The sequence below is a fragment of the Heptranchias perlo genome, chromosome 19 (genome assembly GCF_035084215.1).
Source record: "Heptranchias perlo isolate sHepPer1 chromosome 19, sHepPer1.hap1, whole genome shotgun sequence".
NCBI classification, from domain to species: Eukaryota; Metazoa; Chordata; class Chondrichthyes; order Hexanchiformes; family Hexanchidae; genus Heptranchias; species Heptranchias perlo.
Window position 1 is genome coordinate 13,871,479 of NC_090343.1, and position 72,089 is coordinate 13,943,567.

Consider the following 72,089-nt stretch of genomic DNA (forward strand, 5'->3'; position numbering starts at 1 on the left):
GCTCTCTGATTTGAGCTGTGACCATCCTCTGGTCCCCAGTTTATTTGGGATGTGTGTACAATGCTCTCTGATTTGAGCTGTGACCATCCTCTGGTCCCCAGTTTATTTGTTGGGATGTGTGTACAATGCTCTCTGATTTGAGCTGTGAACATCCTCTGGTCCCCAGTTTATTTGTTGGGATGTGTGTACAATGCTCTCTGATTTGAGCTGTGAACATCCTCTGATCCCCAGTTTATTTGGGATGTGTGTACAATGCTCTCTGATTTGAGCTGTGAACATCCTCTGATCCCCAGTTTATTTGGGATGTGTGTACAATGCTCTCTGATTTGAGCTGTGACCATCCTCTGGTCCCCAGTTTATTTGTTGGGATGTGTGTACAATGCTCTCTGATTTGAGCTGTGACCATCCTCTGGTCCCCAGTTTATTTGTTGGGATGTGTGTACAATGCTCTCTGATTTGAGCTGTGAACATCCTCTGATCCCCAGTTTATTTGGGATGTGTGTACAATGCTCTCTGATTTGAGCTGTGACCATCCTCTGGTCCCCAGTTTATTTGTTGGGATGTGTGTACAATGCTCTCTGATTTGAGCTGTGACCATCCTCTGGTCCCCAGTTTATTTGTTGGGATGTGTGTACAATGCTCTCTGATTTGAGCTGTGAACATCCTCTGATCCCCAGTTTATTTGTTGGGATGTGTGTACAATGCTCTCTGATTTGAGCTGTGACCATCCTCTGGTCCCCAGTTTATTTGTTGGGATGTGTGTACAATGCTCTCTGATTTGAGCTGTGAACATCCTCTGATCCCCAGTTTATTTGTGTGTGTAAAGCTCCAGCTGTGGCTGTGACACCTGCTGCCTGGTTGAGCAGTGCGTGTGACAGCGGCTGCTCCTCCCCACCAAGTAGCCGTGTTGCTATGGGAGAGGCCGGTGAGTGAGGGGTGCGCTGTGGGGGTGAAACTGGCTGTCTCTGCGGGTTGCAGCTCTCTGGACCCGGGTTCGGGCTTGGGAATCGCTCCCGGGCACTGCCTTCCTCCTTCAGATGAGTGGAGAAGGCCCGGCGCTGCTGTTAATGTCCGCTTGAGAACGACAGGCCTCATGTGAATCCCCGAACTCGCGTTATACCACGTCCCTGAAGGGAAGCACCTAATTTGCATTTGAGGCTCAATGTTGCCGCGGGGAAGGAAAAGGGACCATGCGTGAAAGGGGGGGATTTTAGCGGGGGGGTCAATGCACTGATTTGCTCCAAACACTCAGTGTTGCTGTCCACACTCTAGGAATGTTCAAACAAATTTTGCAATGTGACTTTAATTCTTAAGTTTATTTTAATAGGAGAAGGAAAATCTGCTACACTGCTGGGGAGACAAAATATCTGATTTTAAACTGCTCAACAGTATGAAAGAGGAAAGACTTATATTTATGTAGTGCCTCAAGTCTCAAACCTCTGAAGGCGCTTCACACAACTGCCCAGTAGCTGCTCTGTAACTGCAAGAAATAAAAACTGGGCAGTAAAACCCTGGTTTTGCAGTATTGCATTTTAAAAGTTTTGAGTGCATGCTGGGTCTGTACAGCAGTAAATATGATTGACCAAGTGATATCATCTGACTAATCCACTTGTTACTCAGGCTTGTAAAATTTGTTGGAAGTACTCAAAAACTTAGAGCCATAAAAAGTTATATTCTTTGATACATAAAAAGGTAGCCCATTAAGCTCACCCTGTTGTTTATACACTGTAGCTTGCTGGCTTTTTATTACCTGTATTAATATAACACAATGTGCAGAGCTGCGTTGAAGTGGGATGATGCCTTGATGATCACCTGAATTCCCGTGTCTGGTAGAGATGCCCTTAAACAATGAATGGTGCTTGAGTTTACAGTTTGATGTCTGGAATTGTTACAGTGATAATTCGTACAATACTGTATTATGTTTGCACCTGTTACAAGTAGCCTGTGTACAGTATATATTCCTAAGTTTTGAATCTGTGACTAAAGTGTGATGAATCTATATTATACATTGACCCTTCTGTTCATTTATCTGTGATGGATGTAAAATTATGGATTTCATATGTAGGAGCAAGCAGGAGAGTGGGATTAAACTAGGTAGCTTATGTGAAGAAAAACACTGATGGGCCGAATGCCCAGTTTCTGTGCTGTAACTTTAAATGATCCTATATTGATTTGTATTTACTATTCTTTTTAATTCCTGTTTGTCAGCCTACCATGTCTATAAGACAGATCTTGTCACTGGGAAAGCGGATTCCACTGCAGACTTCTGTAGAAGGTGTTTGGTTATGCCAACATGTGGCATGTAAACTGTTGGCATACCCTCATGCCAACAACACTTTATTACGAAATTTCACTATAAGCTGTTTAAAATATGCCAAGGCTCGAGGACTCCGGAAGAAAAGGGAGCTTTCTGAAAAGAAACTGGTAATATTCATCAGTCTTCATTCTTAAAATTTCTAAATGCCTTGATAAATTTAACACATGCATTTAGTATGATAGGAAAAACTGTATTAGCCATATAATGTTTAAGGTATGACCACGTACACCAATTACCAACAAAGGTGTGATTGCCTACAATCCAATAAATATAAATACAGAAACTTCATTCACAAAAAGAGAAGAAAATTTAAGCTTAAAATTACTATAATCTTTTGTATACATGTGTTTAGAGAGTTTGCTTTTTAAAAGGGGGAATTTTTAATTTTTTTAATTGAGGTTGTAAAATGATTTGTAACCAGAAAATTTCTGATAATTTAGACCCGGTTCTTTGTGGATCAACGAAGAGTCAGTGTGTTTGGAGGGAGAGGCGGTGATGGAACATCCACTTTCCACAGTGAGCCTCGCAAAGAGTTTGGAGGACCCGATGGTGGAAATGGAGGGGATGGAGGACATGTTATTTTAAAAGGTAAAGCGTTTTGCCAGTTTTCTGCATTCCTCTTGCTGGGCACAATTTTGTGGGTGCTGCTTGCCCTCTAGTGGCCATTATTCATTTGATGGTGAGTGTCAGCAGGCTGTTTGACTGTGGGGAGCATCATAACCAAGCCTGACCCTAATGTCCACACACCTTCCTGCAGGGGTCACTGGATGGCAATCAAGAGCATGATTCTTTGTTGATTTGCCCTTTGCTAATTCTGGGGTGCTGTGGTTAATTGAAGCATCTGCGCCGTTGCTGTGACCTAAATTTGCGAATTCCACACAGTCCAGGATTGAATTTGGTTGTACGGCTCAGTTATTCACTAGATAACCTCCCAGCTGTTCGGAAACTCCTGAGAGTATTGCCTTCAGTTAGTGTCTTTTAAGAGACTGTTTGTTCTTCATCGTTCCATAGTGTCAATAGTGCTATTTTAACTTGCTTTAGAGTATTTTCATAAGACTTTAATTTCTTAATATACGGTTACTGTGATGGTGAAGAAATAAGATTTTTTTAAAAGGAAACCTGTCTTTTATAAATGAGCAGTGCATGTCCCTGTTCATTTTGCTCTATCTGTTTTATGTTGTTAGTCAAAGTTAGTTATGTTGAACAACTAACCATTACATTATGGATTTTCAAAAGACCTTCGATAAGGTACCGCATAGTAGACTAGTGACTAAGGTCAGAGCATGTGGAGTCACGACAAGTAGCAGAACGGATAGCAAGCTGGCTACAAAACAGTAAACAGAGAGTAGGAATTAAAGGTGGTCACTCAGACTGGCAAATGATGGGAAGTGGTGTTCCACAAGGATTGGTGCTGCGACCACTGTTGTTCACCATTTACATTAATGATTTGGACTTGGGAATCGGAAGTACAATTTCACAATTTGCAGATGACACCAAATTGGGGGGGGGTATAGTCAATACAGAGGAGGACTGCGACAAAATACAGGAAGATATTAATAAACTTGCAGAATGGGCATGTAATTGGCAAATGAATTTCAATATAGATAAGTGTGAGGTATTACATTTTTGGTAGGAAGAATAAGGGGGCCACATACTGTTTGGATATTAAAGAGTCTAAATGGCGTAGAGGGATCTGGGGATACAGATACACAAATCACTAAAGGTAGCGACGCAGGTTAATAAGGCTATTTAAAAAAAAAAGCAAACAAAGCACTGGGGTTCATTTCTAGAGGGATAGCATTGAAAAGCAGAGAAGTTATGTTAAACTTGTATAGAACCTTAGTTTGACCACACTTGGAGTATTATGAACAGTTCTGGACTCCGTTATATATATATATATATAGGCACTGGAGAAGGTGCAAACAAGATTACTACGATGATACCAGAACTGAGAGGTTATACCTATCAGGAAAGATTGAGCGGGCTGGGGCTCTTTTCTCTAGAAAAGAGAAGGCTGGGGAGTGACCTGATCGAGGTCTTTAAGGTTATGAAAGGGTTTGATAGATGTAGAGAAGATGTTTTCACTTGCGGGGGAGACCAGAACTAGGGGCCATAAATATAAGATAGTTACTAATAAATCTAATAGAGAATTCAGGAGAAACTTCTTTACCCAGAGAGTGGTTAGAATGTGGAACTCTCTACCACAAGGAGTAGTTGAGGCAAACAGCATAGATGCATTTAAGGAGAAGCTAGATAAGCACATGAGGGAGAAAGGAATAGACGGATATGCTGATAGGGTTAGATGAAGTAAGGAGGGAGGAGGCTCATGTTGAGCATTATCACCGGCATAGACCAGTTGGGCTGAATGGCCTGTTTCTGTGCTGTATATTCTATGCAATACATCTAAATTGTCATTATATATAATCCACTTTATAGTCACTTTGTACAAAAACTGCAGTCTATTTTATTAAGTGTACTAAAGGGGAATAAAGTACATACATACACATATGTACATATAACGGAATATGGATTATGCTGTATTGGAAAGATTTTGATTCATATTCTAAAGAAAATAAAGAACTTCAACTTATATAGTGCCTTTCACGATCTCAGAACATCCAAAAGCACTTCACAGCCAATAAAGTATTTTTTGCAATGTAGTCATTGTTGTAATGTAGGGAAATGTGGCAGCCAATTTGTATACAGCAAGGTTCTACAAACAACAATGAGATTAATGACCAGCTAATCTGTTTTAGTGAGGTCGAGTCAGTTATGTTGACGTCGTGACCCCTGTTAATCTCCTGTTGTGGAAAGCTATGGGAGAGACCAAATCTGACAACACGCACTGGCTGAAACTGCAATAGAAGAGTAGACATAAATATCGGCATAAATGGCTCTCTTTAGAGCCAGGGATTTTGGAGTGACGAGCAATGATGATGATGATCTGTTTTAGTTGATGTCGGTTGAGAGGTAAATATTGGCCAGGACTTGGAGAGAGCACCTCTGCTCTTAGTTGTATTGTAGCAGGAGATCTTTTACGTCTACCTGAGATGGCAGATAGGGCCTCAGTTTAACATATCATTTGATATTCTAAATGCAGGTTATTGTAGATCGGTCAAAATCTATTGATTTAGAAAAATAGGTTTAAAAACTCCTATTTGCATATATAACTTATCCATCTTCTGGTCCAAAAGTTAGAATTCCTAGAAAATATGTTAAAAGGATTCATTAGTGGAAGATTTCAGTTAACAGTAAAAATTGTAAACTTGTTTTTAGTTTCATTTTTTATCATTGGCTACTTCTGGGCAATTAAAAAAAAAAAATCCATGGCAGTTTTCCCAGAATAAAATGGACTAAAGCAGTGGCGTTATTTTGTTTCATTTGCGGAATAATGGTTGCCACAGCAACGAAGCTTCACAGTGTGTCGTCCTATTAGTCTTGCTTTGGTCAGGTAGATCAGAAGGCAGCAGGATCCTTGTCTTTGCGAGGTGTGCACCCACCGTAGGGGAATGTGTCATTGTTTAATTCTCACTACTATGAAATGTTATTGATGGTTGACGGTGAATACAACTGTGATAGCTGTAAAATAAATCAAAACCTGAATTTATAACGAATTAAATTTGAGACCCTGATTTTTTTTTGTCAGCGTTTGGTAAATTCTCTTCTATTTATTTAAAATAATTTCACCTTTCAGTTGCTCGACAGATAAAATCACTGTCTGCCATTGCGTCAGTTTATCGCGGCAATAATGGAGAACCTGGAGGAAATAAAAATTGTTATGGAAAAAACGCAGCTAACACTTATGTAATGGTGGGTACCCAAAACTTTCAAAATCTTGCATTTTTGTGGATCTGTCGGGTAAATTAAATTGCAGTTGTGCCCTTAGGTTCCTCTTGGTACTGTGGTCAAGGAAGATGGGAAGATAGTTGTTGATCTCTCATCTCACGGAGAGGAATACGTAGCAACGTACGGTGGGCTTGGTGGGAAGGGCAACCGTTTCTTTCTGTCCAACGAGAATCGGGCACCGATGACCGCAACCCCAGGAGAACCTGGTCAGCAACGAGTCTTGCAGCTGGAGCTCAGGACCATGGCTCATGCTGGGATGGTATGTAAAAATGAAAGTTATTTTTCCCTGCCAATTTTCAACAATGTAGCGCGATGCCTGGACTGAAGATATGTTAGCTGTGTAAAGCAGTGCTTTTGCAACTTTGTTTCAGGTCTGAAGTGATGACCGTTTGACAAAATGCGTCTAATGTCTCATTCAACTTATTCATCGTGACAAACTTACTCGTGAGAAAATATGACTGAACTTTTGCCCGACTAGTAAAAGGTCCAAAATTTTCAAACCGATTTCCACCCTGCATTATGTTACCTAACACATTCTTTTCAATGAAGCCTGAAAAGGACTACAACTTCCATTCCACATGATTTTGTCTATGAATTGTTGCATTTGCACCTGATACTCGTAGCTTGAATAATTCCATCAACACTGATGCATTTTAAGGTGTTTTAGGTTTAATGGAGACAAGAACCTAGTTTGAATTGCAGATATATGGTAACTTTAAAAATTGCCTCTTTCCCTATTCGTTTTCCTTCACCATCACCATCCCGAGCTGAGAGAACAGGATGAAGTCCTGCCTCGAGGCCTTTGCAGATACAGCTGTAAGACTGACTGCTAGGAAGTGCACAAGAGCAGCCTGTCGCTTATTTTCCCCCCCCCCCACCTCATCTTTTTCTCCTATGGTGAGCTTCTGTTGCCATCTTCCCACTGATGACAAAGTGAAACTTACCTTAACATTTAAAAAAAATATATTTATATATAAAAAATATTGATTTTTTTTTTCTGTGGTACATACATTCTAGATAGGCAGAATCAAAAAGAAAATCATTGTGAGATCAGCCTAGTGATGATGAGTAACTTATAATGACTTATATCGAGTTACATCGAAACTACAGAAACAGGCCATTTGGCCCAACTGGTCTATGCTGGCATTTATGCTCCTCATGGGCCTCCTCCCTCCCTACTTCATCTAACCCTATCAGCATACCCTTCTATTCCTTTCTCCCTCATGTGCCTATCTAATTTCCCCTTAAATGTATCTCTGCTATTTGCCTCAACTACTCCTTGTGGTAGAGAGTTCCACATTCTTACCACTCTTTGGGTAAAGAAGTTTCTCCTGAATTCCCTACTGGATTTATTACCAAACATTTTATATTTATGACCCCTAGTTTTGGACTCCCCCACAAGTGGAAACATTTTCTCTACGGCCCTTTCATTATCTTAAAGACCTCTAACAGGTCACCCCTCAGCCTCCCCTTTTCTGGACAAAAGAGCCCCATCCTGTTGAGCCTTTCCTGATGAGGATATCCTCTCTGTTCTGGTATCACCCTTGTGAATCTTTTTTGCACCCTCTCCAATGCCTCTATATCTTTTCTATAATATGGAGACTAGACCTGTGCACGTTAGTCCAAGTGTGGTCTAACCAAGGTTCTATACAAGTTTAACATAACTTCTCTGCTTTTCAATTCTGTCCCTCAAAAAATGAATCCCATTGCTTGATTTGTCTTTTTTATGGCTTTATTAACCTGTGTTGCTACTTTTAATGAATTGTGCATCTGTACCCCTAGATTTTTTTGCTCCACTATCCCATTCAGACTTCAGCTCATAACATGCTTTACCGTGGAATAAAGTAAAGAAAGGAAAGGACTTGCATTTGTATAGCACCTTTCGTGACTTCAGGACATCCCAAAGCGTTTTACAGCCAATGAAATACTTTTGAAGTGTAGTCACTGTTGTAGTGTAAGGAAATGTGGCAGCCAATTTGCACACAGTAAGGTCCCACAAACAGCAGTGAGATAATAACCATATAATCTGTTTTTTTTTTAGAGATGTTGGTTGAGAAATAAAGTGGTTAACAGAATTGTGTATACTCATGACGTATCAGTTTAAAATAATGGGGATCACTCACCACCATCTAGAAATATTTGCACCTGTAATGTCAGAATAGTACAGTAGTAGCCTAGCTGGTCAAACGATGTGGTTGCCATGGCACCAACAACAACGGGAGGGGAGCTGTCTGATTCAAGATGATCGTTTTGATCGGCAGCTCGGCAAGCCAGTCCTCAACACCAAGAGCTAGAGTGGAACAGCGAGAGGCAGAAGGGCCTCACATTGCTTCCAGCCAGAGTGAGGCTGTGAGAAACACTAGATTGAGGCATTATTACATGTGGCCTGTAATTCCGTTTTTTTTCCTGATGCTATGAGGAATGATAGGAAATAGGTAAAAGTCGCTATTCATGTATTTCAAATAAGACAAACCAGTTTGTTGCTTTATAATTGGCTGCTTCTCACTAGAGTGCTCATCAGTCTGCCTTTCAGAAGATAGGAGAAATTAATATGGGGCACGTGCGAGATCAGTGTACTCAATGCGCACAGTCAGAGGTCTTATTGTTACAGGTCACTCTATCATATAATTAGATGTTGGGCAGTAAAGGTATATTCTGATCATAGGGGACATGAGATCTGTTTAAGGGAGTGACCGGTGACACTTAAACTGAAAGAATATCTAGTGCAGATCTCAAATTTGTGACACTTGCATGCCATCTTGACGCCTCGTGTCTACTTTAAATCATGAAATGTTAATTCTGACAATGAGCACCACCCCCCCCCCACCTCTCCTCCCCGGTTAGCTTTTGCAAAACCAAACTTTTATTTTAAGTAGTCCAGCCATTGGGAATAACAATAGCATTTTCTCTCGCATTGGCAGCCTTGCATATGTTAACATATTACAAGCCTTGGATTTATTGCTTAACAATCTGATGAGGGACTGTTTGCAAGAAAAGGCAGACTACTGACTGCTTCCTGTACTTCATGTCAAGTGCAGCCAGTTTGTGTATTTTCTCTCCCAGAAATCAGTCATTCAAAAATTGATTACAATACCAGCATGCTACAAATTCTCATAAAAGATATGCAATGTAAAGATTCTTGTGATCTGATTCACAATGATGGTTGGATCTGTTACGAACAGAAACCAGGAACTGAACATGAGACCTTATGATCTTTGGCTTACAACTGCATCAGACGGTGCCCTTACCCAGTAGGGAATCAGAAAAGTTCCTTGCTGATACTGAATCTAATGAAGTAAATAGGTAAAAGTGAAACAGCTTTTACCCAGGCTGCTATGTTTTCACCATATCACTGCGCAATATTTTTTTTTGTGGCAGTTTCCTCAATAGTTATTGAAACTATTGGCTGTTTATATCTGAGAGTGGGTTGTAATATCTTTTTAAAATTGCACTGGGATATATGACTGCAGTATGCATTTACATTTGGCCAGCATTGCTTGACAAGAAAACTAAACATTATTTCCTTTTTTGTTAAGGTTGGCTTTCCCAATGCTGGAAAATCTTCCCTTCTGCGAACAATCTCAAATGCCCGGCCAGCAGTAGCTGATTATCCGTTTACTACGTTAAATCCTCATGTTGGTGTGATACAGTATCAAGACTTTGAGCAGATAGCAGGTAAACCATGCACGCGGAGTCCCTGGGGCTGATTTTGATCTGGGCAGTGTGCAACTGAACTAAGAGGCCCAAGGAACAACAGGAATTGGTCCTTGGGCTTTATTGACATATATGGGGCGAGCTGCTGTTTTCTTGATTTTCAAAATTTTCTTTTTGAATCGCATGTTTGGTTTCCATTCTATCCAAATATTTGGTTTCCATTCTATCCACAGCACCAAAATTACCCTAGTCAAAGTACTAATTATGTCTTTTTTGCCTGCAACTAGGGTCATTCCTCCTTGTTGCTCCACAGCATTCAATAGTCAACCAGTCCATCCTCCTGCATTATTCCTTTTCTGGGGAACTGCCCATGGCTACTCAAGACTTTAATATTTCAAACAACCCAAACAATAGAATAACGAGTGTGCGCCAGTTGTTCTGCTCATGTTTTGACGAGTAGCTGTGTTAAAACCTTAGGATACAGATGTGAAAGGTCAACAACAACTGCTTGCATTTATATAGCATCTTTTAACATAGGCAAAGGTCCCAAGGTGCTTCACAGGAGTGTAATCAGGAAAAAAAATTGACACCGAGCCAAAGAAGGAGACATTAGGAGAGGTGAGGTGACCAAATGCTTAGTGAAAGAGGTAGGCTTTAAGCAGTGTCTTATAGGTGGAGAGAGAGAGGCAAAGAGGTTTTAGGGGCAATTCCAGAGCTTAGGGCCTAGACAGCTGAAGTCACTGCCTCCTTTGGTGGGGCGAAGGAAGTGGGAGATGCACAAGAATTCCAACTTACAAATCTTCATCCTTTTTAAAAAAAAAGTAGCCTTTCACTGTTGGTATATGCTTTTTGAGCTTTGAAAAAAAAAAGTCCTACAACAGAGGTTTTGGTGATTTTTAAATTCAAAATTCAGTACTTCTATGTCATTAGCTATTGTATTTAAAATATAGTGACGGGAATGGAATTGCTTATAGGCAGTTTTTTTGCATAGCAAACTAATCTGAAGAGGATGTTATTGTGCATTTTAAAGGTGTATTTCTTTCTGTAGTTGCAGATATCCCTGGAATCATCAGAGGTGCCCATAGAAACAAAGGCCTGGGAGTTTCCTTCTTGAGACACATTGAACGCTGCCGCTTTCTGCTATTTGTGCTTGATCTGTCAACACCAGAGCCCTGGCAGCAGCTGGAAGATTTAAAATATGAACTGGAGCAGTATGAGAAAGGATTGTCAGAAAGACCATTTTGTGTCGTTGGAAACAAGATTGACCTTCCAGAGTCCAAAACCAATCTTGTTCTACTTCGAGAAAAAGTAAGGCAGAGTATAATCCCAGTGTCTGCACTAACTGGTGCAAATGTTGAAGAACTTTTAAAGCATCTCAGAGAACTATATGATGGATACCTGGAGAGCACCCAGATTCAAGGCTGCATACCAGTCAAGTGGTAAAATTATACTTATGGAAATATATATCCAAAATAAATTATTAAACTTGTCAAAAAATTGTGTGATTCCTTTGTTCTGAATATAAAATGTTGAAATCTTTATGATCCTATGTACAACATCATTTCTCTTAAGGGATGCAAATTATCTTCAAGATTTTGTCACTGTGGAAGCAGATAGTACTGATTCATTCAAATGCAAATTAGATTGATTTCTTTCAGAAAATAATATTTTGGGATACAGTGTATGAGTAATTTGAGACATGACATTTGGCAAGTGTAGCATGATTAGGAGGAACAGGTGACTTTGGACCTATGGTTCCCAAAGTTTTGCACCCTTGCAGACTAAGCGATAGAGATTGATTAGTCAACAACAGACCCAGACATGAGATTGTTGTATTATGCAGGATGGTAGAAGGCGAACTGGATGAACCTTGATCTTTTTTAGTCTAGCAATTATTGTGTTGCTATATAACTGACAGACTTTGCATAGAATTTTTGTTTTATCATGCGTTTGACTTTATATATTTCATCATACCTCTCAAATATCTCAAAAAGCATCACATACAATGAATTCTTTTGAAGTGGAGCCATTGTTACATAGGCAAACATGGCAGTCATCTTTTGCACAGCAATTAGATTAATAACCAGTTAATCTGATTTTAGTTTGCTAGTTGAGAATTGTGGAAATTTTACTGGCCCATTCCACCAGATAAGCCAGCTTTAAGACCATTTAGGAATGTCTAAGATAGTTATTTTAAGTTCTATCCCTGAAAATGTTTTTTTCCTCTTTGGTAAAATGTACCCCCCTTTTATTTAAAATTTAATGTAAATTCCTTGGAGTACATTCTTTATTATTTGTAAATGTAAGTTGTTGTCACCTGTCTCAGACCAGTAGTGGTAGTATGAGTTCTAGCCAGGCAGTACCCTGTTTACAATACCTGGCTGGAAATCCGATTCACTTACCCAGGAGGGAGGTCTGTCCATGCACGCATAAAGCTCCTCTCCCAGCATTTAAAATTTATACTGAATATAGGTGGGAGTGCCTAAACTGTTATCTGTAGGTTAATTAAAAATATGCCCAAGAGGTCCAAGGAATCCCTGAAACAGTTTTAACATTTATTTTAATACTGTACTGGAATCACGTGCTATGTGGTGTCAAATCCAAGCAGTGCTTAACTATCTACTCCAGGGAATTCCCACATCACTTCTCATGAGTCACATTGAGGCCTGACTCAGAATTTGTATCGCATCTGTAGCATTGCTGTGAATTGGAAACCAGTTTAAAGAATCTTTTAAATAGTAAGGAAAATAGACAATATTTTAAGTGTTTTATTGGCAGTTAAAACAGGTTGTATAAATTATACAAATTAGATAAAGGGGATGCAGAAAGTTAAGAAAATACCCTAATAATTTTTGATGAAGCATCAGATCAAAAGCATTAATGAGCCGAAGAGGTTTTGTTTTTAAATATGAAAACTTACTTGAATCATAGAATCTTACAGCAAGCCATTTGGCCCATCGTGCCTGTGCTGGCTCTTTGAAAGCTATCCAATTAGTCCTATTCCCCCACTCTTTCCCCATAGTCCTGCAGATTTTTGCTTTTCAAGTATTTATCCAATTCCCTTTTGAAAGTTACTATTGAATTTGCTTCCAGCAACCTTTTCAGGCATTGCATTCCAGATCATATCAACTTGCTATGTAAATTTTTTTTTCTCATGGTCCCCCTGGTTCTTTTGCCAATTATCTTAAATCTGTGTCCTCTGGTTACCAACCCACCCACCAGTAGAAACAGTTTCTCCTTATTTGCTCTCCAAACCCCTCATCATTTGAACACCTATTAAATCTCCCCTTACCCTTCTCTGCTCTAAGGGGAATAATCTCTCAGATTCTCTAGTCTCGACACATAACTGAAGCCCCTAATCCCTGGTATAATTCTAGCAAATCTCCTCTGCACCCCCTCCAAGGCCTTGACATCCTTCCTAAAGTGTGGTGCCTAGAATTGAACACAGTACTCTAGCTGAGGCCTACCAGTGAGTTTAGCATAACTTCCTTGCTTTTGTACTCTGTGCCTCTATTTATAAAGCCAAGGATCCCATATGATTTTTTTAAACAGCTTCATCAACTTGTCCTGCCACCTTCAAAGATTTGTGTACATACACCCCTAGGTCTCTCTTCCTGCACTCCCTTTAAAATTGTACCATTTAGTTTATATCGCAGCTCTTCATTCATCGTCCCGAAATGCATCACTTCACTCTTCCCTGCATTAAATTGCATCTGCCCATTTCACCAGTCTATCCACGTCCTGAAATTTGCTACTATCCTTCTCATTGTTTACCACATTTCCAAGTTTTGTGTCATCTGCACATTGTGTCCCCCTATACCCAAGTCCAAGTCATTAACATATATCAAAAAGAGCAGTGTTCCTAATACCCACCCCCTGGAGGACATCACTGCACACTTCCCTCCAGTCTGAAAAACAACTGTTCATCACTACTCTCTGCTTTCTGTCCCTTAGCCAATTTTGTGTACATGCTGCCATTGCCCCTTTAATCCCATGGACGTCAATTTTGAAAGGCCAAGGCCCATGGTGCAAGGACACAACCAAGATTAGAGGAGCAGAGGAAATAAATCATTAAGTAATAATTAGGCGAAGTCAAGTTTGGGTTGAAAAGACCTTTACAAACACACTGCAATGATGTAAGTAATTTCGAATGAAGGAATGGTCCCTTAAACCCTTCTCCAGAAATGTAGTCTCATGGGATTTAAATTTCGTGAAAATATAAATCCAACGTGAAAATACAGAAATTTTAAAAAAAACTATACGGGTGTATATAGTAAAATATTTAACATACCATGTAAACTACCTGCATTGTTACGACTTAATGGATCCCTTTGTCACATAAATACACTCTTGTACATATATGTATTCGCTTGTGTTGATCCTGCACATAACTGTTTTTGACGTTGCTTTTGTTTTGCCGATTTTTCAGTTTGCTTCCATTCACTGTAGTGGGTGAGGCTTGAACAGTCAAAAATAGGACATTTTTGCCCTGGAGAGATATTTTTTTTTCTCCCTGGAATAGCAAAATCTTCCGCCTAAATGGTCCATCTTCCTGCGTCGGACTGGACGAATGCGGCGTGACGCTGAGGAGATGCTGAATGAGGAGATGCTGAGATCAGGGTAACTCACCTCGGCTCACTGACAGGTCAGATGACCGTATTATTGATGCGAACAAAGGGAAGCAGATACTGCCTTTTACCCCGGTCGGCAGGGATCATGCTGCCTGGTCGTGAGCGAAGGTTTTGGAACCAGTGCCCAGCAGTGTCATCCCAGCAATAACCAGGTAAAGGGATCGAGTAAATGACTTGTGCTTCTTATTCCTGATTAGATTTTATTGCTTCCTAACACCTGCGAACAAATCGCACAAACCAGACCTTAAGATTAAGGTGATTTCTGCATTTTTACACCGGTGTATTACGGGAGGTTACAGAGCGCATTGCAGAGGTGAAATCATTGCTTGAATTTAGCAAAATCTCTTCCCCCCCCCCCCCCCTGGTATAAATATTCGTCGCTGTGAAAGATCACATATTTGTCATATTTTGACTATTCAAATTATTAATTTAACGTTACTCTTTTTAAGCTTGAAGTTATTTTTGTTTGACATATAAATAAAAAAAAATTGCTGGGCACTTTTTCTTTTAAATTCCAGGAGAGGAAGAGTAGCACATAATTTTTTGTCACAATGGCACATCTAAGTGACACAATGAGGAGGGTAGCTGAGTTACTGCAGCAAGTAATTTATCATTTAGATATCAACATTTTCACTGCCTCGGGGACATTTTAATGCAAAATTACAGTATTCGGCAGCAAATTACGCTGCACATGGTATGTGTGGAGATTCAGTGAACTTTTTGTGAGGTGTTGCACTGTGACAAATCACTTGCCCCACCAATAAGCATTTTGAGACATACCATAGTAATTCTGCAATTAAAGCTTATACTTAGATTTACATTTCGATGTGGAATGGGTTGTTTTCAGTACAAGTCCTTTTCAGGCACCAGTTTAACCCCTAGATTGCTGGAAGATCCAGGCTGGCTAGTTTTGTTACACCAATAACGTTGCTCAAATTCCTACTTCCTTACCTAAATTTAGTTTGTGGATGTTGTTGGTGCTAAGTGGTTTCAGGTGTGCATCCACTCAAAAGTAGTAACATTACTTGGGAGTGAGGTCACAATCTGAGCACATTAAAACCAAGGAGTGTGAACCCCTCTTCAGGAAGTTGTCTCATCATGGTTTGAGCACACCCCAGGTGCATTATAGCTCTAGCCTGGTACAGTGTCACATTTTAAAAGTGTCCACGCAGTCTGTTGGACTTCTTGGATACTTTGTAAACTTGCCTTTCAATGGTTTTAATGTAAGGAGAAGGTTGTTCTCTCACCCCTGCTCCCCTAACAAATATTGGCTGTCCAGGAAGTAGAGATGCGTAGAAGCACACACACGTACGGAGCTTTTTTGTGTCAGTGTGACCCATTGCGATGCACAGTTGGCAGTATGTCTTGGATCTGCTAACTGCTCATCACGTTCCACGCATACTAATCTAAGATTAGTACAACAGCAGATTAATTGAACTTCTTCTGTACACTACTCCCTCAATGACATCGCACTGAAAAATGTTTTGTTCTTTATTTTAGCTGATAGAGATGATGTGAGTGGAATGGATAATGACTGCAAACAATGGGCACAAGTATTATGGAACTACCTTAAATTGGGGCAACCTCTTGTAAAGGTAAGAGAGCTTCACTAATGACTGGCAGAAAGACAAACTGTACATGAGCACAGCTACAAAGATAAGCATTCTAAGGATTAATTATTGTAAAACTATTTCAACTGCTCCATTCACTCGCCACTAATTCCATTCCCCTTCCCGGCCACTGTTGAACCAGACTGTTCGCAACCTCGGCATCCTATTTGACCCTGAGCTGAGCTTGTGACCCCATAACCTTCCATCACAAAGACCACCGCATTACTTGCCTATCTCTGACCCTGCCTCAACCTATGCTTTTGTTACCAACATTCTATTGCTCTCCTGGCTGGCCTCCCATCCTCCACTCTCCATAACTTTCAAAACTCATCCAAAACTCCGCTGTTCATTTCCTAACTCGCACTAAGTCTCACTCACCCATCACCCCTGTGCTCGCTGACCTCCACTGGCTCCCAGACCCCGACGCCTCCAATTTAAAATTCTAATCCTTGTGTTCAAATCCCTTCATGACCTCAGCCTTACAACCCTCCGAGAACTCTGCATTCCTCTAACTCTGACGTATCCTCCACTCTCTTTGCCCCACTATTGCTGTGCCTTCAGCTGTCTAGGCCCTAAGCTCTGAAATTCTTTCCCTAAACCATTCCGCTTCTCCACCTCTCTCTTGTCCTTTTAAGACCCGCCTTAGAACCTAACTCTTTGACCGAGCTTTTAGTCACCACTCCTAATATCTCTTTCTATGGCTTGGTGTCAATTTTTGTCCGATTATACTCTTGTGAAATGTCTTGGAATGTTTTACTACTTTAAAGTGCAAGTAGTTGTTGTTCAAATTTCATAGATAGCAAATTCAGCTCCCAGATAGTTAACGAAAAATAGATGTATACTGATACATGTTATTGAGAATCTTCCAGTGTCATCTGAGTATAGGTATGTTGTATTGGCTGTCATTCCAACATTCATCATGAATTTCTCTGCTATATAGCATTAAAACATGTGGCAAAACCAGATTCTTTTGGCCTGTATATATGTCATATGTACATGCAGTTTATTCTACTAAAGTTTTCGTGAGAAATTTGGTTAGCGTTTCCCACAGATGGAACAGGAAGACAATAGTACATAGAAGTAATGTATCAAATTAGGGATTGCTCATATACCTTTTACCAGCATAAATAAGGCACATTTAAACAGCTCAAAACATATACTCAAAACTCAATTTTTTTCCCACCGCTCATAGTATTTTTGTTTAAATGAAGTCCTGTTAAAATAACAAAAATAAGTTACAAAGTCCATTGATAAGTAAATACAAATGATCTTTCATTCATGAGAAAAACTACTAAGATTATGTTGTTTCACATGTGAAAGATCGTCTGTATTTGTTACGCTATAATGAATTATTCCAGACATCTGCCGAAATAGCTATTGCTTTAGAGAACCTAGTCCTAGGGGCTTAAGGGGACTGATATATCATATGCAGGTGCAGCAGGTGATCAAGAAGGCCAACGGAATGTTGGCTTTTATTGCTAGGGGGATAGAATATAAAAACAGGGAGGTATTGCTGCAGTTATATAAGGTATTGGTGAGACCGCACCTGGAATACTGCATACAGTTTTGGTCTCCATACTTAAGAAAAGACATACTTGCTCTCGAGGCAGTACAAAGAAGGTTCACTCGGTTAATCCTGGGGATGAGGGGGTGAACATATGAGGAGAGGTTGAGTAGATTGGGACTCGACTCATTGGAGTTCAGAAGAATGAGAGGCGATCTTATTGAAACATATAAGATTGTGAAGGGGCTTGATCGGGTGGATGCGGTAAGGATGTTCCCAAGGATGGGTGAAACTAGAACTAGGGGGCATAATCTTAGAATAAGGGGCTGCTCTTTCAAAACTGAGATGAGGAGAAACTTCTTCACTCAGAGGGTAGTAGGTCTGTGGAATTTGCTGCCCCAGGAAGCTGTGGAAGCTACATCATTAAATAAATTTTAAACAGAAATAGACAGTTTCCTAGAAGTAAAGGGAATTAGGGGTTACGGGGAGCGGGCAGGAAATTGGACATGAATTTAGATTTGAGGTTAGGATCAGATCAGCCATGATCTTATTGAATGGCGGAGCAGGCTCGAAGGGCCGATTGGCCTATTCCTGCTCCTATTTCTTATGTTCTTATGATATGCTGTGAAGATACTCACTGGGGGAGAAGCAGGACTTCATTTTGTACTGTATTAAATAAAACTTTTCATTGGCAAAACTATAGAAGAAATTAGTCCCATAAAGGAATGAAGTGTGCTTGATATTTTTGGGTGAATTTTTGTATTCATTATGTTGAGAGAAACACTTTTCCACTTTTGTACCTGGTAGCAACATCAAGTTTTGTAGGTCAAGTATAGCATGGGCCAGAAGCAGAGTGAAGCTCTATACCAACAATGTGCCTTAATCCCATTCTAGAAACTTCTGCTGCACTGGTATGGCATTTCCATTTCCTATACCAGCCTGTTGGAGTGAGATTGCCAATTTAAGGGGAGATTTGTTGCTTTGCCACTCTTGGATGGAAAATCCCAGGCAGGCGATATGCAGTTTCCCAATATGCACTTGTGACATGGGACAGGAAGAAAATTTCCCCTTTTTAATGCCAAATTATGGTCAGTTTTATGCTCCACAAGGGAACCAAGCTGAAACTGCACAGACGCATCTCATGTTGTATTCTTTCAGCTGGTGGAGAGACTAACATTTTTTTTTTTAACCCACATATCTGGGCAAGATTCATACCTAGGAATTAGGGGTGAAAGGATAGTTTTCTGTCCCACGTTTCCACTCAGCCCCTAAAAAAATCCACCTTCACGAAAACTAGATAGTTAGAAAGGGGTGGAAGAAACTGTTGCACAATGCAAAGGATTAGAGGCAACAGGAAAATAGAAAATGAGACAAAGATGAAGAGAAAAATGCACTGGTGCGACTGACTGAGCAAACCAAGTGAGAAGGTAACTCACTCTGATAAGTTGATAAGTAAAATTTTCAGCCCTGATACGTGCACTTCAATTTTCGTTGCTTCTTATGTCCTTGATAACATTTTAAATTGTTTTTGAGAATCTGTGTTTTTACCATCTACTATTGACGTGGAGAGTGATAATAATAAGTGCAGTAAGGCTGTTTGAGTGTCTTTGTGTTTCCAGAGTGACATAATAATAGGTCTGGGGTGTCATGATATTCGAGTGGCTGAAAAAGCTGCAAAGCTTTACCAGGAAGGTTGGGCTCCACAGATACTATTTACTGGTTACTTGGGAAACCATACCGTAGGTAAGAATTATTACTTATTAATTATATTCGGATAAAATAGTATTTCTGTTGCACAAGAAGTAAGATAAAAAAATTTCTAGCATTGCTGCATTTTCTGCTAAAGTTCATAGTGTGGTTTTGTAGGATTAAGATTTTGCACTTACAACTGTTCCGTTGTGTTTGTAGGAACTATGTTTAAACTATTTACTTTTGTTAAATTTCGTTGTGTCTCTTCAAATTCAACAACGTATAGATAAACATTCTCCGAAGTTTCCACTCTTCCTACTTTGGTTGATTGATGATGTTTTTATGGAACACAAGAAAACCCGGGAATGAGAAAAGTGCATTCAACCACTGAAGCTCATTGGCACTCGCTCCGTCCATTTGTACCTGAAAATTGCGCTCGGAGTCCGATAACCGGTCATTTAAGCAGCCTCATGCCTGTCTCAGGCGTCGGGCGGTTTGTCGGGCAGTAGGCCCATCTGAAAAGTACATCAGGCGGGCTTTGGGCACCAATGAGGCAATGCAATGCCACCCCCACCAATCCAATTTTCAGCTACTGGCCACTCATTTTTCAGGCAAGAAACAGGTGGCCAGAAGTTGAAAATCGCCCTTAATGTATTAGTTAATTTCACAACCTCAAAGAACCCCTTGATAAATAATGTACTATTTTACTAATTATTTACAACACTGTTTTCTATACTGCTTTTAAAATAAAAGAAGCATAAAATTTAAAACTAATTAAAACCCATTAGCTGAAGTTTCAACTCCTGGGACAAGGAGTCTTGTTATTTTGCGAGATTAAGGTGCAGGAGGCAGAGTTTGAGCCTCTCTGCCTGGTAGCCATGAATTAGCAGAGGTTTCTCTGTTTTTTCTCAGTGCAGTTCGGTCTGTACTTTAACAAAACCATTAAACATTAATTACAAAAAAAGCACATTATTACAAATATATAGAATTCCTCTGATTTAAGGTAGATGTATTGGCTTTCTAAATATAATAATGAAGCAAAAACTTCCTAGCACCCACAAACATTCTATATCATACATTTACACCTTCCCTTTTCTTCCCTCTGAAGAAAAAGTTCTAAATTTTAAACATGGGATTGGAAAATGTCTTTTTTTAGAAGGCAATGTGAAAGACTTTGCATACCTGATTTCAAGAATAACCTTTCACTGTAAGTCAATAATCCTCGAAGCTTCTCAGCAGCTGCTGTATCAGAGAACTCCTGGCAGCTCTGAGACAGACCCACAACATGGATGAGTGTTTCACAAGCTTCCTCATTTTATCAGATTCCTTATTTACCCCTGCTGGACTATAGACATTGTGAAGAAGTTAATCAATTTATATTATCAATTAGAATATTTAAAATTAACAAAATTAATAACTTTCATTTAAGATGGTTTGGTCAGATAGGCCAAAATTAACGTGGGATTCTATTCTAATCAATGCTTAATGTTAAATTTCCTACAAAGCAACTGCCAATTATTTAGGTGTCAGCTTTAACTCAGTGGTAGCACTCTCACCTCTGAGTCAGAAGGTTGTGGGTTAAAGCCCCACACCAGAGACTTGAGTACATAATCTAGGCTAGCATTTCAGTGTAGTGCCGAGGGAATGTTGCACTGTCGGAGGTGCCGTCCTTTGAATGAAATGTTAAACCGAGACTCTATCTGCCCTCTCGGGTGGATGTAAAAGATCCCATGGCGCTATTTGAAAAAGAAACAGGGAGTCCTTCCAGTCTCCTGGCCAACATTTATCCCTCAACCAACACCAAAAACAGACGATCTGGTCATTTATTCCATTGCTTCTTGCTGTGCACAAATTGACTGTCATGTTTCCCTGCATTACAATTGTGACTACATTTCAAAAGTGCTTAATTGTCTGTATATTGCTTTGGAATGTCCTGAGGTCCTGAAAGGTGCCATAAAAATACAAGTTCTTTCTTTCCATTTTTTAGTATTCCATTTCTATTGTTTCTGAATAAATTTGCAGTAATGGATTCACCATCATTAGTCCTATTTTGTGAACATCATGCATCGATAATATGGTGTGCAATGGCGGACAGTATCTACATTGATAGGCGCTAGCATAAGCTGAAATAAAATGCTAAGTAAAATTAAAACTATATTTGGAAGAAGTTCAAATAATGGATAAAACACTTGAACATTTATTTTACAGCTATGAGGTCCAGTAAATCTGTTGACTGGATTACTGCCTTATTATGCTCCTACGTTAAAGGCGCTATATAAATGCAAGTTGTTGCTGATGTTATAACTCACAGATATCCCTTACTCTCTATACAGTGCACTATGCCTCATTAGTGACATTGGGTTTCAGATGCTGCTGCTTTCTTTCATTTACTCATTAACTACAGTCCTTCATTTTAAAAACAGGTTTGTCATAGTAACAATGAAAATAACTGATGAATAATGTAAACATCTACTTCCTAATTGTTAAACAAAATATATACATTTATTCCTCTTACTTGTCATCAGAAATATGATTTTTAAAAACAGGAATATGGCATCAACCAGAGGCAGATGTTTTTGCTGAAACCGCGATTAAATTGGGCGTTCCAGTTGACAAGATTCTACTGGAAAAAAAGGCTACTAATACAGGCGAAAATATAAGGTTTGCATATCAAACACTGAAGGAAAAGAACATCCCAGGTATATAACAGCCTGAGCTTTTATTATTCCTAGTTATTGACGTAACTCCTTGTCCAATACACATTTCTTGTGGGGATTGGGTAATGCAGTGAGTTAATGCTGTCTTTTCACCGCAGGGCACTGCAATCAAGAGTAGACATCCTGATGAGATGAAGTCTCCTCTTTCTGCCGACTGTAAGGGCTCTAAGCGGACTGAGCTGGTGTAGTCTCTTCCGAGTTCATAGAACACAAAGCCAGCCATGCTTTGACACAAATTACAACTAAATGAGTTGTGTCACCAAAAAGTGCTGTAAAGATGGCTAGTACAGGAAATGATATAGGTCCAGTAGAAGAAAGTGCTCTGTTGAGATAGGGTTTTAGGTATATGGGGAGAAAATTTCCTCTGTGAGCTATCTGTATCAAAATTGTACATTTTTTAATATAAAGAATGGGTTTATGATTTCATTACATGCAGCACATAAGAGGAAATCTTCCCCTATTGTTGGGGCAGACCAGATGAAGCTCAGTTTTGTTGATGCTGTTATGAAGTGAAAAAAGCAAATAATTGTTCCACTGGACTCTTGCTCAGAGGCCCCAATCTTTGACTCTTAATCTCAGCCGTTGTTGAAACTCAGGATCCTTTTATAGTCAGATTTTGTCAGTTCTTGTCCACATTGCTGCTGCAAGACCAGATTATCTTGGGGATGGTGGTATATTAAGTAAACTAAATTGCTGGGAGGGAGGAGACCATAGGCAGTGGTGGTAACACTGTAGAGAAAAAGACATAAAAAGAAAGAAAATCATTTAAAAATGCAGCAAGCTTGAAATGAACACGCATTTAAGAATTGTAATCATCAATTTAACAAAAATATAATTCTAAGTAACATTTTAACATTCCTAATTTTAATGGGAGAATTGTGATTTTTTTCCATCGCTTTATTTTCAAAATTTTTGTGCTCATTAAAATGAGGAACCTTAATGGTAAATTGAAATCTTCCCAGAGCAGCCCCATCTGTACAATTTTCCATTCCTCATATCAGTTGCCCTGTGCCTGCTCTGAGTGAGGTTGTCAATTAGTGCTGAATTAGTGATTTGCACTGTAGACCCATGCTCACGAGGAACTGGAACACATTTCACAAAGGTTGACATTCAGCTAGCACAGAAAGGATATTTGATCCCCAGTTTCAGGGATGAAAGGCCTGTGTCTAACTCACTAAGCCAGCCAATTCCCTCCTTTCTCCCATTTCTTAATTAAATGATCTAAAACAAGACCTGAGCCCAGAAACCAATAACAGTTTCAAATGTGGGCACAAATATCAAGCAAAATAAACTGAACATAAAAACTATCTGTGAAACTCAAAAGAAAGAATTCTGCTGCTGTAGTTCCTAATGAGACACTTTGCTTAATAGCAGCTGATTTGCAATTCCTCATGAAAATAAATTGCTGCCAGTCATAGCCAGAGAATCACCTGCAATGGTCTCTTCCCGCTCCCGCACCGTTACCCTGGAGTCCTCCAAGGACCTATCCTTGGCCCCCTTCTATTTCTCATCTACATGCTGCCCATCGGCGACATCATCCAAAAACACTGTCAGATTCCACATGTTCGCTGATGACACCCAGCTCTACCTCACCACCACCACCTCTCTCAACCCCTCCACTGTCTCTCATTTGTCACACAGCTTGTCCGACATCCAGTACCGGATGAGCAAACATTTCCTCCAACTAAATATTCGGAAGACCGAAGCCATTGTCCTTGGTCCGTGCTGCAATCTCCGTTCCCTAGCCACCGACTCCATCCCTCTCCCTGGCCACTATCTGTGGCTGAACCAGACCGCTCGCAACCTTGGGATATCCTATTTGACACTGAGATGAGCTTCCGACCACATATCCACTCCATTACCAAGGCTGCCTACTTCCACCTCTAACATCGTATGTCTCCGCCCCTGCCTCAGCTCATCTGCTGCTGAAACCCTCATCCGTGCCTATGTTACCTCTGGACTCGACTATTCCAATGCTCTCCTGGCTGGTCTCCCATCTTCCACCCTCCATAAACTTGAGCTCATCCAAAACTCTGCTGCCCGTATCCTAACTTGCACCAAGTCCTGTTCTCCCATCACCCCTATGTTTGCTAACTTACATTGGCTCCTGTTCCAGAAACACCTCGATTTTAAAATTCTCATCCTCGTTTTCAATTCCCTCCATGGCCTCGCCAATCCCTATCTCTGTAACCTCCCTATCTCTGTAACCTCCTCCAGTCCTAAACCCTCCGAGATCTCTTGCTTCTTGCGCATCCCTAATTTTAATCACTCCACCACTGGTAGTCGTGCCTTCAGCTGCCTAGGCCCTAAGCTTTGGAATTCCCTACCTAAACCTCTCCGCCTCTCTACCTCCCTCTCCTCCTTTTAAGACGCTCCTTAAAATCAACCTCTTTGACCAAGCTTTTGATCACCTATCCTAATATCTCCTTATGTGGCTCGGTGTCAAATTTTGTTTGATAATGGTCCTGTGAAGGGCCTTGGCACGTTTTACTACTTTAAAGGTGCTATATAAATGCAAGTTATTGTTGTTTGGATTTTGTGTTAGGCTAGCAGATGAAGCTATACTTCTTATCCAGTAGATGCTGCTGTTTTCAAGTTGTCAGCTAAAGATTTGGATTTGATGACTTACTTTATCAAATGTTTTCTTTTGGCTTCCTCTAGATTTTTAAGCAGTGCAGAATTTAATTTGTCTTTCTTATTAGGTGAAAAGTATTATGTTTGAATTCAGCAGCCTATCGCTATGAAAAACATAATTCACGCTGTTATGTTGTTTTGTGATTCAACATTGCTGCATAATTTCTAATGGAATGCATGCACATATTAAATAATATTGAGACTGTGAATGTAATCAAATAGAAATGTTTTGGCTATAAAGTTCAACACAATGGTTCCCACATCACATTAATGTAGAAATTACTGTTGGCAATATTAGCTGACGAATGCTTAACGTGTTCGTATGGCATTCCTTTGTCCACTATTTTAAAGCAGGTATTATTCTGTTTATTTTAAAAGTATTAACATTTCCACTGAAATACCAGACAGAGGAATATCGTAGGAATGGGTTAAGTATTTGCTCACGACTATTGCTGACCCATAATTTCTAGACTATTATAATATGGAGATGGAGCAGAAATGTAAATTTGAGTCAATCATGTTCCCAAGTAAGCACAAAGGTAAAAAATAGAAGAGAGGAAAGTAGAGATACCATAGTTGAAAGACTGGCTTTTCACAACCTGTAGGTTATGGCATGAGACCGATTAAGTCTGCAAATCTGAGGCAACCAATGATCTTGAGCCCCAGCCCAATTATTGGTAACAGGTCATTTCTTTGCGTGGTGGGACCATATTAGTCTACATTTGTATTCAGAAAGGCACAGGTTATGAGGAGGAAAATAATCATTACAAACTGAAGCCAGTAGTGAATAGTCCCTAGGTATCATATGGGCCTTTCAGATTATTATAACATTATAGTATAATGGGTGGTTATTAAAATAATTAGAAAACAAAATGTATGTACATGATGTAATTTGAATAATTACTACAGGTATTCTTGTGATGCTGTTTTTACATCAGCTTAGTAGGATTGAAGTAATGAAATGCTGAATTTAAAAAAATGTTTGCTTGAAAGCATGCCACCCTGTTGATGAAAAGGGGGGGGGGTCGGGGTGAGGAGAGGGGGTATGCTGCAAAATCATCCTAATCAAGTTCCAAACCTACAAAAAAATAGATGTGAGCAAACAGGTAGAAAGCAGTACCAAAATGTTCTTTCATTTTTAGCACAATTCGGAGTATTGCTCCTATGCTAAAATATGTTAAAAGAAGTTAGTGGGAAAAAAATCTTGTTAATGAGTGTTAAAGCTTTGTTGAGAGTCAATCGTGAGAAACTGTAGCAGAATTGTGGAGGGCGATAGAAATAGACATTGAGTTGACAACTCAATTGCACATCTGTGAGTCAATTATATAAAGGAAAGGCAAGATTATAATTGTGCAGTTCTCACTATATTAAGTTTAACTTAAGTGTTTTAACAGATTATTAATAACTAGGATCTGTAACCAGCAGTGACAGATGATAATCATGAAATTCACTCTATGGAATATGGTGTGTTTCTTTGACATACAGCTGGTTCCAGGTCCAGACTGAAGTCATAGCTTCTGTATCATTTGATATACGGTCAGCATCTTTCAGGACATGAAGCAGAGTTAATGTAAAAGAATCAGGTAAAAAAAAGTGAGTGTGGCATAGGTCAGTCAGTGCAAGATAATGGGAGCTACCCACCACCAACTGCAATATTAGACAGTGACTACACAAAGCCTGCAGGCTATCATTGTAATTTTTATATAATAATTTTATGCAATATCTTAATGTATAGTATCCAAAAGAAATGAAATCAAAAAGTGTAAGGGTAGTGCACTGTATATCAAGGTTACGGTCCAACTGTGTTCTTGCTGATAGCAATGCTAAAAATATTGACTCCTAATGGTCAGAGATCAAAAATGACACAAAACTACACCAAAAAAAATTACTGGACAAGCACAATATGTTCGTTGTCATCTAAAAAGAGAAAAACTGGATTAATATTTTGGGTGCAAACCCTTCATCAACTAGCCTCTTTATAGGAATGAACAAAACAAAAATGAGGTAAGAAGAGTTAAAATTAAGAGTCAGCTATGTTGACTGCTGTCACAAAAACACAGTCGTTGGCTTTAAGAGCCTGAAAACAGGTTACTTAAAAAGCTGGAAGAAGGTTAAAAAAAAACACCTGAATGATGCACGAAGATTATCTCAGTCAGTTAGTGAAAAGGCATTAGAAGATAAAGTCAGGTAAAGCAGTGAAAGTCAAAAAGGGGAGGGTTGAAAACAATTCCAAAATGGAGGAAAATGAAATGGAAGGTGGATGGAGGAAACGAGAAAATGTGGGAGACAGAACAGTCACTGCTAAGAACTTTGATTTGGTGATTTGGATAGACTGATAACATTGCTCAATAGCAAATCAAGCACAGATATGCTTTTGTTCTTAGATTACCAGCTGAGCTACTAACATCTATTAACAATAAACTGTAACATCGATCATCTTGGAGCAGGGTTCATCTAACTTGACATTAACATATCACTGTGTGAAAGGCACCAGAATTCCCATTTACTCAGGATATTGGATCATGGCCATGATGAGCTAATGTTTCTGAAATTCTATTAATCATTTCAAAAATAGACAACATTTATTCCATTGGCAAAATAGCCAGTTGGCCCAGGCTTAGACTTTGAAATTTTGCTTCATCTACAAGAGCCTTGTTGTCCCTCTCTACATCTACAACTTCCTGCAGTTCCCTGTTCTTGCGTATGCCCTCCACTCTTCTGATTTGGGCTTTCTTTACGTCTCCCTCTCTGCCTTCAGTCTTCCTGGTGCCATATTCTGGAACATTATTTCTAGACTGCTCCACCTTGCCACCTCTCAGCCCTCTTTTCAAAAGCCTCAATAAAACTAACATCTATGACCATGGCTTCGGCAACCTCCACCAAATCCCCTCTCTTCAGTACTTATGCCCATTCTCGCCTCGGTGAAGTGCTTTGGTACTTTTTAAAGGGACTATATAAATGCAAATTGTTGTCCAGAAATGTGTGTGAATTTTCTATCTTTTCCAGTGAAGAGGGTTATTCTAGTCCAACAGCCTTTTATGGAGCGCCGGGTTTATGCTACCTACCTTCAACAGTGGCCAGAGGACAAGGAGAATGTGCAGGTCGTAGTCACTTCTCCAACAATGGAACTTGATGAATACCCAAATGAGCATGTGGGCAATATGGACAACCTAATTGGGTACATGCTGGGTGAGTATGAAAACTGAACAATTGTATTGTTCCAAATTGAGATTTCAAGCTAAAATAACTTCTTGAAAAGTATTAACTGTTATTCTATGAACATTAATGCTATTTTCATAATCCCCTACGTTGATACTTTACACATGTGAAAACATTAACTACCATGTGCAGTGTGGCATGACGAGAAAAGTTGGCAACCAGTGTATGAAAGCAGGTCCTCCAGGCATGTTGCTGATGGGAGCCGAGGATGCTGATCTCTTTCTATACGGAAAAATGTAACTATTTGTATCTTTAAACATTCATGTCCATAGAATAAATAGATATTGCTTCTGAAGCTGTGAATTAGTGAGTTTATTTCACTCATGAAAAAGACCTCGTACTGGATGACTTAGTGGTTAAATGCAGCCTCTCTTCGACCCACCTGAGGTGATACTGAGCTATACAGACCAGAAAGGTCCTCTGTTCAATCCCAGGTCTGTGCCGAGTTAGCTGATCTCAGCTATGGCGGCAATTGGGGTGCTACTTTCAGCCTTAGCTATTCTGAGCTAGCGAGGGGAACAATTACTTAGGCTTCCCATTTCTGATTGCTATCTAATGCCTTTTGCTGGAAAGACTATGGGTGAAATTTTGTAGCCTTCCACCCCGGTGGAAATGGGATGGTAGTGCCCCGAAAATGGTGGGGAATGACAGACTGACCGGTTTCTTCCGTTGTTGTAGCCGCTGCAATCTTCCCCCACTATGCAGCTGGTTCACCCGCCTGAATCAAGTGGTAGGTCCTTTTAATGTGCAAACTAGGGTCCTATGATGTACCTAGGATCCCGTTTGCCATTTTAGGACCGTATTAGGCAGAGCGTGCCCAGCACATACTCCACCCAGTCGAAGAGGAGCCCAAAGGTAAGTTTTACTGTATTTTTGTAGGGTCATGAGGGCAGGACCGCTCTTCTGGGCAACACAAGATCGGCCTGTGCCGCCTTCTCTCGAAATCGGACCTCCCCCCACAGACCTACTCAATATTGCCATGACCTGGAGCCGGAGGGCTGTTAAGGGGCACTTGTTTTCCTCATGCAGCTAATCGGCACTATCAAGCACTGAGGGTAAATCTGCCCCCATGTGTCTGGGCAATGGACGAGAACATGGTTGAGTTGAGCTATGATGCCCTACGTTGTTTAACCTGCTGATGCTCACACTCTGGGCTCACACTGGAATAATGGCAACTTGGGGGGAGGCCTCACCCATGGAAACATACCCCAGCTAGAGTCAATATCTAAGTATTGAAAACCCCAATGGTAACAGCTAAAATTCATTGACATGCGACCACCTTTTCCTAGTAATGATCTTCCATTGGTTCATTTACATTGAGGATCATAATTTACAATTACTATCACAGAAAGGAAATAAATTGTAATTATCATGGGTTTTACATGTTAATAAGTTCCATTCCTACTTCACAACAACCAGAAGTGTGCACGATGTTCAGACTAGTAGACTGAAAGGAAATACTGGGAGTAGGGATTGGCCAAGATGATATGATGATAATCTATCTGGATAAGCAGTAAATTAGTTTTCAAGGTTAGAAAAATGAAGGCAGACTGATTTGGTAGAGTTTAGAAGGAAGAGAACTTACATTTATATACCTTATCATCACAGGTCTTAGAAATATCCCTAACTGCTTCACATTGAATGAACTACATTGTGCAGTTACTGTTATATGGATAACTACGGCAGCCACTTTGCATGCATCAAAGTTTTCGCAAACAGCAATGAGATAAATGACCAGTTAATCTATTTTCGGTGGTGTTGCTGGAGGAATGACTGTTGGCAAGAACCTTGAGACCTTCCTGCTCTTCTTTGAATAGTGCCATGTGATCTTTGACATCCAACTGAACCACAAGAAGCAGATGGGGTTCTCAGTTTAATTTATTATCCAAAGGACAGGACCTCCAACAAAGAAGCACTCCCTTGGTACTGCTCTGAGTAAGAGGGAGTGCCAGGCAGATACAACAGCATTAAATATAAGAGGACAAAGACACACAGTTGACAATTTTAAAAGTAAATGAGAGAGATAAATTCAGGAGGGTTTGATCTGCTAAGTTAGAAGAAGACGACATAAACAGATTGGGCAGGATTAGTGAGAGAGAGAGAGATTTGGTTGAATTTAGATGGAAATTGTTAAGTTCTGGGTATGTGACAATTTAAAGAAAGAAAGAACTTGTCTTTATAAGGTGCCTTATTGCATCAGTCAAGATATCCCAGAGCACTTAACATCCAATTAATTACTTTTTGAGGTGCTGGCATGTGGGTAAACATGGCAACTAATTTGCACACAGCTGCTGACAGCCTATGAAATGAATGACTAGTTAATCTGTTTTTGATGGTGTCGGTTAAGAGAGGAATGTTGGCCAGGACACTGGAAGAACTCCCTGTTCCTCTTTGAATAGTGCCTTGAAATTGTTTACATCCACCTGAACCAGGGGAGAGGCAGACTGGGCTTCAATTTAATGTCGCATCCATTTTATATATACATTGTAATAGGATTCTAGTTCAACTTTAAGTTTGTTTTATATCTTTCTCCAGCTGTTTTGGAACGAATTCGAGATTACCCAAAGAAGGGTTTTCAAGTGGAGCAAGAAATTTTCCCTGAGGTTTGCGATGCCTACCAGAAGCTACTGCAAGCTGGTTACCAACCAAAATAAACAATGCATCACAGAAAAATCACAGTATCACTTAAAACTTTTAAATCAAAAGGACTTTGCAACTTTCCACCACAGAATTTACACTGGATTTTTGTTAAAATTAACTTTATAATGACATAATACTTTTTCAAGGGGAGTTATGAGGGCTATGACTAAGTAAACCATCCAGAACCATTTGGCCAAATTTATCAAGGTTTCTGAATTTGACATCAAAGAGATGGATTGCACAGTTTCTGTATTTATGGAGCGGTATAACTGCACAAATCATGTATTTAGTGAAATAGCAGAGAATGAAAGATGCAATAATTCATAAAGATAGCACTAATATTAAAACAAACATCATTAATAAAATCTTATAAGAATAAATCATTAGATTTAATGGTACCGATGAAATAAGTTCTAGAAAGAGATCCGGTTAATGTCATAAGCCTTAGGAATCCACTGTTTACCCAATTAGATTATTTAACATTCCACTAAATTGCTTAAAGGACTTATCCACCTCATTTGTAACTATGAATAAAGATGAAATACTGGTACCATTATTTGCAACACTGAAACAGCTTTGAGTCTAAAGTGTTAACAATAAAAAACATTCCATCATTAGCCGTAGAATACATAACTGGATCTAATGTTCAGCATTTTCTCCAATATCTGTCTGGCCACCATATTGAAAATCCTCTGAGTAGGGATTTAAGCTAAAGAATATGGATGCTACAGGCCCAGAATGAATACGGTTATATTCTGGGACATGAGGCAAATGAAAATCTTTAGCTCTTGGACGTGAATAATAATTCAAATGCTAACATTTTAATTTAAAATTGGGTCTAAATGCCAACACTGAAAGTTTTGTAGCTCCCTAGGATGCCACAGAAAAAATAATTGTAAACAATTTTACAACACCAAGTTATAGTCCAACTATTTTATTTGAAAATCACAATTTTGTGATTTGTGATTTTCAAATAAAATAGTTGGACTATAACTTGGTGTTGTAAAATTGTTTACAATTGTCAACCCCAGTCCATCACCGGCATCTCCACATCACAGAAAAAATAAATTGTTTTGGCAAGCCTGCTCCATCAAAGTGCCAGCAAGTTTACCTTATTTAGTGGTCAGAAAGCCTAGTATTGCTCCAAAAAGCATAGCAAGATTGACCTGCATGAATCAGTAACATGACCAGGTCCCTCTTCAATGTTCTCACCTCAACAATCTGAAAAATGAGCCACTAGAGACTGTTTTCAGCCTGTCAGAGGCCGGTATTTGAAGATGTCGATCCAGAATGGAAAGAGTCTGTTGGCGGTAGAAAATATTTAAGTTTTAAAAAAAGGAAAGTTAAAATTATGGTATATTAATCAGAAATAATAACATTAAAATAGTAAAAATTGAAGAGGAGAAAAGACTATTTTAAAGCACATTAACATGTTTAGTTTGTTACAATTATGTTAATGTTACAGTCATAAAGCTATTCTTAACACCCAAGTAACATTATTAGTGCTTGTTTTAACATAACACTGCTTGAGCTGATTTCTATTTTAAACTGACTGACCCAGGGAACCTGGCAGTCTGAGAATTAGGATAAAATATATTTTTTTTGTAAAGTGAGTTCTTCACAAATAGGAACCCTTAAAAAATGAAGTGGCAAAAAACAATCAAGATTTCTATTGTACAATAATATGAGGAAACTGAACTCAGAGAGACACGTCTGTACATTTGCTAACACTGACATCACTTAGTGTTTATTCAGCACCTTTATTCTGCTGGAATCAGCAAATCTTGCAAACAAGTACATCCAATGATGCCATCAGAGCTGAATGCAGGAGAAAAGTCTCCCAGCAGTCAAACTCCAAATTCAGAAGGGCATCCCTCTAATCTGTTAGTATGATATTTCATTTCTCTCACCAACCAACTAAACATCCTTTCTGAATGGTCACACTAATTAGTACAACTGAGTTTTGTCCACTAGGACCTGGATTGAACCTGCCCAGATTGATTTCACTGAGGAATCTTATAACCAGCAGAAAGAGGCGAATCATCACAATAGAGCGGGGATTTAAACTAGGATCTGAGAGATGAAAAGGACAGAATTGCCAAAATTCGCTGAATTAGAATGGGGAAGCCACGAGCACAAAATGGCATCACCCAACAGGGAAAGTGAAACTGGAGAAGAAGAGTTATACCTAGTTGGTCTTGGGTGCCACCTAGCAGCTGGTTACAATAGGCATGCAATATACCACCCACCTTGGCTGCAGAAGCATCAAGCCAGAGGAGTGAAAGATCATAGAAAAAGGAGAAAAAAGTTACCTAAAAATCAAATATAGGAAAAAAAAGTAAAAATGAATGATGTGGTGAAAATGATTCTATCCAAGGATTCTTGTTGAGTACTCATGGGAATATTTGCAGAATAAATCTATTTCTAAGCAAATTTTCTCATTAAGTAAACACTCCCATTAGCTTGCTAATTAGCTGGCACTCTAATAATTGCAAAGCACTCCATCCAGTGGTCCAGCTGAGAACCTTCAAAATGCATCTTAGCTGTGGCTGGCAGATTTAAGTGACAGTGACAAAAATGAAACGAGTAGCGCTTGGAGGTAAACTGTGCAGGCGGTTGCTTGGCAGCAATAACCATGGATTTCAAATTCGAGTGTTCCACAATAACCTCATTCCCCTCTTCTTCCCCCCAGAGAGATCATTTAAGCTGTCCTGCAGTGTGTTGCAGGATCTCTGCCTCTCATCTGAATCAACTTTGGCAGAGACTTCAATTGTCATCATCTCTTATCTTTTAGCTCAGTCTGTAAAGTCAAATGATTTTATAAATAAAATTATATTTTAATCTGAGATTATGTGCTTTTTAGGAATGTGTGCTTTCAGTTCAATTGGTAAAATTAGTAAGTTAGGTAGGACATAAATGATCTGATAGTGAACAAAGGCATCAAATTTTAATTTTGTAGTATCAATTTTATAAACAGCTTTTCAGTATATGTCCTCAATGCTTTGTTATAGCAGATACATAACGTTAATTATATAAATTCAATAACATTTGCTTTAAATGGCATTTTTTTCTATAATTTCCACTGGTGAAAGGTTGTTTCTGTGGTTCTCTGGGAGTACAGCTGTATCCAAGGTAACCATTAGTACTCCATAGCAACGGAGCAGCAGGTTTCCTATTCTACTGATGGACTATCACTGCTGCCGGAGCTGGGAGACTGGTTTTACAGGATCAGGGTGGTGATACTGTTACCTAATACTCAAGGGTAAGAGGGTAAATTATCTAACCTGTTTTTATTTTCCATTAGCCATTTCAAAAAAGAGAGAAAAACTGTTGCTTTCCCCTAGTTCAGGGAAAAGATAAATTGCTTCTTCCCCAAGGAGGCAGCACTATGGCCCTGAAGAAATGTCAGAATTTAAATGTTCGCAACACAGGAAATGTAACCGTTTCATCATGGAGCCAAGATAATATTTTATTTATTATTTTAGTCTTTAGGAAAGGAAAAAAAAAATGGTAATGAGTATGACACTTACTAAACACTTAAGTTTGAATAGAAGAGCTCTTCCTGATAATGTAACAAATATACTCCATGGTTAGTAACATTTAATAGAGTCTGCTTTGGTTGCAGAGTATCAGCAGAACTCTTTAATTGGCATATCATTTAACTTTGAACAAAAAAGGGCTACACAAACTGCAGGCTGCATTATTGAAGAGAAATGTTTGAATTTTTTTTGAACAGAACTATTAAAACACATGAACCTAGAAATTACTGTTTGCGATATTAGGAGTAAACACTTAGGCCATTCGTATTCCTCAAATAAAGGGTAGTGGAAATCTGGACCCCTCTCCCAAAAAGCTGTTGAGGCTAGATCAATTGAAAATTTCAAAAGTGAGGTTGATAGATTTGTGTTAGGTAAGGGTATTGAGGGTTACAGAACCAAGGCGGGTAGGTGGAGTTAAGATACAGATCAACCATGATCTAATTGAATGGTAGAATAGGGTCGAGGGGCTGAATGGCCTACTCCTGTTCCTATGTTCCTTCCTATTACTGTTAGTCATTAGTTATTTCAACAGAGGCCTTAACATATTTAAATTAAATAGGTTAACAGCCAACAGAGGAATATAAAACAAACAAGTTAAGTGTGCGTGTGTTAATAATTGGATTGAGTAATTCCTAGGTTATATTGTCTAATTTTTGTAAAACATTTATTTATTTGATTACATTTATTCAAATGTTATGCAAATTTTATGACCTGATTGACACAAGTAGAAATGAACATGGATTTTAAAACGAACATAAAAACAAAGAGTGAATCAAAGTTAAAACTCAACTAATTTTTATTAAGGGTACTACAGTGAAAGACAATCCCTTTCATTTTTCACTTTCTAGTAATTAAGATAATTGTCGAATTTTGTTTTGCGGAATGATGTGGTTGAAAATGATTTAGGTTGTGCAGTTTCTGGTTAGACCGCACCTGGAGTACTGTGAGCAGTTCTGGGCACCACACCTTCGGAAGGACATATTGGCCTTGGAGGGAGTGCAGCGTAGGTTTACTAGAATGATACCCGGACTTCAAGGGTTAAGTTACGAGGAGAGATTACACAAATTGGGGTTGTATTCTCTAGAGTTTAAAAGATATTAAGGGGAACAGATAGGGTGGATAGAGAGAAACTATTTCCGCTGGTTGGGGATTTTAGGAGTAGGGGGCACAGTCTAAAAATTAGAGCCAGACTTTTCAGGAGCAAGATTAGAAAACATTTCTACACACAAAGGGTGGTAGAAGTTTGGAACTCTCTTCCGCAAACGGCAATTGATACTAGCTCAATTGCTAAATTTAAATCTGAGATAGATAGCTTTTTGGCAACCAAAGGTATTAAGGGATATGGGCCAAAGGCAGGTATACAGAGTTAGATCACAGATCAGCCATCATCTTAACAAATGGCGGAGCAGGCACGAGGGGCTGAATGGCCTACTCCTGTTCCTATGTTCCTATGTTCTTTGACATGAATTAAACACAACAGATACAATAAAGTGGACCAGTCCATGCACTTGATTACTTGGGACATGGAGAATGCAGGTACAAGATGTTTAGTATGTGAAGCATGTACTCTTTCTCCCTCCCAAATCCTCTCAGAGGAATCAACATTAAAATCAGCAGTGTATGGAACAAAATTTCTAAATAAACATGCTTTTCACATCAACAAAATACACAACTAACTTCCTGACCCTTTCTGCTGTTTACTAACATTTTCTTTTAGACCCGTTAGATACCAGAAGATATCAGGATTTAATAATGTCACAACTGACGCTTAAAACATTTTTTTAGTTTAAATAATGTGAAAATGAATATTTAACGTTGAATTGTTGTTTCAGTTTTGTTCAGGGAACTAATTATGAAAAATAAGAGGGAACTAAAGGGTTATTTTTTAGTTATCTGACTACGCTGTACTGCTGGCATTGGAAATCGTGGGGTTGAAATTGGCATTCGTTGTGCCCGTTTTTCAGGTATTAAACATACCAGTTTAGCAGCGGGAAGGCCTGCGCCCAATCTGCACAGGTGTTGGTCCTACTGCCAAATTCTTAGGGCCCATTATTTAGGCATTCTGGGTGGACATTGACACCCAAAATTGATGTGTCTCTTTTTGCGAGCTACCTGTAGAAACACAACCAGCTCTGGAAACAATTCCTATTGATCCTCGGGTCTCTTGCTTCAGGCACGCACTGCTTATACTAATTTCTGTGAGTAGATGGCTTTATATTTTTCTTTTCTGATTTTTCTTCTGATATGAGGCCAACACTGTCATTCCAAGGAATGAGCTATGTACAGAAAGTGCTTGTAACAGGAGATTTCTCCTCAAAGTTACATCACCACATCTCGTAAAGAGATTAGAGTGGATATATTCTGCACATCTAAAAAAAAAGTGGACCATGCACAATTTGTGGCGTGGGCTTGAAGGGGGATGAATTCAAAACTAATCTGCGGAAACAATATTTCAGTGAGCGAGTGGTCAATCTGTGGAATAGACTACCCAGGGAGATGGTGGAAGCAGTTAGTATTGATTCATTGAAATGCCAATTAGATTTCTTTCAGAAAATAACATTTTGGGATACGGTATAACAGTAATGCGAGATATAATATGTGGTAAGTGTAGCAGGCTTGGGAGGTATAAGGTGACTTTGGACCTATGGTTCCCAAAGCTCTCCACCACTGGTGTTTTCCTCGCCTCATGTCTGGGTCTGTTGTAGACTAATTGATAGAGATTGTTTGCAATGATTAGTCAACAACTCCATTATCATTGTGTCATGTGACTACCAGGATGGCAGCAGGTAAACTAGATGGACCTTGGTCTTTTTTCATCTAGCAATTCCTATGTTCATAAGTTTAACTATGTTTTAGCTCTGCTTTAAGAATTATTTTGCTTTTTTTAATTTTTGCTAAATGAAAATGGGAGAAGGAGATGCAAAGCGACATTCTGAGGCATGCAAATGTTTATGTGATGAGGTTAAACGGATATATCTGCTCTTAGAAGGAAAGAACCATCTTGCCTTATCACATCTGGAAAGTGTGGCACAACCGGTGAATTAACCCCTATAATTGTTATGCTCATGAAGGTGAGGGATGTTATTGCTGGGGAATGTTCCATTTCAGGCACCCAAAGTCAGCATTAAGCATTCCTGGGTCAGGTATAGCACAGCCAGATGCATAGCAAAGCTTCCCCTACTCTGGCCCAACAACATGCCACAGCCACCACCTCAGAAAAGCACCCCTTACTGCACCCATATGCCCACACCAGCCCCCATGGCCTTTGAGTGAGATTACCAAATTAGTGTCAAATTAGGATCAGCTTTATGCTGTAGACCCAAGCCTACTGTTTGTCCTGAATGCAAATGCAGTGACCCAGCTGCGCCAAGGTCCCACAAACAGAAGGACATGAATGACCAGTTAACCTCTTTTTTGGTCATGTTGCTGAGGAAAGAATGTTGGCCAGGACAGCAGGAGAAAAGTGCCATAAGAGAATGTATGTTCAACTGAACCCCAAGAACAGGTGTCAATTCAGTGTCACTTCCAAAAGAGAGCACTTCCTGCAATGCAGCACTCCCTCAACGCTGCACAGATGTATCAGCCTAGATTATGTACGCATGTCCATAATAGGGCTTCATAGAGATGAGAGTGCTTTCATCTGAGCTAAACACCTTAACCATAACAACAACTAGCATTTATATAGCGTCTTTAATATAGTAAAATGTCACAAGATGCTTCACAGGAGCATAATCAGACAAAGAAATTGACACCGAGCCAAAGAAAGAGACAGTAGGACAATTAACCAAAAGCTTGGTCAAAGAGGTAGGTTTTAAGGAATAAAAACAGAAAATGCTGGAAATACTCAGCAGCATCTGTGGAGGTAGGTTTTAAGGAGTGGCTTAAAAGGAGGATGGAGAGGCAGAGAGATTTAGGGAATTCCAGAGCTTAGGGCTTAGACAGCTGAAGCCATGGATACGGATATGATGTTGAATTCAATAGTATTGATCTTTTCCTGCCTTTTACCTAAATCTGTGTATCTTTTTCAGTCATTCATGTATCAAAATAGATGTTTGATATTAATGTAGCTTTTGTAGATTTACCAGGATGTTTTAAATCTTATTTCCCCTTTTTACATCCACTAGAGTTGCTTCCAATGTCTTCCAGGTAGTAGAGCATGACTGTCAGGGGCACCAAGGACTCTGGGACTGCCCTTGGTACAGTCCCTGCTCAGGCCACAGGAGATACAGTGATTCCCCTTCTTCTCCATGCTGGTGCATTCTAAAACAACGTGATATGCTCCTGGAAAGGAAAGTAATGATTATGATTACTGAGTGGGAAATGTAACCAGCTCCTATTCTTTTTTAATATGGAAATGGCCAAAAATATTTTCTTGTACAGCTTTCAGTACAAAATGACAGTCAGGGAATCTTAGACACTTCAGGTTGAATTAAAGAGAAGCTTTTCCTGATGAAGCACTGATTATTCTGAGGTTTGGAATCTGCTTGTAATCAGCAGTTTAGCAGAGAACTGGTAAAACAGTGGAGTTAAATATGTGACCATCTGGTGTGGAGGCAGGTGTTCTACCAGTCGTGTAGCTAGGCCCACTGAACTCTTCTTGATATGTAACCCGCAGATCCATTAGCACCTGAAAAGATAGGTTAACATTTCAGATGTAAACCCTTTGTCAAAACTCGAAACTGGAAGGTAAGACAGCCCTTTTATAGAACAGAACAGAACAAGCAAAGCTTCTTTTAGTTCAGTTCTATAGAAGATCTTGCTTATCTTCCAGTTATCCGTTCTGATGAAAGTCTATACCCGAAATATTAACTTGTCTTTTCCTTTTTCAAATATTGACAGACTTGCCGTGAATGATCAGCATTTGCATTTTTTTCTCTTTTTTTTTCTGACCCTTGATATGTATCCCTGGAGCTGATTTTTAACCCCCAGTGAATCTGGGGTGAGATTCAGTGGGATACTTGTGACCAGTGGGTGTGGGTGTGGATGTGGGTGGCCCCCCCCCCGCTCGTTGTATGGGAGCCCATAAAACTCTCCCGTTGTATAGGACTAACCATCCTATTGGCCGGTATACGGCCATGGAAGGAGTGTTCATGTCAAAACCCGTCAGACTGTTAATCAGCCTGCCAATCCTTCCACCACTTCACCCTCTTCTCCAAGGTAAGAGTGTCAAGGTACAAAAATAACAGCGGGGAGGTGCACTCACAGGAAGCACAGGTCAGAGGTAGGACTACAATATTGTAGCCCCCATTCTCCAACCAACACTCACTAGCAGCTCAGGATCAGTGAATTATCCTTATAACATTATATGCCAGTGATGTGATGAGATTTTGCAACGAAGTAAAAAATTTTAATGCAGATGATGCACTGAATTTTCTGAGGGTTTGAAGCTGATTGCATTCAGCAGTCCAGCTGAGAACTGGTAAAACAGTGGAATTAAATATATGACCATCTGGTGTGGAGGCAGGTGTTCTACCAGCAGTGTAGCTGGGCCTACTGAACTCTTTCTTTTTAGTATATTACCTGCAAGTTCATCGGCATTTGAATGGATAGGATAACATTTCAGGTATAAACCCCTTTGTCAGAACTGGAAACTGGAAGGCAAGTCAGCTCCTTTGTAGGACGGAATAAGCAAAGCTTCATTTAGTCCAGTTCAATGGAGAGACTTTCTTATCTTCCAGTTTAATTGTTTAGCAAAGAGAAGGTATTCCAAACATTTTTGATCAGGACAAAGATTCTTAAAGGCTTTTATGTTTCTTACACATATACCATTGTCTGTTTGCAAACTGTATTTCAAGCCTGATTTACTTGATTAAATAGTCTTACTTGAGTAATCACAGTAAACTTATAAAGAAGCATACAGTTTGCAACATCATCTATCCATTTGTCTTTTTGGAGGCATTCTTTCGCAGGCACTTGCTATTTTTAGGTAGCTCAACTAAATTGCCATTCTTCATATAGACAGCGAAGCCCCGATTTTAACTCCGCCCTCCTGACAGGCACGGAGCGTGCGGGCGGTTAAAATAGCGGAAGAGTACTTACCGCTGCATTCCCGCCGCACTCCTGCCCACTGCCATTTTAACTGTGTACTTCTCTGAGGCGGCCGAGGTGTCCGCTACAGGTAGGCCGGGCTTCATGAATATATTAAAAATCGGGATCTATGATGCAATCAGGACCCTGAAACAATTTTAACTTAACGTCGCGGCAGTCCCACCATGTACCGAATCCTCAGTAAAATCTGGCGGTAAGCGAATCTGGGGCATACATTTCACCCGATTTTCATTTGTATAACTGAAAATAATCTGATATCGCCTATTGTACACTATCGCCCAAAGTCAAAATTAACCCAATGGCCTTTTAAGCCAAGAGACCTATTTTATAGGTTGATGAAAGCTTTGCCTTTTTAGTGTTGACCATGTTATGCTGACCTCTGCTGGTCAAAAGTTGTCAATTATTGGCTTCTTGTAGCATTTTCTGACCAGATCACAACATAGATACTGATGAGGAGGGCTAGTTGACTTATCCTAGCTCATCCATGCAGAAAATAATTTACAGTCCTCCCAAATTGTAATTGAATGATTCCAGGAATTCTGCCACTAGTAGCCTACCCAGAAGTCCATTTCATGTGTTGATCACTTATGTGAAGGAGAACTTCCTGACATTAATCCTAAATTGCTTTTTGCGGGTTTCATCCTGTGCTCCCTTGTCTTACTATCTTAATTTGAAGTAGCATTCCAGATTTACACAGAACTTACAGCACAGAAACAGGCCGTTCAGCCCAACAGGTCTATTCCAGTGTTTATGCTCCACATGAGCCTCCTCCCACTTTGCTTTATTTCACCCTATCAACATATCCTTCTATTCCTTTCTCCCTCATGTACTTACCTAACTTCCCCTTAAATGTTTATGCTATTCGCCTCAATCACTCCACATTCTCACCACTTCTTAGCTTCTTACACTATTTACTATCTTTTATATCTCAGTAACCTTTTTTCAAGGCTGATGAGCCCAAATTGCACAATCTTTGACCTTGTTTGGAGGCCCTGAAAAAAATAAATCATCTTTCATAACAACAGTGTTGGGCAATGATATGGCAGGGATTTTGTTTTGTCTTTCTAGTTAATAAAATGAATAAAATCTTTGTCCCGTTATATTGATCCTCAAGATTTGAAATGGGGACACATTGTATGCACATTGTATAAAAATTGATATAAATAACATATCTCCTCCCAGAGGACTATTGAATAGGAGTCATATGCGGTTTATGAAAATCAAGTCAGCTGTAGAACATTTTACATAGTGGATTTCTAGATATTTTTCTTTTTAAAAATCCCTCCATGGCCTCGCCCCTCCCTATATGTAACTTCCTACAACCCTCCGAGATTTCTGTGCTCCTCCAATTCTGGCCTCTTGCACATCCCCGATTTTGATTGCTCCACCATTGGCAGCTGCGCCTTCAGCTGCCTAGGCCCTCAGCTCTGGAATTCCCGCCCTAAATCTCTCCGCCTCTACCTCTCTCTCCTCTTTTAAAACCTACCTCTTTGACCAAACTTTTGGTTGCCTGTCCTAATATTGCCTTATGTGGCTCGGTGTCAAACTTTGTTTGATAACGCTCCTCTGAAGCACCTTGGGAAGTTGTACTATGTTAAAGGTGCTATATAAATGCAAGTTGTTGTTGTTAAGGATCTTAACATATTCAATAATTTCTTTACATTTGAACCTGCTAAGTTCACTGGCCTGGATTCACAAAATAATCCCTTTTTTCACCACTTTATTATGATGTTATGTTGTTAGATTTTTCGTGGAACGTCTTTGTTGTCCAAATGGGAAAGCAGAAGATGCACCTTCTAGAGAGGATTAAACCCTTTGTTATAAAAAATTATTATATAGAATTACATAGAATATACAGCAAGAAAACAGGACATTCAGCCCAACAGGTCCATGCTGGTGATGATGCTCCACACGTGCCTCCTCCCTCCCTACTTCATCTAACCCTATCAGCATATCCAACTATTCCTTTCTCCCTCATGTGTTTATCTAGCTTCCCCTTAAATGCATCTATACTAGTCGTCTCAACTACTAATAGTAGGGAGTTCCACATTCTAACCACTTTCTGGATTAAGAAGTTTCTCCTGAATTCCCTATTGGATTTATTAGTGACTATCTTATATTCATGACCTCTAGTTCTAGTCTCCCCCGCAAGTGGAAACATCTTCTCTACGTCTACCCTATTAAACCCTTTCACAATCTTAAAGATCTCCATCAGGTCACTCCTCAGTCTTCTCTTTTCTAGAGAAAAGAGCCCGAACCTGCTCAATCTTTCCTGATAGGATGATACCAGAACTGAGAGATTATACCTAATAAATCTTCTTTGCACCTTCTCCAGTGCCTTTATGTCCTTTTTATAATATGGAGACCTGAACTGTTCTCAGTTCTCCAAGTGTGGTCTAATTAAGGTTCTATACAAGATTAAAATAACTTCTCTGCTTTTCAATTCTATCCCTCTAGAAATGAACTCCGGTGTTTGGTTTGCTTTTTTTCTTATGGCCTTATTAACCTGCATCACTACTTTTAGTGATTTGTGTATCTGTACCCCCGGATACCTCTGCTCCCCTACCTCATTTAGACCCTTATTATCCAAACAGTTTGTGGCCCCCTTATTCTTCCTACCAAAATGTAATACCTCACACTTATCCATGTTGAAATTCATTTGCCAATTACATGCCCTTTCTGCAAGTTTATTAATGTCCTCCTGTATTTTGTTGCAGTCCTCCTCGGTATTAACTATACCCCAATTTGGTGTTGTCCGCAAATTTTGAAATTGTACTTCCGATTCTTGAGTCCAAATCATTAATGTAAATGGTGAACAACAGTGGTCCGATCCTTGTGGAACACCACTTCCCACCTTTTGCCAAACTGAGTAACTAGCTTTAACCCCTATTATCTGTTTTCTGTTTTATAGCCAGCTTGCTATCCATTCTGCTACTTGTCCCCTGACTCCACATGCTCTGACCTTAGTCATGAGTCTACTATGCAGTACCTTATCGAAGGCCTTTTGAAAATCCAAATATATGACATTTACTACGTTACCCTTGTCAACTCTTCCTGTTACTTCTTCAAAGAATTCAATAAGGTTGGTCAAGCATGACCTTCCCTTTTGAAATTCATGCTGACTATTCTTTATTATATTTTCAGTTTCTAGATGTTTTTCTATTACATCTTTGAGTAAGGATTCCATTATCGTTCCTATCACCAATGTTAAGCTAATTGGTCTATTGTTCCCTGGACTGGTTCTATCTCCCTTTTTAAAGATAGGAATCATGTTTGCTGTCCGTCAGTCCTCTAGCACTATTCCCTTTTCTAATGAATTTTTGTATATATGTAATAATGCCCTTGCTATCTCTTCCTTAACTTCTTTTAATATGCATGGATGCAATCCATCTGGACCAGGGTTTTTATCTGCTCTAAGTTTGATTATCATAGAATCATAGAATTATAGAATGGTTACAGCGCGGAAGGAGGCCATTTGGCCCGTCGAGTCTATGCTGACTCTCTGCATGAGCAATCCAGCTAGTCCTACTCCCCTGCCCTTTCCCCATAGCCCTGCAATTTTTTCCCCTTCAAGTACTTATCCAATTCCCTTTTGAAAGCCATGAATGAATCTGCCTCCACCACCCCCTCAGGCAGTGCATTCCAGATCTTAACCACTTGCTGTGTAAAAAAGTTTTTCCTCATGTTGCCTTTGTTTCTTTTGTCAATCACCTTAAATCTATGTCTTCTGGTTCTTGATCCTTCTGCCAATGGGAACAGTTTCTCCCTATCTACTCAGTCTAGACCCTTCATGATTTTGAATACTTCTATCAAATCTCCTCTCAACCTTTCTGCTCAAAGGAGAACAACCCCAGCTTCTCCAGTCTATCCACGTAACTGAAGTCCCTCATCCCTGGAACCATTCCAGTAAATCTCTTCTGCACCCTCTCTAAGGCCTTCGCATCCTTCTGAAAGCTCGGTGCCCAGAACTATTCATAATGCTCCAATTGTGGCCGAACCAGTGTTTTATAAAGGTTCATCATAACTTCCTTCCTTTTGTACTCTATGCCTCTATTTATAAAGCCCAGGATCCCTTATGCATTTTTAACTGCTTTCTCAACCTGCCCTACCACCTTCAAAGATTTGTGCACATATATACCCCCAGATCTCTCTGTTCCTGTACCCCTTTTAGAATTGTACCCTTTAGTTTACATTGCCTCTTCCTACCAAAATGTATCACTTTGCATTTTTCTGCATTAAATTTCATCTGCTACATGTCCGCCCATTCCACCAGCCTTTCTATGTCCTCTTGAAGTCTATCAGTATCACTGTTCACTACACTTCCAAGTTTCGTGTCATCTGCAAATTTTGAAATTGTGCCCTGTACACCCAATTCCAAGTCGTTAATATATATCAAGAAAACCAATGGTCCTAGTACCAACCCCTGGGGAACACCACTTGTCCAAGTGAGTATTAAGTTTATCAATTACCTCCCCCTTTTCTATCTTTATATCTTTTTTTGATCTCCCAATGTCATGCCCACCATGTTAGTTTCCCTGGTAAATACTGAGGCAAAGTAATTGTTTAATATTTCAGTTGTCCTCGTCTATGGTTTCTCGGACCACATCCAGCTGGTGAGCAGATGGACTGGAATGCATTCAGGGTGGTTGGGCAACCATGTTAGCTGGAAAATACTTGGGCTGGTTGACAGGTGAACGAGCGGGCACTAATAACATACCAATAATAGTAGAAAATCTATGGGAAAAGGGGATGGAGGAACTGAAAACAATCACTATCACTAGAGGAAAAGTCCTAGGTAAACAAATGGGTCTAAAGGCTGACAAGTCCCCTGGACCTGATGGCTTGCATCCGAGGGTCTTAAAGGAAGTGGCTACAGTGATAGTGAATGCACTGGTTGTAATCTTCCCGAATTCACCAGATTCTGGAAAGGTCCCAGCAGATTGGAAAACCACAAACGTAACATCCCTATTCAAGAAGGGAGTGAGAAAGAAAGCAGGTAACTATAGACCAGTTAGCCTAACATCTGTCATTGCGAAAATGCTAGAATCCTTATTAAGGAAGTAGTAGCGGGACATTTGGAGACTCATAATACAATCAAGGAGAGTCAACATGGTTTTATGAAGGGGAAATCATGTCTGACAAATTTATTAGAGTTCTTTGAGGAAGTAACGGGCAGAGTGGATAAAGGGGAACCAATGGATATAGTATATTTGGATTTCCAAAAGGCATTCGATAAGGTGCCACATAAAAGATTACTGCACAAGATAAGAGCTCATGGTGTTGGGGGTAATATATTGGCATGGATAGAAGATTGGCTAACTAACAGAAAACAAAGAGTCGGGATAAAAGGCTCATTTTCAAAATGGCAATCTGTAACTAGTGGGGTGCCGCAGGAATCAGTGCTGGGGCCTCAACTATTTACAGTATATATCAATGACTTGGATGAAGGAACAGAGTGTCTTGTGGCCAAATTTACTGATGATACAAAGATAGATGGGAAAGCAAGTTGCGATGAGGACACAAAGTGTCTGCAAAGGGATATTGACAGGTTAAGCGAATGGGCAAAAATTTGGCAGATGGAATATAATGTGGGAAAATGTGAAGTCATCCACTTTGGGAGGAAAAATAAAAAAGCAAAATATTATTTGAATGGAGAAATATTACAAAATGCTGTGGTATAGAGGGATCTGGGTGTCCTCGTACATGAAACACAAAAAATCAACATACAGGTACAGCAGGTAATCCGGAAGGCAAACAGAATACTGTTTTTTATTTCTAGGATGATGGAGTATAAAAGCAGGGAAGTCATGCTACAACTGTACAGGGTGCTGGTGAGACCACACCTGGAGTACTGCGTACAGTTCTGGTGCCCTTATTTAAGGAAGGACATATTTGCATTGGAGGCAGTTCAGAGAAGGTTCACTAGGTTGATTCTGGGTATGGAAGGGTTGTCTTATGAGGAAAGATTGAACAAGTTTAGAAGAATGAGAGGAGATCTTATCGAAACATACAAGATTCTGAGGGGACTCGATAGGGTTGACGTTAAGAGGATGTTACCCCTCATGGGGGAATCTAAAACTAGGGGGCATAGTCTCAGAATAAGGGGTCACCCGTTTAAGACGGAGATGAGGAGGAATTTCTTCTCCCAGAGGGTCTGAATCTTTGGAATTCTTTACCCCAAAAAGCTGTGGAGGCTGAGTCATTGAATACATTCAAGGCTGAGTTAGACAAATTTTTGATCAACAAGGGAATCAAAGGATATTGGGAAAGGGCAGGAAAGTGGAGTTGAAGTAAAAATCAGATCAGCCATGATCTCATTAAATGGCGGAGCAGGCTCGAGGGGCTGAATGGCCTTCTCCTGCTCCTATCTCTTATGGTCTTATGGTCAGGCCAAGAAGCACCGGGAGGCGGGTGAGCAGACAGGCCAAGAATTACTGCCCCAGCCCACACTTGGCCCATTCAGCTCATCCGATCTTGTCCCCAGCCAAACAAGCCCTCTTCTTGCCCAAAGCCAGTTTTCTCTCCCGTGTACAGCTTTTCTGACATATTTAACCAACTACAATTTCCATCACAGTCAGCAAATACCATAGAAAAGTTGAACAAACCAAGAGAAAACTGGCTTCTGTTTGAGGCAGGCCGAGAACAGGTCTGGATGGAAAGGACCAGGGTGAGCAGGAATTGGGAGCGGGTAGAGCAACTACCTGCAAGACAGGACTCCAGGCAAGAGGGGACAGCTTTTTTTTTCAAAAATTAGCAGGCCTCTCATGGTTGTTACTCAGGGAATAGCGTTGGTGCAGATAGTAGCCATGTTGGGAGTGTATATGGCAAGTTCAGTGCGAACTGCCTACTACATTTGCCTGCATTACAACAGTGATTACATTTCAAAAGCAACTGCTTTGAGACATCCTGCCTGATGTGAATACTATATAAATGCAAGCTTGTTCTTTCTCCTTTAAGAGTAATCAGCTGTTCATATTGCTTGCATCACCTGAGAAAACAGGAGAACAAAATGTCAAAATGCTGCTTCAATTACCCATATTCAAACATTACTTTCATTGCTTGGTATTCTCTGTGACGTCACTCAAGTTTACTGTATGACTATGTGATAGTCAGTAGGACAACACTATATAGCACAAACATTATGGTCCTGGCTATAAGCTTAGGGGATGCCTCTGGTTTCACTCTTCCCCCATTTCCCTGATGCTCTCCATCTCAATAATATTAAGTGTGACCTCCTCAAATGGGTTCAGGAGCTTGTTCTGTTTGGGACACCCTCCAGTACAGCACCACTGCTGTTAGGTAAAGGCCATTTTCTTTTACAAATAGGAGAATGGTATTGAGATATTGGAAGTACATGTTGCACTGATAATGCCACACAGCTGCACAACTATAGTGGCATATTGCATGTTTCAAATTGAGCAGGCATCATCCTACCAGATTAACTTGCCTTGTTAGAACATTCTTGGAATTGTTACTGTGCACTTTCTAATTGCAATTTTTCCAAACATATGTTTCCAATCATGTAAATCATTCATTGTCCTGATTCTCTCTTTGTCAGCACAGCACTGGTTAATTCATTTTACTGGTTAGCGTATTTTAGTACGAAAGGATTAGGAGTGTGGCAGGATTGATTTTCTTGCACATCCATTGGTAGTGGGTGTTTGTCATGCATAATAGTACTACTAGCTTACCTTAATAGATTCCCTTGGGTCTGACATCTTCTTTCTTACGTCTTGCTACCAGGTCCTGGAAGTTTAGAAAACAGCGTTTAGCCTTTCAGCTATTTCCCCCCACGCCTGCTACACCAAATGGCTCATGGAACAGGAGGGAGTGTGACCATCCCTGTCGTATGTCCTTTTCCTTCTTTCTCTGAGCCCCTCAAGCAGTCCTTCCAGCACCTGTTCATCAACCACTTTGACTCGTAGTCTCCATTCTGAAGGAAAGTCAATGACTTAACAGCTGCAGTTGGCTCCCATACACCTTGTGGGGGTGGGTGGGTTTAATAGCTGCCTAGTACTGTTGATGGGTATTGGCCATGATTGCTGATCTTGCTGCTCCATTGGATGATCTGCTGTGCAGGCATTGTAGCACATGTTATATTGTAGGTTAGGAAAATAATGAAATCACGGGTTAACAAGCATGTTTAGTTGTACTGGAAAATTTAGACAATGCTCAGTTAACCCTTTTATAGTGCAAACACAGTCATTTATAGGCATCTATCTTCACAGCTGTGTGCTCTGAACTGCAGATAATATTAGTTCTGCTCACGCTCCTATGTTCTGACGTGCAGAGACAGCAGAGTAGGTGGAGACTCCTTTCAGTATGCAAATCTCTTTTTTTAAAGCAGGATGATGGTAGACTGAAAGCTGAGCTTTTATGGAACAGAAAAAGATGAACACAAAGCAAAAGGAACACCCCAGGATGACCAGGACCTATTAGAATTTTATTATTAAAGAGTGTCTGAATAGACAATGTATTCCTGTTTAATAGTGTCAGGGTTTAAAAATTCAAAGTGGCGGCACCATTTCTGTTACTGATATTTGCCATTCAATTCAATATAGGATTTTATTTATTTTTTTGATAAGGGGAAATAGGTAGTGACATTTTACTGGTATTGCTTTGCAGTAAGTACATTAATATGCTTTTTGGATTATTCAGTGAGCATTTGTAATTGCATCCTATTTGAACAGTGCTGATTAATTTTATCAAGAGAGTTCTATTTAATTATATCCTTGTAGAACAGCTGTCAACATGATCATTTCATGGTTAACAAACACGATATGAAATGATCTCAGCCATTAACTGAATAAAAGCCAAGGCGTCCTTCATACAAGGGCCTTTCTTCTCATTAACCCCTTGAGTACTGAATTTCAATTGTGCCTTCCATGTTGTGAATATATTTTCTGTTTTTAAATGACACAAGTTACTACACAGTCGTAAAAGGGTTAATAATGACATGGGTGTTAGCCTTGGCTCAGTGGTAACACTTCTTTCTCTGACTAATAAACTTGTAGGTTAAAGCCCTGCTCCAGAGACTTGAGCACATAATCTAGGCTGACACTTCAGTGCAATACTGAGGGAGTGCTGCACTGTCGGAGGTGTCGCCTTTCAGCTAAGATGTTTAACTGAGGTCCTGCCTGCCCGCTCAGGTAGATGTAAAAGATCCTACGCATTATTTGAAGAAGATCAGGAATTTTCCCAGTGTCCTGGCCAACCTCCATTCTTCACCAACACCACTAAAACAGATTATTTAGTTATTTATCTCATTTCTGTTCATGGGACCCTGACCGCAAATTGGCTGCACTTTTCCCTATATTGCAACAGTGACTATACGTCAAAATACTTCATTGGCTGCAAAACACTTTGGGACATCATGAAAGACACTTTATAAATGTAAGTTTTTTCTTTCTTTCTATTTTTGAACTATCCCATGACTTAGCAGAAGCGACTCTTTCCTGGTTTCACAGTCTAGTAAAGTTTTTAGTTTTTACTAGTACAAAGATCAGCCCTCTTAAAGATAAAGGTATGAGGGTGCTTTTTTTTATTGCTGAGTTGTCAAGAGTGTCTTCTTTTTAAGAACAGAAGAAATAGGAGCAGAAGTAGGCCATACGGCCTGTCGAGCCTGCTCCGACATTCAATAAGATCATGGCTGATCTTCTACCTCACCTCCGCATTCCCGCCCTATCCCCATATCCTTTGATTCTCTTAGTGTCCAAAAATCTATCGCTCTCAGTCTTGAATTTACTCAATGACTGAGCATCCATAGCCCTTTGGGGTAGAGAATTCCAAAGATTCACAACCCTCTGAGTGAAGAAATTATTCCTCATTTGATCCTAAATGGCCGACCCTTTTTCTTGATTCTCCAGCCAGGGGAAACAGTCTCTCAGCACCTACACTGTCAAGCCCTCTAAGAATTTTATACGTTTCCATGAGATTAGGTCTCATTCTTCTAAACTTCAGAGAATATAGGCCCATTCTACTCAATCTCTCCTCATAGGAGAACCCTCTTATCCCAGGAATCAACCTAGTGAACCTTCTAACGCAAGTATATCTTTCCTTAGGTAAGGAGACCAAAACTGTACACAGTACTCCAGGTGTGGTCTCACCAGAGCCCTATATAATTGCAGCAAGACCTCCTTACTCTTATACTCCAACCCCCTTGCAATACCATTTGCCTTCCTAATTGCTTTCTGTACCTGCATGTTAACAGTGATAACATACATTAATTCATTCATGTTGTCATTAATGTGAATTATTCACAAATCTCCCAATTAACATGCATTGCCTAGTTTATCATCTATGGTAAAACAAAAGCAAAATACTGCAGATGCAGGAAATCTGAAATAAAAACAGAGAATGCTGGAAACTCTCAATAGGTCAGGCAGCATCTGTGGAGAGAGAAGCAGAGTTTCAGGTCGATGATTATCATCTATGATCTTAGTTGTTTGGCTATTTTTGGTGCAAAATGATACTTAATTTTGGTTTATGACCGACTTCTGGAATTTTACAACATGCAATAGACATCATGCCTAATTCAGCCTCAGTCCAAATTGCAATTATCCAATTAATCCGTGAGGCTGCAAATCATGTTAGCAGAACAGGTATCAAGTCAGCACCACAGAATATGAAAAATGGCCTAGTGTATCTCATTCTCTGCCTTCTCCCTCTATGAGAAGCTGAATACCTCTGCTTGTTCCCACCTCCTCTCACAACATGGTGGCGAACTGTAGGCACAAGACATATATCCCACTGCTCCTCAGAGAATCAACATATTGTGTTCTAAAAATATTTTTATTACAAGTCCTCAAAAATTTGTTTTAAGGGGAAGATTTTTGAAGTCTTTAGGTTGAAGTAGAAATGTTACCCTGAAACTTACTGTGGGGTAAATCTTGACTTTGTGTGATAGTTAAAACAGGTGGTAGAGAATCGACAGCCTGTTTTACATTTCTCCTTATTTTTATTTCCGTTGCACAAAGTCAAAATCTATCCCACTAACTTTGAATATCCAAAATGTGATGACATTAATGAAAAATTGTACTGAAGGCTCTGGTTGCTTCACAAACAGACAAGAAGCAACAAACCAAAGTATTTAAAATGTACAAATCAATCATGCATTGTCAGAACACATTAATACATTATGACAAGCATATCTGCTACGGGAAAGAAAGGTATAAATTCAAATTAAATAAAACGCAGTCTTATTCACATTTTGCAGTTAATGAATTTGCAATGATAAGGAAGAAGTATGTGTCCATACTGCAGCTTCTCTGCAATGCAGCTGTGTGCCTTGAAGAGGCATACATGCTCCCACACAGGTGAAAGGCTCCACCTATGTGAAACCCACAGCAAGAAGTTTACTAGGTGCGAACACATGAAAAGACACACACTGGTAAGCATTGTTCATATTCATTAACGCCAAAACAGTGAGCACTGCAATCTTCATTTAAATCATACAGCATTTTCTTTAAAATTAGTTTTAATGTTAACAATTCTAAGTATGCCATAAGATCATGAATGCAACCACAGCAGATAAACTGTAATTTGAAGAGACTCAGTATTTTTGCATATCAGAGAGATCAAGTGCAGTATTTTGTCACTTTAACCATCCAACATACTTTGTATTGATTTATTGCTTTTATCTATTTTCCCCTCTGTAAAAGGATGTTTTCTATGTTAAATACAAGTTGTTGTTCAAAACTAATCTATCAGAAATTAAATTCTAGCTGCCTAGTATTGATTTAATGGCCTGCTTCAATCTTAGCAGTACTTTTCCTTTAAATATGCACAAAGTAATTTTTGAGCACCAACGAATATAGTGGTTTTCTTTGGCACCATAAATGTCACACTCCTTGGTTTCATTTAAACATTTTCAGAAGGTGGAAGTGTATGAGGGGTTACAATTATGAATATAGTCTTGAGAAATTAGGGCTTTTTCATTAGAGCTCATAAGATTAAGGTAGAGGTCTTTAAGATTGTGAAGAGTTATGATAACGTAAATAGTGATGGATCGTTTCCACTGGTCAGTGGGACGGTGATGAGCGAATTAAGATATTCACAAAAAGAATTAAAGGGGAGGTTACAAAAAATGTTTTTACACAGAGAATACTAAGAGTTTAGAATTCTCTGCCGCAAGCTGTTGTTGAAGCAGCGTCTGTGGCCTAGAAATAGCATGGCACCATGCCCTGTTTCTGGGCGCTAAACGTGCGCTTAAGCCTTCAATATGGCGGGCAGGAAGTGCCCGCTCATTACGAGCCAGCAGTGCCCCACCTGCCAAATTGGTGTAGGCAAAAAAAAGGTGTCCACGCAGGCTGCTGTTGGCATCGGAGTGACCCGATCCATGAATCCTCTTTTCCGGTGGGCTGCCTGGGGATGTCCGTTAGGCATAGAATCGATGGTCCAAATGCCCCGTCTTTGTACATTAGCATTCTATGACTCTAATATAGCCACATTCACACAGACTTCTGTCTTTATTGAATTCTTAGTGTAAAATTATAAGGAACGGAACAGTTAATCAGGGTTTCTCTTCTCGAATGTTAAAAACTTCAATAGGACATGATACAAAGAGGAAATTCCTTTCTCTGATGTCAAATACAGAGCTACTGATCACATTCCTTCGCATAAATGTATACCATGTTGTTAGGCAATACTACTTAGATATAATGGCCTAGAAGTTCAATGGCACTGTGCCCATTTTACAGGCATAAAATGGGTGCCTTAGGGTCTAATATGATGGGCAGCATGCGCACACTCATTCCGTGCCAGAAGTGCACCACCTGCCAAATTGGTAAAGGCTCCTCTGTTGGCATCCAAGCGTATTATTAGTCTCCTCTTTAAATAATGTACTCAGCAAGGAAATGTAACACCAAACTACAGCATCTCATATTGACAGTAATTGCCATGGAAATACCTTTTAATGAGATCAAAAGGAGGTGATCGCCCTAGCTGTCTCACTGAGGTTGATAACACAAGTAGGAGTCAGAACAATTTTGCTGCGAACACATCTCTTTGCAATTGGATTTGAAATTGTAAAAGATGATAACATTTCAAATAATTACTGGGGATGAAATGGTAATGTGCAATAGGCATGAGTTGAAATGGCATTCAATGATATAGCTTCAGCTTCCTTGCCACAAAGTCCATTTTTTGCAGTCTTCCTTCTCCTGCAGGCTGCCTGCCACTTTAGGTCCACCTCTGACTTGGACAATGAAAGGTTTTGAACTTCTCAACCCATGGTCAGTTATGCAGAAACAGAATTTTTTAACACAGCAAGAGACCCTTCTTGCTTGCACTGAATTTTGCCCCATCTCATGGGCTGCAGTCCCATTTTTCTGTTTTCTTACCCTTCCCTTTAAGTAATTATCCAGTCCATTTTTAAATGCTGCTATCAATTTGGCATCAATTGCCACTTGCGGCAAAGCATTCCACATTCTGACCACTCTTTGTGTGAAAATGTTCCTTTTAATCTCTTGCTTTATGTCTCTAATGCTTATCCTGAGGATTTGGCCTCTTGTCTTTGATTTACCTACCAATAGAAATTATTGATGTTTACCTTGTTTATATTTTTATCATTTTGCTCATCTATGTCAAATGCCCCCCCAGTCTTTTCAGTTTGAGCGAATACAGCCCTGGTTGCTCTTGATTTTCTTGTATCTCAGACCCCTCACTCCTGTAATAATCCTGATAAACCTAATTATTTTTTCCAGGGATTTTACTCCCCTCCTACAGTGGGGAAGTGAAATTAGATAGGGTTAAGTAGAAATTGTTAGAATCATAGAATCTTACAGCACAGAAGGAGGCCATTTGGCCCATCGTTCCTGTGCCAGCTCTTTGAAAGAACTATCCAATTAGACCCATTCCCCCACTCTTTCCCCATAGCCCTGCAATTTTTTCCTTTTCAAGTATATATCCAATTCCCTTTTGAAAGGTACTATTGAATCTGCTTCCACCTCCCTCTCAGGCAGTTCATATCCAGATCATAACAACTATTTTCGTCCTTACCCCCCTGCTTCATGAAATGGATGATTCATAACTTTTACCATATTTTCATAATTGAAGAAAAGTTACAGAATTTCATTTGAGTGCCACACTACCCTAATTGACCAGGCCTACACTAACAAATGTTCCCTCTAGGAGAAGCTCACCTGTGACTGACAGTCCAAATCTGAATTGCAATCTTGCGGTCAACAGTTCCTGGTGGTGGATTTTGTCTTCCACCTAAAATGGATGCAAAGTCAGTGGAGCCTTCTGCTTGATGCCAGTGTCAAGAGGCCCTCACTTGAATGTAGCTGAATGGGCCACTCTGCTGCAGCTCTCTGGGTTGTGGGGTGGTGGGAAATTGGCCGGTTTCTATGCTGCGCCAACTGGCAGGTCAGGCCTGGGGTGGGGACCTGATCCTGGAGGAAGTTGAGCATGGGCTGGCAGTGGGCCACAGTATTTGTGCAGCTAGGAGCAGCCTCCCACTAGTGGTGGCACTGCAGCATTTCCACTGGTACACATAATCTAGGCTGACACTTCAGTGCAGTGCTGAGGGAGTGCTGCACTGTCGGAGCTGCCGTCTTTCAGATGGGACATTAACCCAAGACTGAAACTGTCCTCTTAGGTGGATGTAAAAGATCCTACGACACTATTCAAAGAAGAGCAGAGGAGTTCTCCCAATGCCCTGGCTAATATTTATCCCTTGACCAACACCACTAAAACAGATTATCTGGTCATTTATCTCATTGCTGCAGGAATCTTGCTGTGTGCGAAATGGCTGCTGCATTTCCCTACATTACAAAAGTGACTACACTTCAAAAGTACTTAATTGGCTGTAAAGCGCTTTGGGACGTCCTGAGGTCATGAAAGATGCTTTATAAATGAAAGTAATTTTTTTTCTATAAGTGGCTACTGTTTCTGTTTGTTGCTATATCAGAGGTAAATGTCTAAAGACAGCATCTAATTATTCTTAGTAATAACTTTTATTTCATCATGATGTCTAGCATATGCCTTTCTTTGCCTCCCACCATGCACACCATCCGGTACAATGCATCCATTTTATCTTGTGCTGTTGGCTGGTTGTTCTGACACCAGTTCCTGGTACCTCTGTCTGAATATTTCACCATGTCCTGGTAACTCTGTAGCCATCTTTCATGGTAATACAGTAAAGGGTTGCAGCTGCATTCCCAAAGAGATCTAGCAAGGCTCATGTGCTAATTGTTTGGGATTGCATCCTCAGCACTGACCTAAATCCAAAAGTTTATCTCAAGGATTGATCAGCAATGGCTACCAGCTGAACTTCATCTGTGTTTTACTGATTTTGAATACCAAAGGCCCATTTAGTTCCTTTCAGATTGCGTTCAAGCACCATTTAGTAGTAATCAGGGTAGTCAGACAAACGCAGCAACTTTTAAATTGTTAACTAATTCATACTGACCTGACTGAGTAAATGGCCAGTGAAATTAGTTAATGAATCATTGGTAAATATCAATATTGATACAACAGCATTTTGGTCATTACCTTGAGTCCTAACAGAGCAAATTCAATCTGGAGCTATACATTGAAATCTAGCTTTTAATAAAATATTGTTTTACTGTCAAATACATTAACAATAATACTGGGTGTGGTAAGGTACATTGCTGATAATACAGTGTTAAACATTGTCAACGTTAATCTATGAATATATCTTTCCTCCTATTTCAAGAAACAGCTCACTATTAATTGGTCAAATATATAGCACAATATGTACGAGGGAAGGAATGACTGTACATAATGATGTAAAGGTCAACAACCAGAGGAAGGCAATGATTCATTCTCTCAAATTCTCTGGAGTTTACTCTTTCGGCACAAGTATGGTGAAGTGGAACCCCCACCCACCCACCCAAGCCTCAAGTTGGAGACCCCGTATTAAATCTTGCATGGCCGAGGCAGACGCATCAGCGGGGCCTGCCTTGAACTGGAATGTCAAAGTGACACCATGCCACTCCTTTGGTGGAGAGGACACATGGCGAAGCCCCAAAGAAAATCATCTTCTTCAGATCTTCTGCTCCCTATAGAACAAGCAGGCTTCTCTGAAACGGTAATTAATTTGCTCCAGGCTTGACTACCTTTCCCTACTAAAGGTTGGGACCTCGGCTGGAATGGGTTCCACTGAGGCCTACAGAAGGCATAAAAGGTGGAAGCTTGGGAACTCTCCCAGGCACACCCACTTGATATGGAGGACGTGGGACAAGATCCATCCGCAGCCCTTGCTACCAGAGTTTAAAGGGTCAGTTTAAACTGGGTGGAATCCCGGTTCCTCCCTAAATTCCAGGTTACCTCTCCCGAGTAAAAATCAGGCATTCTACCCTCTCCAACCCAAGAACTTTGGGGCTATAGTCTCTTATGAAATCCTGCTGACCTGGAGGTTGGATTTGTTGCTCTTTCAACTGAAATAGTTTGAAGTAATCATTTTCTAGCACCTTAGGAAAAGCCAATCAACAAAAGTGAGGCCATGGTCCTGGTTGTACCCTATCCTTTTACCTCTTACTAGTGCTTTGAAGAGGTTCCTATTTGGAGCTAGGGTGAATGGCAGCCCAGTATTTCTGTTTACCTGTTGAGAAAATGTAATCAACTCTACAATATGTTGAAGCTGTAACTGATGAAAACAGTGTCTAGTTGAGCCTTGCATTGGCAATAATGGTTTAGCTGTACTATTATGTGCACATTTCATGCTACTTTCAAAAGCATCATTTAATTTCTCATTCTGGTGAGCCCCCCCCAACCAGATATCTGTTGCTAAAGTCGACGCAATAGGGAATGTGGCTGTATCTTTAATTTTGTGGAACAAAGGAGTTTCATAAAAGCTTTTTTAAAACTTTTGTGACACAAAGGATATAGAACTGGATTGATAGCAGAGTTAATCCATAGAAACCAGAATGAAGCTTCGTACCAATAATGTGATATGCAGTGCCCGTGACATACTGCTCTGATAATCATGAGCAGGGTGTACGGTGCCCAACAGAACCCAAAAATGCAAACAATAATAGCAAGAGATTTTGCAACTTTTTTGTCCCTGGACAATCTAAAACGTCGCACAACGTTTTGAGAAATAAGCTTAATTTTTCTCTCTGAAAATGGTTGTGATTGTGTAATGCTTTCTTTCGTTAAACACTTTACTTCACTGAAATGAAAAGGTGGAATCATTTTCCCCAGATCATTCCTGTGTTCACTCTCAGTAGGTGTTTCTGACCTTTCCCCCTCAATGTTTATCTCAGGAGATGTGTTTGTTGAATTAAGAAGTTTGGGATTTATCAGCTTGGTTTTCTGATCAATTTTACAAACTTTTAAGAAGAATGCTGAATCTGAACATACTTCATTGTTCCCAAATGATGGTTTATTATGCATAGTATCCTGGGAGATATCTAACCGTGTTCTTGTTCGTTTCTGAATATTGAGGTAGATGCTTAGGTTAAAAAATGTCACACTGATGAAAGGTACAAAGAACTCCACCATTGATGCTGTTATCAGAAAATACCAGTTGTAGTAGAATTCAGCATAACACTCTCCTTCAGGCACAATACTCCTGCCGATTATGTGCTCCCAAGCTGTTATTGCTGGGCCGTATAAGAGGAATGCAGTGAGCCAGATCAGCATCATCTTGACAGCTGCATTTCTCCTCTTGCCTTGCTTGGCTCGGTATGTAACCTAAACAGAATTCAAACAAAGGGTAAGTTTTATTTAACTTAACTTAAAAGGTATTCAAAATGTTAGTGCCGTTACAGATGGAATATGATATAATTATTTCACTATAGGCTGTGTCTAAATTGGACTTCATCTGTACCCAGCACCAAGTTAAAGCTAACTGATTTCAACTAGTTTGGAATGTGTCTAAAAGCACTATCCATACAAACAAGGCACAATTCAGGTACAGGCCCAGGGGCATTTAAATATTTCAAGTGGGCGCTGGTGCAAATTACAGGGTTCTCAGCTTGTCCGTCTTGGATGGGAGGGGGAGTGGGGGGGAGGAGTTCACTGAGGCACCTTGTCAAAACAAAACTGTCAGTTTTATCTTTTCTGTGCTGTTCCCTATTTTCCAAGCAAAAGGGGGAGTGAAATTGGTAACAGCAGGGTAAAATGTCTGATGTCCTTTGCCAGTAGCACCAGTAAGGACTGTGAGAACAGGGTCAGATAATTGGTTAAGTGGGTCTCAGGCTTGTTTCTTGCCAATCCCTTCAATGGAAAGGAAAATCGGATGAGGTTTGAAATGAAGGGCTGATCCCCTGTTCCATGTTTCCTGTATGGTGGGAACAGTTAAAATTGGCCCCTTTGTTTCATCTCAACCTTGGGTTTGTCTTTGGATTTTCGTGGACACTTCTTTCCCCCAGTACAGATTTAACAAAGACTGATGAATATATAAATTAACTTCCAGTCTTTAAAAAGGCTCAAACAATATTTTCTGCCATATGTGACCATTTACCTTAAAACCTGAGCTTTAAGGACAAAATAATATGGGTTTAAACTTTGTAGCATTTGGCAAGTGCTAGTAAGCCTAACCAAATTCGGTTTAACAAATTAACTGAGTAGAAAACCAAAATAAACTACAATTCTATTTGTAGCCCTTAAAATAAAAATATAACAAGATTAACATGCTGGTTTCTAAAAGCAGAAAACATCCGCGCAAAAGCTTTGCTCATGTGCTGTGCGTAAGATCATAAAAGCTCTAAATCCATTTATTTGATGTTAACATTTTTTAAAAATTCGTTCATAGGATGTGGGCATCGCTGGCAAGGCCAGCACTTACTGTCCATCCCTAATTGCCCTTGAGAAGGTGGTGGTGAGCCGCCGCCTTGAACCGCTGCAGTCCGTGTGGTGAAGGTTCTCCCACAGTGCTGTTAGGAAGGAGTTCCAGGATTTTGACCCAGCGACGATGAAGGAACTGCAAAAAAATTTCCAAGTCGGGAAGGTGTGTGACTTGGAAGGGAACGTGCAGGTGGTATTATTCCCATGGGCCTGCTGCCGTTGTCCTTCTAGGTGGTAGAGGTCGTGGGTTTGGGAGGCGCTGTCGAAGAAGCCTTGGCGAGTTGCTGCAGTGCATCCTGCAGATGGTACACACTGCAGCCACGGTGCGTCGGTGGTGAAGGGAGTGAATGTTTCGGGTGGTGGATGGGGTGCCAATCAAGCGGGCTGCTTTGTCCTGGATGGTGACAAGCTTCTTGAGTGTTGTTGGAGCTGCACTCATCCAGGCAAGTGGAGAGTATTCCATCACACTCCTGACTTGTGCCTTGGAGATGGTGGAAAGGGTTTGGAGAGCCAGGAGGCGAGTCACTCGCCGCAGAATACCCAGCCTCTGACCTGCTCTTGTAGCCACAGTATTTATATGGCTGGTCCAGTTAAGTTTCTGGTCAATGGTGACCCCCAGGATGTTGATGGTGGGGGATTCGACGATGGTAATGCCATTGAATGTCAAGGGGAGGTGGTTAGACTCTCTCTTGTTGGAGATGGTCATTGCCTGGTATTTGTCTGGCATGAATGAGCCCAAGCCTGGATGTTGTCCAGGTCTTGCTGCATGCGGGCACAGACTGCTTCATTATCTGAGGGGTTGTGAATGGAACCAAACACGCTGCAATCAAATGCTCAATTAGAAACCATGTGAGCACCAACATGATTATGGAGTACAGATATTTTATTCTGCTAAAATATTCTGTGAATCGAGAAATGCATGAAATTTTAGGGCCACTCTTTGCTTTCTTCAACAACATTAAGCTGAGTATGACAAACTCTTCATGTGGAAGATTGTTAGAATATATTTTTCTATGATTCTCTCGAAATATGCCTCCTGAATTTGCCTGCTAAATCCATTGTAAATCAAGTTAGAACAGTAAGTAGGTTGTCTATACTGTTAGGTGCTCTAATTAACTGAATATTGAAGGTTTACTTGATAGAATGTGTGATGTTACTATGGAAATATAAAGCAACAGAATGTATCCTGGATGGAGCGCTCTTGGATAAACTTTTGAGTACACCATGCTGGACCAGAACAATAACAAAGAACTACAGCTGGCTATGACTGATGTTAATAAGTGAATCAAGAAAGCATAGGTGTAGTCACCAATAGGAAAATAATTAGGATACTGTTTCTACTATCAGTGACAATAGACAATTGTCTTCAAGGGCCTTTTAGTATGACATTCTAATGATGTAATATGTTGGTGTAACAATGCACTGCATGATGAAGGTTTGATTTATGCATACAGTTCCCAACACAAGAATATCTTGAAGTTGACCAGGCTCATGGAAACAACCTCATGGAAAGGTTGAGGTGATTAGAGGACAAGGTTAGTCCTGTGCATTTCCTAAGAATCAGTTTGATTGCAACTTAGGAACAGGTCATCTACTTGTCCTTTCATTTTGCTATTCTATGTCATGGGGGGCTTGTAGAGACACAATTCATATGTGGTAAAAATATCAGTTCTATGTCCAAAAGACTTCAGTGTTGTTAATGGCATTTAATTGGGACTCAATAGTGACAAAATACTGAAAGATACTCATACGTGCACTGGAAAGGTGAACACGAGGGAAAAACTTACTTGACCTCGTCCTCACCAATCTACCTGTCGCAAATGCATCTGTCCATGAGAGTATTGGTAGGAGTGACCACTGCACAGTCCTCGTGGAGATGAAGTCCCATCTTCGCGCTGAGGACACCATCCAACGTGTTGTGTGGCACTATCACCGTGCTAAATGGGATAGATTCAGAACAGATCTGGCAGCTCAAAACTGGGCATCCATGAGGCGCTGTGGGCCATCAGCAGCAGCAGAACTGTATTCCAGCACAATCTGTAACCTCATGGCCTGGCATATTCCTCACTCTACCATTACCAACAAGCCAGGGAATCAACCCTGGTTCAATGAGGAGTGTAGAAGAGCTGGCCAGGAGCAGCACCAGGCATACCTAAAAATGAGATGCCAACCCGGTGAATCTACAACACAGGACTACATGCATGCTAAACAGCAGAAGCAACATGCTATAGACAGAGCTAAGCGATTCCACAACCAACGGATCAGATCAAAGTTCTGCAGTTCTGCCACATCCAGTCGTGAATGGTGGTGGACAATTAAACAACTAACAGGAGGAGGAGGCTCTGTAAACATCCCCATCCTCAATGATGGCGGAGTCCAGCATGTGAGTGCAAAAGACAAGGCTGAAGCGTTTGCAACCATCTTCAGCCAGAAGTGCCGAGTGGATGATCCATCTCGGCCTCCTCCCGATATCGCCACCATCACAGAAGCCAATCTTCAGCCAATTCGATTCACTCCATGTGATATCAAGAAACGGCTGAGTGCACTGGATACAGCAAAGGCTATGGGCCCCGACAACATCCCAGCTGTAGTGCTGAAGAATTGTGCTCCAGAACTAGTTGCGTCTCTAGCCAAGCTGTTCCAGAACAGCTACAACACTGGCATCTACCCAACAATGTGGAAAATTGCCGAGGTATGTCCTGTCCACAAAAAGCAGGACAAATCCCAATCCAGCCAATTACCGCCCCATCAGTCTACTCTCAATCATCAGCAAAGTAATGGAAGGTGTCGTCGACAGTGCAATCAAGTGGCACTTACTCACCAATAACCTGCTCACTGATGCTCAGTTTGGGTTCCGCCAGGACTACTCGGCTCCAGACCTCATTACAGCCTTGGTCCAAACATGGACAAAAGAGCTGAATTCCAGAGGTGTGAGGTGAGAGTGACTGCCCTTGACATCAAGGCAGCATTTGACCGAGTGTGGCACCAAGGAGCCCGAGTAAAATTGAAGTCAATGGGAATCAGGGGGAAAACTCTCCAGTGGCTGGAGTCATATCTAGCACAAAGGAAGATGGTAGTGGTTGTTGGAGGCCAATCATCTCAGCCCCAGAACATTGCTGCAGGAGTTCCTCAGGGCAGTGTCCTAGGCCCAACCATCTTCAGCTGCTTCATCAATGACCTTCCTCCATCATAAGGTCAGAAATGGGGATGTTCGCTGATGATTGCACAGTGTTCAGTTCCATTTGCAACCCCTCAAATAATGAAGCAGTCCGTGCCTGCATGCACCAAGACCTGGACAATATCTAGGCTTGGGCTGATAAGTGGCAAGTAAAATTTGTGCCAGACAAGTGCCAGGCAATGACCATCTCCAACAAGAGAGAGTTTAACCACCTCCCCTTGACATTCAACGGCATTACCATCGCCGAATCCCCCACCATCAACATCCTGGGGGTCATCATTGACCAGAAACTTAACTGGACCAGCCATATAAATACTGTGGCTACATGAGCAGGTCAGAGGCTGGGTATTCTGCAGCGAGTGACTCACCTCCTAACTCCCCAAAGCGTTTCCACCATCTCCAAGGCACAAGTCAGGAGTGTGATGGAATACTCTCCACTTGCCTGGATGAGTGCAGCTCCAACAACACTCAAGAAGCTCGACACCATCAAGGACAAAGCAACCCGCTTGATTGGCACCCCATCCACCACCCTAAACATTCACTCCCTTCACCACCGGCGCACTGTGGCTGCAGTGTGTGCCATTCACAGGATGCACTGCAGCAACTCGCCAAGGCTTCTTCCACAGCATCTCCCATACCCGCGACTTCTACCACCTAGAAGGACAAGAGCAGCAGACACATGGGAGCAACACCACCTGCACGTTCCCCTCCAAGTCGCACACCATCCTGACTTGGAAATATATCGCCGTTCCTTCATCGTCACTGGGTCAAAATCCTGGAACTCCCTTCCTAACAGCACTGTGGGAGAACCTTCACCACATGGACTGCAGCGGTTCAAGAGGGCGCCTCATCACCACATTCTCAAGGGCAATTAGGGATGGGCAATAAATGCTGACCTCACCAGCGACGCCCACATCCCATGAACGAATAAAAAAAAACTATTTGGCACCTTGTATAAGGTCTGGAGGCAAATTATCTTTCCCTGTTAGTTAAAATTTCATTATACAATTTCAATACTCTATGTTTCAGCGACGTAGGATGCAGGAAGACAAGATATGCAATGCCTTTGACCAAAGATTGTTGGATTTGAAAATGAGGCGGGAGCAAAGAATGGAAAATTTAGACCATTGGTTTTGCAATTTGTCAAATAAACAGTTGATCTGGTTTATTTAAATGTTTAGATCTAGAAAAATCTTTGCCAAAATTATGCTACATTCCAGATAGAAAAGTGAAAAGAATAAAGTCGGAATCTTACTGGCAGATGTTGTCAAGAAAGATTCTGGGGTGGGGGAGGACTAGATTGTGCAATGGGTTAGGCAGCTACTTTCATCTTTTGGGTCCTGAACTTGAAACCAGAAAATACTGTGCGATTTTAGTCATTTCCCTTTTAAAAACCGAAATAAAATATTTTTAAGCAGTCTCAACCATTTCCTAGTGATCACAAGTCCTTTGCAATTCAGGACAAACGAGCACTAAGTTGCCATTCTCATTCAGAGAGTAACAGGTTGACTGATGCAAGAAATGTGCATGATGGACATACTATTCCGAGGCTGGCAATAGGCTACATCATTAGAATGGAGAAAATGAAGCTTTCATGTGCACCAGACTGTGCTATGCCTGACCTGAGAGTAGATAATTCTAATACTAGGTGTCAGATGTGTTCCATTCTTTTAATCAGATATCCTGGTATAAATTGATGAGCACATGGTTCACCAGAAACAGACAACTATCTGTCAATCTCTACAAATTTTAAAGGAAAATAATTGGGGAGAAAAATGTAAATTGCTTAAGTAAACTGCCGTAGTATTATTATGCTTGTACTTTTGATGAGAAGTTAATTATATTTTTCACTGGCTATTCTATTAGTGACTGAAATAAACTGAAAAAAAAATTAACCTAAATTTGAAAATCAACAAAAGTTAAAGGCTTTATTGTGAAGATTGCAAGTGATATAAACCTGTACACTAATTTTATTGCATGAAGTTCTTAATGCAGTCTTGATGTTGTGAGAAATAGAATGCCATATTATTTGTTTTCCAATTTAATGGGTCAGGCATATGGTCCATCTTGCCCTGATTTGCAGTGGTTTTGAGTCGCACTGAAGCAAGATGAGCGGTATAACTGTGTAACTTTAATTCAGTATTTTTCTAGTGGTTTTGAGACTGAGTTGCACTGGCAATCTAAGTTGGGGAAATCAGTGGACAAGAAAATATGGGGCTGATTATTACCAATGTGTACCACCAGCGGCGGGGGCAGGGGAGGGGGTCTTACCTGCATATCAGGAAATTAATAGATGGAAAATTGTGGGCAGGACATCTGCAGTTTCCTAATATGCGTGGCTGGTGGGTAAGTCCCTGCTGGTAGCACATATTGGTAATATTGCCCCTTATAGGATACTCTTGTGCATTTTCTACAGTTTGGCTGAAGCCTGGAAACAGGGTCTTCTCTCTATTGGAATAGTGTGTGGTGTGGAGGACCTACAGGAAAGGAAAAATAAATGTAGAAGAACGAAAAAAATTAATTCCTAGATCCAAAACATCCCAAAGACTTTGACAACATTAGATTACGACGCAATAGTGACAAAGTAAAAACCTATTGCTGTATAACCGAAACCATAATGAAACCGAATTTTGAAAGCACTCAGGCAGTCTTTAACATTCAACTTTAATGAGTATATTTTTCTGTCTGTTTAATGAAAGAATAGATGTGACCAAACTGGGGAAGAAAATTGATTACGTAATTTTCATCCTCTGTTACTGCTAGTTTCAGTTTTCCTCACTACCTGATAAGGGTGTAATTAGAACGAGGAAAAAGGAGAAAAATGCTAGAGGCAGGGTGCCTTTGATGGCGAAAAGCTTGTTAAAGCCAATTTTAAGAAATATGTGCAATCTTTGGGGTATATTAAAGAAAATTACATTACTCATATTCCTATTCAGAAAAAGAGTAAACTCCACTTTTTAGACTTTATCGAAATATTTCTCGTCTTCCGTGCCAAAGACTGTTCCCGTAAGTAAGCCCTCAGTCCCTGTGAAGAGGAGTGTGAATTTATACATGTAATGTAATGTAGTGTTACCTAGGGGGTCAAACAGAAACCCTTGTACCTGTAATAACTTTTCAGAATTGACACAATAACCCCCACATTCCAGTCCTTGCCATAAGCTCTGCTCTCTTGCCACTGACTCCTGCCCCCTCCCAGGTCACTCACACAGGCTGAACTACACTGCATGAAACCTCGGTAGCCTGTTCGATCCGGAGCTGAGCGTCAAACCCCACATCTGCTTACTTCCACCTCCACAAAATCTCCTGCATCCATCCCTACCTCAGCCCCTCTGCCGCTAAAGCCTTATCCATGCTTTTGTCACTTTTAGATTCAATTAATCTGATATCGTCATTGCCAACCTCCCACCTCCATAAGCTCCAACTTTTGCAAAATGCAACAGTCCATATAGGAACAGGAGTAGGCCATTCGGCCCCTTGAGCCTGTTCTACCATTCAATTAGATTATGACTGATCTGTATCTTAATTCCATTTACCTGCCTTGGTTCCGTAACCCTTAATACCCTTGCCTAACAAAAATCTGTAAACAATTTTACAACACCAAGTTATAGTCCAGCAATTTTATTTTAAATTCACAAGCTTTCGGAGGCTTTCTCCTTCCTCAGGTGAACGATGTGACCTCCTCCAGCCTTATATCCTCTCCTACACTCTTAGATCCTCTTGTGCATCCACCTCCCTTTACCTCACCATTGATGGCAGAGCCTACAACCACCTCTGGCATACTCTCTGGAGCTCCCTTCCCAAATAGTTCCACCTATTCACTTTTCTCTCCACTTTTAAATATGTACTCAAAACCTATCTTTTCAACTAGGCTTTTGGTCACCCTTCCTAATCTTTCCCTCCATGCCTTGGTATTGATTTCCCTACGCATCTCCATTGTAAAGCCTTGGGATTTTTTTTAATGTTAAAAGCACCATATAAATTCAAGTTGTTATAATGTCATATTCTTCCATTACTCCAGACTATATGCCTGCAGTTATAAACCATAAATTAAAAGTGAAAAGTAGGCAGGAGTGAAAAATCAGTACAACAGATTTCACTTGATTACAGAACTTTTAACTTGCACTTCCTCAGATGTACAAAAATAATAAGACATAGCACTTTGCTAACTCCCTCAGTAATACTAAACCTGGACTAGTGTTCATAACTGAAACCTTATACATGAGGTTTCACCTAACCATCATGGACTCCCCATGAGCCTCATCCACACAGGCTGTTGCATGAGAAGAACTGAACAGCGAGGAGAAAGTTATCTCAAATATATTTTTTGTACCCTCTGAAGTTCAAAAATGGGATATAGGAAATCAAAAGATACCTTTCATAGCTGAACAAAGTAAATTAAAGTGATGGTTTCTTGAACTACAGAGAGGCTAGTACCAAGTTCTTTACCTTTTCAGGACAAAGCAAGCAGTCTGTTAATCAGCTATATTTGCTATGCAAGCAAAATACATTTGCCTAGGAATAACGGCATTGAAGTGATATTTTGCATATCAGGAAACAATGTATGTCCTTTCCCACTTGTGGAAAACAAGTTAGCAGAAAGATACAAGCTGGTGATAAATTCTTTTCCAGCATTCAATGTCCAAGTTTACAATGACTAGTCACATCTTAAATCTGTTATATATTTAAAGTTTTGAATATGCATGCACTTCCCATTGTGTAACACTTATTTCTTGTAATGTTTTTCTGTCATTTTTTCTCACAGTCAAACTGTCATGCTATTTTCATCGTTATGTCTGTCATGTTTTTCTGTTGCATTTTCTGTTGTTTTTCTATTGATTTTACTTACCTCTTGAGACCTACAGTACTTGGTCTTCAAGGTAGGTGGTACTGTTGCCTACTTGCTCTTTAAAAAAAAATTGGGGTTCCTCTTTAGGAGTTCATAGGGTCCACATGCCACGTTCGGTGGTCCTGTTCTCACCGGGCATAAGGACCACCAGTCCTGCCCCCGCCAACAGAGGTCAGGAAAACAGGAACTCCTGACATTGGCAGTGTCCCTGACTCCTGTAAGGGACAATGCCATGGGTAAAGGGCCAATACCTACTGATGGATGAAGTTAAAAATAGTTGTTTGTGATTTTAAAATCAGTATGTGGGTGGGGCGCATATTTCATTGAAAATAAGTATCTGCTACTCCTGTAGGTGGCGCTGTGATAGATCGTTTCAATGTTAAAGGTGTCACACACAATAGCTGCTATTTTATAGTGAGAGCTATCACCCTGTGATTGCACAATCTAGCTCCCAGTTTCCCACAAATTGCTAAAAATGCTTGCTGACTTTTTTTCAGCTGCCATTTTTCTAGTAACTGAAATTTCTAATATCCAAAATAACAGTGTAAACAAAATAAAATTCAAATAATTACATTATTTCACAATAAAATGATTAAATTTATCTATTGAATTGATTTCATTAAAGTTCTTCATTGAAGGTCTCAGCCTCTCCCAAATACCTGGGCTTCAACTTGATATTTTTACCTAGAGCTGTAACACTGTGAGCTGAATATGGATTATCCAGTCTGAGCATGTGCATCACATCTATTTTCCTGGGATGAATCAATATTGTTCAGTCAGATGTCCTGATGGGATATTTTTCTTTACCTTCTGTCTAATAACTTTTCTTCAAATAATTTTGAAAAACAAGAGGAGAAATTTCAAAAGCTTTACTGATGTAATTTTTAAAAATATCACTGTGCATGAGTGAGAGAATGAGAAAATGACAGTGTTGTGATTACACACCTGTTGCAACTTTTGTTTTGTGTTCTTTAAATTTTAAAAGTGTACTAAACTGAGAGGGGGATAGGGAATTGAGGTATACAGTGGCAGGTCAAAGAGAAAGTGCCTTGGGACATTTTTCTATGTTAAAGGTGCTATATAAATGCAAGTTGTTGTTGATGTTTCACTTAATATTATTTCAATTTTCAAAAACAAAAGTTCAATTTCGAAGGCAGCTAATTATATCCACCTGACAACTGGAAAAAGTCAATGCTTATCCTACACATCTGTGAGGCAGAGGGAGAGAGGTAAGGTTTTTTTCCCCTCATTATAATTTGATTTTTAAAAGACAAGTTAATTTTGAAAGCAGACAAAGCCTTTTTGTGTGAAGCAGATAGAAAGGAAGGAAGGGTAGGATGGGACGGGGAAGGGGATGGTGAGGGTGAGGCACTCTCTGCCTTCTTGGCATCCATCCTTGGGGGGTGAATGGGAGAGGCAGATAATGGATAGAGAGTTAAAAGTGAGGTGAGTGACAGTGGACCAAATGGGAGGAGAGAATACAAGAGTTGAGTGGGTCATTCACAGAGAAAGAGGTAAAGGTGGTGATTGTAGCGAGGGGGTTGTAATATGGGGAATTAGTAATTTGAATTCAAAGTGGTAAAATAATTGATGGAGGTGAAGGGTGGGGGCGGAGCATGAGTGAGGGAGGGTTGGAATGGGAATTGCTATGGGCCACATTTCCCCTGCAACCCCAATTCCAAATGCAACCTACAATCGTTGGTTCCTTTTCCCACTACACCACATCATGCCTCCCACCATCTCCCTGAAAGGAAAGAAAAGTAAAACATATAGAGAGAAGCAGATGAGCATAGAGAAGCAAAAAGACTAAATAGGAGAGAAGAGAGACAGAAAGAATCTGCAATACAAAGCCATCAAACATGGTGGAAATATTACATGCCATTTAATATATGAATCGATACAAATTGTCTGATATGTGGATAAATCACACCAGCGAGGTTTAAGGCTGTTGAAACTGCACAGGTCAAAGGATTCAAATAGTTGTGTTTACGTTTTGATTTGTACTCACCGGTCTAGTTACGGAGAGGAATCTGTCATAACTTATCAGGACTATGTTAAAGACTGAAGATGTACAGAGGAGGTAATCTATAACCAGCCAGAGTTTACAAAGATTCTTGCCCAACATCCACCTGCCGGTCAGTACATAAGGAACATACATGGGAATGCAAAAAGCCCCTGGAAATGGAAAATAAATTATGATTAATAGATGTACAAACTTAATATGAGTTATATCACAAGATACCATTAGAATATCATGGATCGAACTTAGCAATTAAGTTAAAGATCGGGAAATTCAAACCAAACTAAAAAAGACGGATGCAAAAATACCAAACTATTCGGTATTGAAATCTCACGTTTTAAAGTTTAAATGCTACTTATTTACTGTTATAGATTTACAAAACAAAACATCAGCAACACATAATTAATTTGATAATGTATCTTAATTAATTAACGACTATGTTAATCGTACAGTGTTTGGAAGATGTACGTTTACTGTCGTTAACAAATTTAGCGTCAACATAAATACAGATAAAAGGGGATCAAACGCGTTTAAGATTTTTTTTACCAACTGTGGAAGGCAGTTTCCTGAAAAGACGTAAGGAGATGGAAGAATAAAGGCGAGGGAAAAGGAAGCAGGGAATGACATCTCTAGAAAGTTTGTACAGCGTAGAAGTATGAAAATTGGATGAATTTTATGGCTGAAGCACAGTTGGCTTACCCACTAAAAAGTCGGAAATGGCCAGGTTTAAAAGGAAAAAATTGTTCTGGCTCCGTAGACTCTTATCCACCACAAAGGCCAGCACAACCAAAGCGTTCCCCAGAACAGTGACGATCACCAGAAGAATCATCAAACTGGCCAGGAGGACGGCGGATGTCTCAGAGAACTGGCCGTAAAAAAACCGACCAGTCTCCGCCAAAGCAGCGCCTTGGGAGAAGTTTCGGATCGACCCGTGGGAGCTGTTCCCTTCAGCACCGAGGGACGCGTTCACCAGCAGTGCTCTCCAGAAGTCCTCCAGTGCCGCTGGCTTGGACATGGTGCTGCCAGCTTCCACCAGCCACAGCTAATCCTTGATGTGAGGATCCCTAAGGAGGAGCAGGGAGGGAGGTGACTGAACTTGTGATGGTCTGGTTGAGCCCACCAGAGGAGCCGTACGTCACGTCAGCCGCCCGGAGGAGGAATAACAGGCTTTGCAAATCTATTTAAATATAGTGAGCAAAGAGTGACGGACCTAAAATATATATTTAAAACCAACCGATTAAAAATTGAGCAAACCTGGAAATACTTGAGGGTGAAATCTAAGGATCTGATTTCCAGTGGGGTTTTCACACGAGCAGCAATGTTTGGGTGCTGTTATATCATTACTGGTCTATTTCGTTCTTTCAGTTATATCATGTATAAGTGACAGGACAAATCCGGATTCAGCTCTCGCTGAGTCTCTGGAAAGCAGCGACTGAACCTCCTATACTTTTTTATAAAATTAATCAGCTTTTTAAAGAGTATGTTTTGAGAAAGTGGATGCTCCAGCCCGACAGTACACACAGCGCTCTCATGACAGCGGGAATGCCATTCACAGTCAGGTATAATAACAGGGGTCATTCTACTTTCTGCATCTAATGGACAGTGCAGTGTAACAGCATTAAAAGCCTCAATGATTAGATCATAAAATAAGTGCTTAAAGTGTAGACACTATTTATATGTACCATTACTCAGTCAGAACAGTAAGGAAGTTTGACACCACAATATTGAAATAATGACCTAGAATTTGCTGGAGTGGGGCATCTTGCGCATACTCTGTGTGTAGGGTTTTTCCCTCATCCTTCAGCTGGGAAAAAAATATTTGCACTGCAAGTTGCTGGAGGTGCGAGCTGATAAAAGTGGGGCAAGGTTCATGGAGCATCTGGGACCTTAGTGAAAGACAGGACCAACAGTCCATCTCCTTAACCAGTGAGATTTAAGGATAGAGACAGAAACGGAGGGATAACGGAATAGGAAATAAGGTGAATTAGAGTCAAATTAGATTTAGAAAGAGAAACAAAGAGGAAAAGAAAGATTATATTGAGAGGACGAAAAAAATTAAAACATTAAAAATTTAAATTTTAAAAACCTTTAGGAACAATTTACTACCTGCAGGAGTGAGACTCCAGATTTTCAATTCTTCCCTTTCTCATCCTCCGAGGTTGAATGGCATTGCAGGAACATAAATTCCATCGTTAAATGGGTCCTTATGTTAAGTACCACCCCTTACTCTCTGCGGCCAGTTTAAATTGTTTCAACAGCGCAAATGCAGCAATTTCTTGAAACTCATGAGGAGGTTGACGGCGAGCTCTGGTTTTTGCGAGGCTAATGGTGGAGCGCCGCAAATCGTCCAGCAATATGTAGTGATTCATAACTGACGGCATATCTCTTTCTCACCACAAATTGTTGGTTTTTTTACACACTAATAACGGTGAGCTCACTGTTATTTTCCCAGCAAATCCTGGGCCAATATATTTACCAGCTACACTTTTAAATAGAATAAAAGTTCTTGCCTTCCTGTAATACCATCATATTCAGTTTATGGGTTTTTTAAAACCAGAGACGAATCAGGCAAATTTTGCTTAACAGGTGCGTTGTGAAAGTTGCAAAATTGGCATTCATGCAGAAAGGGTTAACTCCCCCATTTGTGGATTGGAGCCAGACCTCATCATTGGTTCAAGATTCAGGGGTTAGAATTCCTAAAGATAAGATCAGCTAATGTTTACCAATCATTAGCGATATTTTATTAAAATGTATTGCCATATAGCATTTTCATTTGAAAGGTTTTTTGAGTATCACTTCTGCAACGCAAAAGTTAGGTGTATTTGTGCTTGAATAAAAAAAATGTTAATACTACCAGGGACCTGATGCTTCCACCTTCCTGTCTCCCTGTCCAGGACAGACAAACAAGGCTATGCCCATGTCATAGGCCCCCAAACAGTAGTGGAGATGTAGGGGAGGGCATTAAACAGGAAATTAGAGATGCATGCAAGAAGGGTACAACTATAATCATGGGTGACTTTAATCTACATATAGATTGGTCAAACCAAATTAGCAATAATACTGTGGGGGAGGAATTCCTGGAGTGTGTACATGATGGTTTTCAAGACCAATACATTGAGGAATCAACTAGAGAACAGGCGATCCTAGACTGGGTATTGTACAATGAGAAAGGATTAATTAACAATCTTGTTGTGCAGGGTCCCTTAGGGAAGAGCGACCATAACATGATAGAATTCCTCAT

The 72,089-nt window shown here is 40.2% G+C and overlaps 3 protein-coding genes across 3 annotated transcripts; 2 read left to right on the forward strand and 1 right to left on the reverse strand.

The window, feature by feature from the left end:
• The first annotated feature begins 824 nt into the window (after nucleotides 1-824).
• mtg2 (mitochondrial ribosome-associated GTPase 2) lies at nucleotides 825-11,314 on the forward strand. The gene is made up of 7 exons (XM_068000775.1): nucleotides 825-925; nucleotides 2,209-2,424; nucleotides 2,758-2,905; nucleotides 6,012-6,127; nucleotides 6,204-6,422; nucleotides 9,700-9,838; nucleotides 10,866-11,314. Exons 2-7 carry the CDS (start codon nucleotides 2,215-2,217, stop codon nucleotides 11,258-11,260), a joined length of 1,227 nt encoding a protein of 408 aa, XP_067856876.1. The 5' UTR covers nucleotides 825-925; nucleotides 2,209-2,214; the 3' UTR covers nucleotides 11,261-11,314.
• A 4,639-nt stretch (nucleotides 11,315-15,953) lies between these two features.
• LOC137335430 (uncharacterized protein SCO4629-like) lies at nucleotides 15,954-30,539 on the forward strand. Its single transcript, XM_068000776.1, has 5 exons — nucleotides 15,954-16,043; nucleotides 19,182-19,305; nucleotides 21,798-21,950; nucleotides 27,609-27,791; nucleotides 30,357-30,539. Exons 1-5 carry the CDS (start codon nucleotides 15,972-15,974, stop codon nucleotides 30,473-30,475), a joined length of 651 nt encoding a protein of 216 aa, XP_067856877.1. The 5' UTR covers nucleotides 15,954-15,971; the 3' UTR covers nucleotides 30,476-30,539.
• Nucleotides 30,540-56,800: 26,261 nt separating this feature from the next.
• On the reverse strand, nucleotides 56,801-69,863 carry LOC137335521 (histamine H3 receptor-like). The gene is made up of 3 exons (XM_068000860.1): nucleotides 69,548-69,863; nucleotides 68,837-69,003; nucleotides 56,801-57,709 (listed from the first exon to the last, which is right to left on the reverse strand). Exons 1-3 carry the CDS (start codon nucleotides 69,861-69,863, stop codon nucleotides 56,801-56,803), a joined length of 1,392 nt encoding a protein of 463 aa, XP_067856961.1.
• Nucleotides 69,864-72,089: the final 2,226 nt, after the last annotated feature.

What these genes read in the sequence shown, in the direction of transcription:
- mtg2 (XM_068000775.1), top strand. Translation starts at nt 2,215, where the DNA reads ATGTCTATAAGACAGATCTTGTCACTGGGAAAGCGGATTCCACTGCAG. An exon ending in AGGACATGTTATTTTAAAAG is followed by an intron (nt 2,906 to 6,011) that starts GTAAAGCGTTTT and finishes TTCACCTTTCAG; the next exon opens with TTGCTCGACAGATAAAATCA. An exon ending in CAGCTAACACTTATGTAATG is followed by an intron (nt 6,128 to 6,203) that starts GTGGGTACCCAA and finishes TTGTGCCCTTAG; the next exon opens with GTTCCTCTTGGTACTGTGGT.
- LOC137335430 (XM_068000776.1), top strand. Translation starts at nt 15,972, where the DNA reads ATGGATAATGACTGCAAACAATGGGCACAAGTATTATGGAACTACCTT. An exon ending in GAAGGAAAAGAACATCCCAG is followed by an intron (nt 21,951 to 27,608) that starts GTATATAACAGC and finishes TATCTTTTCCAG; the next exon opens with TGAAGAGGGTTATTCTAGTC. An exon ending in CCTAATTGGGTACATGCTGG is followed by an intron (nt 27,792 to 30,356) that starts GTGAGTATGAAA and finishes ATCTTTCTCCAG; the next exon opens with CTGTTTTGGAACGAATTCGA.
- LOC137335521 (XM_068000860.1), bottom strand. Translation starts at nt 69,863, where the DNA reads ATGTCCAAGCCAGCGGCACTGGAGGACTTCTGGAGAGCACTGCTGGTG. An exon ending in CATTTCCGACTTTTTAGTGG is followed by an intron (nt 69,004 to 69,547) that starts GTAAGCCAACTG and finishes TTCCATTTCCAG; the next exon opens with GGGCTTTTTGCATTCCCATG. An exon ending in TCCTCTCCGTAACTAGACCG is followed by an intron (nt 57,710 to 68,836) that starts GTGAGTACAAAT and finishes AATTCTGTTTAG; the next exon opens with GTTACATACCGAGCCAAGCA.